A 72089-nucleotide genomic window follows, 5' to 3' on the forward strand; every position below is an offset into this window, starting at 1 on the left:
TTTCTGCTCACCAAAAAGTATCATTAAGAAAATGAATAGGCCAGGGATCCCTGGGTGGCTCAGCGGTTTAGCGCCGCCTTCGGCTCAGGGCTGATCCTGGAGACCCCGGGATCGAGTCCCGCGTCCGGCTCCCTGCATGGAGCCTGCTTCTCCTTCTGCCTGTGTCTCTGCCTCTCTCTCTCTCTGTCCATCATGAATAAATAAATAAAATCTTAAAAAAAAAAAAAGGAAAGAAAATGAATAGGCCAGATACAAAATGGGAGAAAATATTCACAAAAAACTGTTTCAGAAAATACAAAGAACTATGCTTTCCATAAGGGCTATGTTAGGTCTTTAGTTCTCTGTCATACTACCATGTGCAGGGACCATGATCATTTCATCACCTTGTGGGACATTCACTTTTGTCTACATTTATGATACTGTATTGACAGAACCTGATGATCAGGAAATGGCACATACCTTAATGCCTTGTGGGGTAAACTGTTTCCATAGACTCAATGTGACTTTGACACTGTCCCATCAAGAGGTGGAATCTTTTACTTTTTTCCCTCATATTTGGGCTGGCCGTCTGATATATTTTAGATAGCAAAATGCAGCAGAAGTGATGCTACTTGTGTGGCTTTAGATATGCAGTTTCTTCCTTTGCTACCTAGGACACTCACTCTTGGGATGATTTAAAAAAAAAAAAAAAAAAGCTCAAGCTGGCCACATGCAGAGCTACATGGATAGGATGCAAGAAGTCTTAGCCTTCTAGTTGAGCCCACCATGTCACCAAACATATAATCTTGAATATTCCAGCCTCAGCAATAATCTAGTTGCAGCTTGATGAGAGACACCAGCTATTTCCACATGCATGGAGATAAAACACCACCCAGCTGAATCCTGCCTGAATTTCTCACCACAGAATCACGAACAAGTAAAACACTTGTTGTAAACCACTAAGTTTGTTAAAACCACAAAAGAAAACCAAAACATGTTGGAAAGAACACATGCAACTCAGAGTGGAGAATAAACCCAATGAAAATAATTACACAACCAAACTATTTTTTAAATTGCTTTTTTTTATTTTGCTAAACTTTATTTATATTCATCAAGTATCTTTAAACTACTATTTCATTGTTTGCTATTTTTACATCACAGTATATTTGTTCCCATGAGGAAGGAAAACAGAATTCTATCAATATTGTATCTTGAATCCTACACACAAATGTACCACTTGTGAGTTTAATATTTATGAAGTACTTGATATTTTAAATGCTTTATATCAGAGGTCTGCACACTATGTCCTGTGGGCCAAATCTATCCTGGTGTCTATTTTTGTAAATTAAGTTTCACTGGAACACAGCCAAACCATGTGTTTATGTGTCCTCTATGGCATCTTCTATGCATCAATGGCAGAGTTAAATATGATAGATTCTGTATAATCCACAAAATCTATAATATTTACTATGTGTCCTTTTACGGAAAAAGTGTTGGCCTCTGCTTTGACTGGCATTTTTAGTTGGGCTGGACGAATTTTTTTCCCATTTAAATAATATGAAATAAGGGATTTTTAAAAAGATTTTATTATTAGAGGGAGAGAAAGAGAGGATGAGAGGGAGGAGGGTTCAGAGGGAGAAGCGGACTTCCCACTAAGCAGGGAATGAGGGCTGGAGCCTGGGACTCTGGGATCAGGACCTGAGCCGAAGGCAGATGCTTAATGGACTGAGCCACCCAGGCGCCTACCTCAATAAGGGATCTTTCTATCCAAAAATTCACTATCTGACAAGATTTCAAATTTAGATTAGAACAGATTAGAAGGTAAGAGATGGCAGGTTTACCTGAATAGTTCTGTTAAAAGGGTCAATTTGAGAATCTAATATAATCCTCTTTCCTTTTGCATGTCTTATAAAGGTGGCTACATCTGACACTGATGCAATTTAATTAAAATAGTTTTCATGAGAAGCCTAACTTCTGTGTGCAATTATTTTTCTCGTTATGACATGCTAGTAAGGTTAGCTAGCACCCCAGATAAGTGCTGGAAAGATCCTCAAAATTAATTTCCTTCCCCCAACTCCACATGCGCACCCCCCGCTTTTTTATTTAAGTGGAAGGGAAGACAAGCCCAGAGTAGGGAAGTCACCGGACTTGCCAGCGGTCATGATCCATCAGGAAGAGCTGAATCCAGTCCCAGTGTTTTTTCTTTTTAAGCATTTGTATATATGTAACAGTTACATGATCGATAAGAATGAACTTTTCACTATCATGAACGTTTTACTGGACAATCAGCCCTAAAAAAAAAAAAAAAAAAAGCTTTGCTGTACTCATCAATGGAAAATATTTCGTAAAATCAATAATGAGGTATGCCGCGTCGGGGCTAAAACTGCTCAGGTGATAGTGGCTCTATTTGTGAACTTCACATGATGGTGTACAGTTCTGAACATGAACATTAAGAGTTGAAGTGGATAATGTTTTACTTTTATTATTATTATTATTTTTTTTAGATTTTATTTATTTATTAGAGAGACAGAAAGAGAGAGGCAGAGGGAGATGCAGGCCCCATGCAGGGAGCCCGACGTGGGACTCGATCCCGGGTCTCCAGGGTCACTGAGACCCTGAGCCACTCGGGCTGCCCTGTTTTACTTTTCTAAGTAAAATCTCGCCTTGCGTGTTCAGGAGTTCATAAATCATCCTAGCCGGGTGCAGAACAGATGCAAGGAATTTAAAATCTGAAAGGCGCCTTGGAGAGCACCGTCCAGCTCCCAACCTCACAGAAGCAAAGAGGCCTAGAGCAGATCGCAGTTAAACAGCAATACCGTGTATTCAAAAACAAGTTTCCCTGTAGTCGCTGTTGCTTTGGCTTTTTCAAGTGTCCCCTTTAAATGCAAAAACAGGGCGCTTCCAGGGCGGCCCCGGTGGCTCAGTGGTTAAGCGTCTGCTTTCAGCCCAGGGCGTGACCCTGGAGACTCGGGATCCAGTCCCTGCCTGGAGCCTGCCTCTCTTTCTCTGTGTCTCTCATTAATAAATAAATTAAAAAAAAAAAAAGAAGAAGGGCACTTCCAGGCCATGTGTCAGAAAATTCGCAATCTGTTGGTCCTACTTCCCTTTCTAGGTTGAGCTCAATTAAGATTTCGGTAACTACACACAAGCGCAGCCTTTTGAAGGGCGGGCGGGAAAAGTTTACCCGGAGACGCAGGGCGCCCCGCCCCTCGCCCCGCCCCGCCCCGCGCCTGCACCAATAGCAACAGACGCGGCCGCCGCCTTTCCCGAGCCCGGCCAATCGGCGGCGTCGCCTCAGCCCGACGGAAGGGGCGGGGCGTCCGTTGCCAGAGAAGCCGCTCGATGGTTACCAGCTCCGGGTGCACCCGGGCGGGCACGCCTCCGTCCCCAGCGGTTCTAGCGACTCGCCAGCCTGCCACCTTTCTAGCTTCCGCCTGCCGCACTGCCCCCTGCGTCCCGCTCTGTCCCCGCCGACCCAGGGCTGGGGAAGCTCAGGTACGCCGCTCGTGGTTTCCACCGACGTCCGCCGAGCGTCATCTTCGCAGCCCTTCCACAGCCGAGCCGCGACGGGCTGACGTCACGGCGGCGTGCTGACGCAGCGGGAGCGGGGCGGAGCTTGGGCGTGGACGGCTGGCGGGCGGGGACCGCGGGCGCGGTGGGCCCCGGGGCGACGGCCCCGGCGTGCACCGCGAGAGCTGGGCCTCGGCCGCTAGTTCGCGTGCGTGACGTCCCGGAAGGCTCTGCGCGGCGCGGGAAGAAGGCGGCGCGGCTGTGGATCCTCGCTGGCGGGGCCGGCCGGCTCGGGCGTGGCGGCCTTTCTGTTCTCTCGCCCCTTTGGCCGCCTCGTGAGCGACCGCCCCGTCTGTCAGCCCGTGGCAGGGCCTGCGGCTGCGTTAGCGGCGAATCCCCTAAGTGCTTCCCCGGGTTTTTCTGGGTGTGCAGACTCTGTGGGAAACCCCGTCAGGTGTGTGCGGCCTCGGACCGGGCCTCCGCGTCCCTTACCTGCGGGATGACGACCACGATGCTCCCTTGGAGGGGTTGCCGTAAAGGGCCTTGAGTGAGGCGACGTCAGCCTGGAGTCTAGGTGGCAGGGGCGCTTGTGGGTCGAGAACGCCGCCGCCGCGCGGGCCCTGCGGTTTACGTCTGCTGCTTTTTCTTTTTTCTTTTTTTGATTTTTTTTTTTTAGTTGGAGTTCAATTTGCCAACATACAGCATAACACCCGGTGCGCATCCCGCCGAGTGCCCCCCTCAGTGCCCGTCACCCGGTCACCCCAGGCCCCCGCCCACCTCCCCTTGTTCCAACAGTTTGCCTGTCACTTCACCCATAGGAAGGTTAGGAGTGTTTTTGAATTAATGAGGTTCTTGGAGTAGTTTTAAAAATCAGTTGCTTGGTTAAAGGGACAAACCGGTTTTTTTTTTTTTTTTTTTAAGATTTTATTTATTTATTCATGAGAGAGAGGGAGAGGCAGGCTCCATGCAGGGACCCCGACGTGGGACTCGATCCCGGGTCTCCAGGGTCACGCCCTGGGCCCAAGGCACGTGCTAAACCGCTGAGCCACCGGGGCATCCCAACCTGTTTTTGTTTTTATTATTTTTTTAAGTTTTTATTTATTTATTCATGAGAACACACACACACACACACACACACACACACACACACACGCAGAGAGACAGGCAGGGGGAGAGGCAGGCTCCCTGCAGGGAGCCAGTCATGGGACTCCATCCCGGGTCTCCAGGGTCAGCCCTGGGCCCAAAGCACATGCTAAACCGCTGAGCCACCGGGGCGTCCCAACCTGTTTTTATTTTTATTTTTATTTTTTTTAAGATTTTGTTTATTCATGAGAAGAGAGGGAGAGGCAGGCTCCATGCAGGGAGCCCAACACGGGACTCGATCCCGGGTCTCCAGGGTCAGCCCTGGGCCCAAGGCACATGCTAAACCGCTGAGCCCCAACCTGTTTTTATAATCAGTTTGCTTTCCTTCTGCTTATAATAAGCGTGTCATGGTCATATCCATAATTCATTAACAGCTAGGTATCCGTTTTCTGTTTCTCTTTCTTCTACTTTCACGGTTGCTTGTGTGCGAATAATACGGTTTTTGTATCCAAAACCAAAGGTATGAGAAAGTAGCTTTATCTTGTACAAATGAGTGAGACCCAAGGAGCTGAGTGTAGCAATGGGGTTGGCAAGACATCTATCTACTCACTGGGCTCAATTCCTTTCGAAGTCAGTTGTGTTCCCTTAGGCTCTGGTTTAGCGACACTCCCCTTGTGACTACTTTGAAGGTGATTTGTAGTGATCCTGTGAAGAGCAGGTCTTGAAAGAATTGTTTTTAAGAAGTTGGTTCATACAGATAAACTCAGGCCCGCAAGTGATTGATTTAAGGAATGGTGGGACTGCCTCGGGATGATTTTTTTAAGAGTAAAAAAGATTTTAAAAAGAAGACCTGGTGGGAAATCAGCTCCAACAATGAGCCAAAGAGACCCTAACTTACACACACACACACACCCACCCACCCACCCACCCACCTACCTGTAAGTGCTACTTAATGCCCTTTAAGCCTCCCCACAGCTTTGGCTGGCAAAGGTTATTCTCTGTGTAGAAGAGGCAACTCCGGCCTGCTGTGGCTAAGAGTTGCCCGTGTCAGGTGGCTCCAAGGACTGAGAACAGGTGAGTCTGGCCCAGTATTCTTTCATTTTAATATGCTCTGGGTCCTTAAGGAATCTTGTTCAGGCTAGCTGTCCTCTTGAGAAAGAAAAAAATAAGACCTTGAGAAGATTTTCTTCAAACTAATAAGTTATATGCAGTACCTAAAGGGATATACGCTGTCGTTTTCTGGAACAGGTATGTGGAGCAACCCATTCAGATGGTCATAGGTACATGAGGTGCTCTGTTCAGTCACTTTCTGTACAGATCTCTTGCTACTTGAATTCCTTCATTGTTTTTTCATGTTTTTTTTATCACCAGGGGAGACAATGTTCGATTTCTTCAAGACTTTCTAGGCAGAGAATATTGGAATTTCATCTCTCTGGAACCCTAATAACCGATTTCAGTGCTCCTACGGTTCTCCCCTCCATAGGCTTGGTCCATTCTCCAAAATACCAATGGATTTATCTATTAAAGATGCACTTCTGGGACGCCTGGGTGGCTCAGAGGTTAAGCATCTGCCTTCAGCCCAGGGCATGATCCTGGAGAACCCAGATCGAGTCCCGCATCCGGCTCCCTGAATGGAGCCTGCTTCTCCCTCTGCCTGTGTCTCTGCCTGTCTCTCTCATGAATAAATAAATAAAATGTTTTTTTAAAAAATAAAAAATAAAAAAATAAAGATGCACTTCTGATCTGTTATGATCCTGCTTAAGATGATTTAATTGTCTGTCTTAACCGTTGGGGGGAAAAAAATCAAGCTTTTGAACTTAGCGTACAGTGACCACTTCAGTGTGTCCAGTCTCCTTCTTTGCCTCTTGCCCTGGCAAATCATGTCCCTTTGTGATTCCTTCCTCTTGCTTATACTTGACCCTCTACCTAGATTGCCTTTTTCTCCTCATTTTTACCACACTCACATTGTTTCTGCAGGATTCTGCAATTCTTTAGTAGACTTTGACTAGTGTGTAGAATAATCAGAGAGACGAGCAGCATTCTTATATCTACTTCATATTTTTTGCTGAATATTTCAGTGATTTTTTTCAGGAGAAGCTGTGTGCTTTTGTGTGAAGCCAGCCAATGGGAGCTTGTTTTCCAAGAGTTAATGTTTGACAAAACAAATTGAAATCTGTGAGGTTCTTATGCTTTTCTCTTCAGATAGATTAGCTTTAAATATATATTTGTCTGCAGCTGGTTTGTTTACTTAGAACAATCTAGATGCTGAGGAAGGACATGAACTGGGATCTTTCTTTTCTCTGACTACTGCCAGCATTACAGTCCCTGAACAGCCATCCCTCAAATGCTTGTTGTTGGCCAAAATGGAACATACTTTAGTGAGTGTAGCTGGGTCAGCATAAACGATGACCATGCCTGGAAAAAGCTTTAAGTACATGCCTTTTTGATAGGGGACTGGTAAAGTCATCTCTGTATAGGAAATTTAATTCTTTGAACATTAAAATATATTTAAATTTCTAACCTTAGGGGTTTGGTTATTAAATATGTATGCAGAATATGTGTCTTTGTTTCATCACCAAGTTGTACAGAAATACATTTGTCATTTGGCAGTAAATTCCATGTAATTGAAAATGTTTTCTTGTGAAACATCTGCTTTTTCATACAAGGATACATTTGGCCCACTAAAATGATAGCATTTTTTTTTATAAAGGTAGAACTTTTTATGCTAAAGAAAATTATTGTTGAGCATACATATGTTTTTGGTTATAGTAATATCACAACACAAAAATAATGGAGTGCCTTGGAATCTCTGAACAATTTTTATCCTGGAAAACATTTCTAGATTGTAAGAATATAATTGTTGATAATTTCTATGGAAATATCTGAGACTTGACTTACACAGTTCTCTATGTTTTAGAATAAGTAATGAAGGTAACATTTTTGAGTCTCTATTTTTACAGTGTGTTCATTTTGTTTACCCTTTAAGAAAAGACATAGTTACTTTTTACAGATGATGATGCAGAAAAATGTATTTCATCTTGTGATAAAACTTTTAGAGAATTCGTATAAATAGCTGCCAATAGCCCACAGAGCCAAGTAAGAACTCATTTAAAATACTGATCCCAAACTGAATCTTATAAAATATGCCTACAAATTGAAGATCCCTAATCCTCTTATATTTTTGAAAAATTTTTAAAGATTTTATTTATTTATTTATTTGTGAGAGACATACACAGAGAGAGGCAGAGTTATAGGCAGAGGGAGAAGCAGGCTCCCTGCTTGCTGATGTGGGATGTGGGACTCGATCCCAGGACCCCAGGATCACAACCTGAGCCAAGGCAGATGCTCCACCACTGAGCCACCCTGGTGCCCATATTTTTGAACTTTTATTTCAAATATAGGAAACATTTTTCTTTTAATGATTCCCCTAAAAGATGAATCAGTGAAGTAAGTGAAAAGCAACTGTCTTTATTCATCATGTTAACTGCTCTAAGCCTTGAGTCCTCTCCTTCAATTATTGCTTAGCTTTTATGAGGCTTATAGGTGCTAAGGATTCAAATGTAAATATTCTTTCTTGAGATTCCAATGTGCAGAGCAACAAATTTTAAACAAGTGAATGAATAAAAGGTTCCTCTGTGAGTAGTAGAGTAGCTATTGGAACCAAACAGATCAGTAGGTGATAGTACTGTTGATTGCAGTGACTTATCCAGATCATATTCTTCTTCACTCTTAGGTTTGGTTTTTCATTGATTTTGTGTATCCATCTATCTTTTTAATTCTTTAAGACTTCAGATAGCTCAAAATACTCAAAATATTGTTACACCCTACTAACAGATGTTTCAGATTTGCAGCATTCTAGTAGATCATCTTAGACTATCGGTAGATTAGTTAGCACTTTCATTTGTACATAAGTTGCTGGTATTTCAAAAATATGAGCATGCTTTTCTTTGGTCTCTATCCTAAATATTTGTTTCTGTGGTGTATAGAACCTTCAGACAAAAATAAATGCATTTTTATAGATACTTTCAAAGTGTTTAAAAATATGAGTAATTTTCAATCTATAATTTCTTCATATCTACTTACAGTATTGAAAATTCTTGAACAAATGTATAATACTGATTTAGAAAAATAAATTACAAAGACGTGAAATATCTCTGAAAAAATGCAGAAGATCTTAAATATAGTATTTGATTTTGTATAAATATGAAATGAAGTTCAGGGAGACACCATATATTAGAGTTGTGAAAACATAGCTTTAATGATTGCTAAAGCACTAATTCATTACTTAAAATGGAACAGTTCTTTTTTTTTTTTTTTAAAGACTTTATTATTCATTAGAGACAGAGAGAGGCAGAGACATAGGCAGAGGGAGGAGCAGGCTCCCTGTGGGGAACCTGTTGCAGAACTTGATTCCCAGGATACTGGGATCACAACCTGAGCCAAAGGCAGATGCTCAACCACTGAGCCACCCAGGCGTCCCAAAATGGAACAGTTCTGAAGAAATTCATGAGTATTCACAGTTGAAAAATGACATCTCTAAGTTGGAATGAAAATAGTAAAACTTACAAGTATTATCATCTGTCTATTCATTATCACCAAAGAATATCCTAGATTGAGCTGGGAAATAGGAATGAATTAATTTTGTAAGGTCTACTTTGAAAAGAATAATTTAATCTTATTGTAGCAATTGTTGCCAAATACTCTCAAAGGTACATTAAATTTCTATTCTAGGCATACAGAACATACATTTCCTATTGGGTAGATATAATGAAACTAAGGATCAGAGTTAACCATATTTTTATATTTCTTTTCTAGTTTGACTGGATTAAGATATTATAATACTTAATAAATATATTAATAAAAATTTCTATATTGTGGTTATATGGAAAATAATGGGCCTTTTGGAAACTGTGTATGGAATTGGCAATTGTGGAATGGTTGTGTAATGCAGTTTTGACACTTTCTGAATTAGTATCACAATGAGTAGCGGTTGTAATTTCTACTTTGCCTCTAAAATATTATTCTTTAACATGCTTAGGATTTTTATTTTATAGGGTAATGACAGTAAAAATAACCTACTGAAATGATAAGTTTAATAACTAAAATATTTCCTAGCTTTCAGCTTAGGAGGAGGAGTTGTTGTGGAAGCCAACTCTAAGTCCATTTATCAAATTTATGGAGAAGCCTGCGGTTGATGGAAGTCATTCAGAAGAACTATGTTCTCATTTTACAACTACACCAGAGAATGAACATTTACCACAGGCTGCCAGTGAAAGTCATCTCAGCTGGTATTCTTAATAATGGCAGGAGATATCTAATTTTCTGATTTTTACATTTTATGTTTTGTCCATACTGTAAATTATTTGACTGAAATACAGCATTCTCTCAAGAGTATCTTCTTCAAGTCTAGCAGTTCATATATTTATTTAACCTGATTACAAATGTACTGATTTAGCATAATTGGGCTAGTTTTTTGGAATCTTAAAGCACAAAAAATGAATGCCTTATCTATTGAGAATTATTAGAATAATAAGCCTTATAACTAAAGTAAATGAAAATAGAAATAGTATGGAATATTGGAAATGGAGTTGATGAGTACTTATTTACTGTTTATTTGGAACATTGCTATATAACAAATACCTCTCCCATTTTGCTTTCATTTTTGGAATAAGGTATTCACAGAGTGCCTGAGTGGCTCAGTGTCCAACTCTTGATTTCAGTCAGGTCATGATCTTAGGATCCTTTGCTTGAACCCCACATTGGGTTCCATGCTTGGTGGGGAGTTGGCTTGAGATTCTCTCTTTCCCTCTCCTTCTCTCCTCCCCCCCCCCAAAAATAAATAAGTAAATAAATAAAATCTCTAAAAAAAAGAAAGAATAGGGAATACAGTCGCTATTTATATGACTCATTGCTCACCAAAATGACAGTCTTTCTTTAAATTACTTTTTTAAAGATTTATTTATTTGAGAAAGAGAGAGAGAGCAGGAGTAGGGGGAGCAGGTCCCTCAGCAGGGAACCGCCTCAAGGCCTGATCCCAGAACCCCGGGATAATGACCTGAGCCAAAGGCAGATGCTCAACCAATAGAGTCATCTGGGCACCCCATAAAAAGACAGTCTTAAAATACCATTATTGTCACCTTGGTAGTATAATCCAGCTTCTAGTTTAGCATGTTAAAGTGACAGTTATATTTAGTCATATATAACCATTCTTGACTTTCTTCTGCCCATCATTTTTAATAATGGCTAACTGTCATATAGCCAGCATCTTACACCTATAACATTAAGCAGCAGTAATTAACATAGCCTGCTTTGTGACATAGCCTCCCATCAGCTGTTGATGAGTGATTATATCACATTTTGTAAAGAAAGAAAAATGCTGGGCAGCCCCAGTGGTGCAGCAGTTTAGCGCTGCCTGCAGCCTGGGGTGTGATTCTGGAGACCTGGGATCGAGTCCCACATCGGGCTCCCTGCATGGAGCCTGCTTCTCCCTCTGCCTGTGTCTCTGCCCCTCTCTCTGTGTCTCTGTGAATAAATAAAATCTGAAAGAAAGAAAGAGAGAGAGAAAAAGAAAGAAGAAAGAAAGAAAGAAAGAAAGAAAGAAAGAAAGAAAGAAAGAAAGAAAAGAAAGAGAAAGAAAGAGAAAGAAGCTGCCTGTTAAAGACAAAATGCTTTCCTATCACTTGGAATTTTATTTATAAATACTGAAAAGGTTCCTTCAAACTTAGTTACACGTAGGTTTTGACTTCAAATAACTGTTCATATAAAAAATGTAAGTGAAATAGAGTATTCTCAAAAATTTTTTAGGCTCAAAAGGAGTTTTGAGATTTGGAGAGCTTTAGTTTTTTGTGTCCCATTTGTTTAGCTTATTGTTCTTCTGGAGGAATTTTTTTGCGAAGAACAGGAAGCTTCAAGAAAGCATTTGGGAATAAGTTCTAGAAAAATCTTTCGGATTTGGAATAGGGAGAAGAAAGGGAAGTAAAAAAGACAAATACATTCTATTAAATAATTACAAAGTAGCACAGTGGAGTATTTCTGTTGGTTTTTGTGTTTACATATCTAAACATTTTAAAAACTATTTTTCTGTGTTTATTAAGTATAGAAAAATAGGGGAGTATAGGAAAAATTTCACAGATTTTCAGTGACAATTTATTGTTACATTTTGGAAGCAGTTTTTGAAACTGTAATATTTAGTTAAACTTCTATATTTGCATAAAAAGTATGACTAGTTTATGTGACAGATTTAACTTCAATTTTATTTGTGCATATCTAATTAGTCTAAAGCAAGACAGCCTGAGTGAAGAGACTGACCTGGAAGCAACATTTAAGGAAGCTGAGTTGGCAACTTGTTCTGTAGAATTATTTTTGCCATTATTTAAGGATACCATTGAAGAGATTAGTTTTGAAAATGTGAGTACTTATGAAAATCTAATAAAATGGACAGTTAGCATAATACTAATGTATTAACTGCAGTGTTATGTATTAACTGCAGTGTTATGTCTTAATATAGTTATGCTCACATATTGATATTTGATATTAAAAATTACAGGTTTATTAGTTGTCCTTATTTCTACGTCATTAACTGCAGTTCTTCAAAGATAATCTCAGGCATGCGCTTGTTAAGAGGCTAAGCTAGGAAGTATATAACGTGGTGCTTGACTTCCCTGAAGTTGAACTAGAGAGTCAACATTTTCCAGAGTGAATTTAAAGTAAAATATTCCGTGATATGGGATATATCTATCTTCTATAGTGTTATATGGCATAGAAACCTGTATTCTAAAATTTCAGTGTACTAAAGTTTGAGACAAAGAAATAGATTGTATTCTATTAGCTTTATTTAAATAAATGCCTGAAATACTTAGGGCTTAAGTCCTTATTTTGATTTCATTACTTTAATGTGTGATGTAAGATCCTATTTACTACAAAGAAACTTGGCAAAATTTGCTTTTACTATATGCAAAAATGATTTTGTTACTAGAATAAAGTATTCTTTGATAATAGCAACATTGTATTTTAGAAGTGTCTTAATGGTCTGTGTTTTAAATTTTTTTTAATGCTGTATCTTAAAATGTGTATGTGGTTCTTGTATTTGGTAGGCTAATCTTTTTGCATCCTCTTTGAAGAAGATTTCTAAACAGAAGGAAATATTAACAAAAGAATTAGACACTTTCAAACGTGTAAAACAAGCTTTAGAACATCTTCTTAGAAAGACAGAATCCCAACAAGTAAGGAACCCTAAGCACTAGTCTAATAGATACATTTCTCACTTGAAGGATTTACTATTTCTAAAACTGTAGAAATTGAATTATTGGCATATTTGAAATGGAAATAATTCTTGAATTTTTGTTTGAAATGGCAATCATTAAGCCAAACCTTATTCTTAACATTTCACAAATAGTTCTACGTAAAAACAGCATGTTTATAAGTACTTTGAGTATTTTCTATCCCAAAATTTTTCATTGTTTGTTATATTTCATTTTAGCTGATCTCAATAAAATTTTCTTAGAATTGAAGTTCCTTTGTATGATTGCATTCATACATTCATTTATTTTGGGGGGGGGGTAACAGTTTGTTGAGAGATAATTCACGTACCATACAATTCACCCACTTAAAGTGTACAATTCAGTAGTTTTTTGTATATTCCCAGAACTGTGCAGTAATCACCATAGTCAATGTTAGAGCATTTTCATCACCACAAAAAAGAAACCCCACATCCTTTAGAAGTTTGCCTACCTCCCAACCCCACCCATCCCTCCTTACCCTATTATCTACTTTCTGTTTTTACATATTGCTGATTCTACACAGTTCATGTACATAGAATCATATAAAATGTGGTTCTTCATAACCGGCCTTTCATTTAACACAATGCCTTCCAAGGTTCATCCATGTTATAGCACATGTCAGTACTTCATTTCTCTTTATTACTGAATAATAATATTTCATTGTAGACCTATTCCATTTTTATTTGTCCATTCCTTAGCTGATGGATATTTGGGTTGCTTCTGCTTTTTGGCTGTTATGCATAAAATTGCTGTGAACATTTATTTACAAGTTGTTTATACCCAAGAGGAATGGAAATTTGTGTATGCCAAGCAATTCCACTCTGTACCTTTGCAGATCCCAAAAGTGGGCTTTATGCAGTCCATGAGCCCTCTGAAATTGTTTGTGCAGTTATACATTATATGTGCATGGTATAAATGCTTTTGGGTGAAAGGAATTCATAGCTTTTTCACATTCTCAAGCAGGAGTCTGACTCTCAAAATGAATAAACATTTTTCTTTGTTCTCATTTAAAATGTCTACATAAAATTCTTTTACTAACATGCTGTAATTCTTTAAAAAAAATTCTTACTTGCTAGAGTTAAGGTTTTTTATATTTTTTACCTATTTATAAACAGCACAATGAGCTTCCTTAGTATACACGATTTTTGTGGGTTTTGTGTCACTGGATTGTACTCTCTGAGGTATTATTTAGAAATTAGTATATAATCAATTTCATAACCTGTGGGCAAAAAGTGATTTGGAACACTTAGGCAAAAATCCATCTGATGACTTTTTTAAAAATCTGAAGTGTGCATGATGGTAGTCCATATTAGTTTCTAAGTGATGCTTATTCTTTCTACTTTTTTATGTAGAGGAATATGTTTGTCAATACTGATTTATAACATCTTTTTTTCATAGGCAGGGGACAGTTTATCCAGCATGTTAGAGAAGCTAACTCATAATGAAAATGAAAATACTGTAAGTCTTTTTATATTTGGTGTCTACTCTGACATTTTTATTTATAACTAGCCAACATTAACCATATTGTGATATTTTTAACTCTTACATTATATTTGCTGAAGAATCTTAAGAAGAGGGTACTTGAAAAGGAGACCTATATTCAAGAACTTTCTTGTTTGTTTCAGAATGAAAAGGTAAGCAAATTTTGAACTTAATTCATCATCTTTTCTTAATATTGATTCCCTCTTTTCCTTTTTTCCCATCCTGGCCCCCATATCCTCAGAAATAGACACAGAAAGGTTTTTATATTTGGATATTTTACAAGTTTTCTTAAAGTTTCTTTTTAAAAGATTCTTATGGTATTTAAGTCAGGGTAATTGGCATAAATCACTATACATAGGAACTATGAATAAATTTGTATTTCAATTGGGCAGCTCAGGTGGCTCAATGGTTTAGCGCAGCCTTCAGCCCAGGGCGTGATCCTGGAGATCCAGGATCGAGCCCCACATCAGGCTCCTTGCATGGAGCCTGCTTCTCCCTCTGCCTGTGTCTCTGCCGCTCTCTCTCTCTCTCTCTGTGTCTCTCATGAATAAATAAATAAAATCTTAAGATTGTATTTTCAATTTTAGTATAAATTAAGGAATTTTAGGGTTTGTAGGAACATTTTAGATATAATTTACTTAGAATAGGTAAGAATTTTAAAAAGATAATCAGGAGCCATTAAATAAAAGGGGAGATGGGGAAAATAGCCCCATGGTTTTATATAAAATTTATAATGGGGGAGGTCATGGTTAATGTAAAGTGGTATTTTGCTTATGTCAACTTTTTAGATCATGTCTAAATATGGATAAAGTTAGAGATTGTGAAGAAACATATCAACACTTCTTTTTGTTTGTTTTCTCTGTTACAGGCAAATGCTTTGAAAGCAAACCGTTTTTCACAGTCAGTGAAAGTAGTACATGAACGACTACAGTTCCAAATTCATAAAAAGGAAGCAGAGAATGATAAATTAAAAGAATACATAAAGGTTATAAATATTCAGTCATTTTTATAGTTTAAGTGATAAAATTAATGAACAAGTATAAAGCCCTTCCTTAGTTCTGGAATTCAGTGGTTTTGGAAGAATTCAATTTAAGTGTTGCCATGGGAAATACATATTTGAGGCAAATCTTAAGATTTCTGGCCTATCTAGAGATTTGGTCCTAAAATCCCAAGATAAAAATGGTTTCTCTCTTTAATACTAGAGTAGGAAGGATTTATAGAGCTTTTAAAAATCTTTTTCATTATATAGTTAATTGATGTTTATGTGAAAAATATGTTAAGTATAAAAGAGAAAATTAAAATAACTTAAAAACACTGAAACCATTATTAATATTTGGGATATAATGTCTGTTGCAAAATCTACACATAAATACATACTTTTAGGAGGCATTTGGTATATGTTTATTATTTTTGTGTTTGTCACTAATGGTAGCAACTTTACAATTACTTAGCTTTGGTGTTTAGAAAACTGAGTAACATTCTTGTGATGCAGTTTTTTAAGCAATGTAAGTAAAGGGAATATTTTGGTTTAAACTCAGTGGTTTCAATATTCTTCTGGAAGCTTTACTAGCACTTTGAAATAAGAATTTGAGGTTGCTATGACATGACACAAGCTAACTAGATCTATTGTCATTATTTTTGCCAAAAGAAAAAAAGCAACATTCTCACTTGGAGAAAAGAAGTGTACAAAGATAACTCCTATTAAGTGTGAGGACATCTGTATTAAATTTCTGTTTGCTTTGCACTCCTGAATCATAGCAGATGTTTGCAACCTACAGCATGTTTCAAGACTGCACTGGGGATGTTTGGTTTTTTTTTTTTTTTTTCCTTCAAGGATGAAAAGCTTTTGCCCAGTAAGGAGACATTTAGCAGGCTGACAGGGAATGTAAGTTTTGTCCTTTGTCTTCTACAAGATCTTAAGCATTTCCCCCAAGAACTCCCTGTGCCCTTTGCATAGGTGTCCTAGGGCATTACAGATGAACTAGAGTTGATATTGCATTACTGTACCATAGTAAAAACAATAGAATACATGTAATTTAACACCTCAGATAATCATCTATCACAATTTATCTTACACAAGTTTTAATTATGTCCTCAAATAGCAGTTGGGGAAGTTTTTGAAAGTATTTTCTTCAATTTAAAAATGAAGTGATTTTTTAAAGTTAACAATTTTCATATGATCATTTAAAGAATATAAGACTAAAATATTAAGATTTTGCCATGATATTCTGCTAATACTTTGAGTTTAAATTCTTTTACAAGAATCCTATTATTCAGAAATAATTACAAGAAGTTGCATTAGATTACTGATTTATCTACCTTCCCTTTAACACAAATTTTGGAACTTAAGGCATTAAATAATTGGAGGGGGTCAGAGTTTAGTTCTTTGATTTAGGTTTCACGAGATTCTTTTGGGAGTACAAAGATAATGAACTCAATTTGGCAATATAAATCTCATTTAATATTTTAATATTGGCTCAATTGAGTCAATTCATTATATTAGGTCTCTAAAAAAATTAAATTACATTGTAGTTCTCTGAAAAGTAGCCCAAAGATATTTTAACCCATTTTTCTTTCCAGATCCTTATAATATAACAATTAGAGATAGAATATTTTCACTATTTAGAAGACACTGAATAATTATCTTCATAATATGCAGCATGTAGAGTTTCTTTGGAAATAGGGAAAGGCAGATAGTTGACTTTAAATGGGTGTCCATTCATTTGGCAAAAGACTGTGAAGAGTTATTTTGAGACGATAAAAATAATTGGAGAGTTTAGTATACTCCCTAACAGTGCTCAAATGTGGGATAGGCTAAATCTAGTGAGAAAGTCCTGACTGGAACCTTGTTCCAAAAAATTTATTTTACCTTTGGTGTTTAAAATGGTTAATTACTTAAAGTGTAGCAATTATTCACAGTGTGCTGATGACACCCTGTGGTTTCATAGAGGAATGACAGCCGTATTTCCTGTGGAGTCTTAAGTAGACTTGTACTGTTCTTGGGCTTACTTGTTTTCCCTCAACTACTTATTAAAACATTTCATGTGAATTTTTAGTTTAAGTAGATTTCTAAAGACTAAGAGTATTTTGCTGTTTCTCTTAATTTACTGAGTTCACTTTTCAAACAGGGCTAGTCTTAAATCTTATTTAATATGTACTTCTCAATCTAAATTTTAATGGAAGTTAAGAAACAGTTTTTGTTGATCATGGAGTTAAATAGAAAAACCTAGTCTTTTACTGTGACTCCTTTGATTTTTTTCATTAATATGATTGTCCAAGAAATATTAAACTAAAACCTAAATTCTGTAATAATTTAGCTTTTTTTTTCAGTACTACACAACTTTCAAAAAATGGAAAAGTATTAAAATCTCAGGTCTCTAAATTCTTAGGTATTTCAGAGTCAAATACTTTAAATACAAAATCTGAAAATGATTTGAAATAAAAGCATGAAAATTATCACACTGAATTACATATATCATCCACCCAGCCTAATATTCTATTTCTAGTTATGACACAAAGAGATATGTAAGGAAACGGTCTACATCTTTTGTCATCTATAGATGTCAGTCATATGTTGTTTAAGCCTTTATCATTTCAACTAAAGAGTCCTAACATATGCAGGGAGCTACTGATTCCTTTGAGCTTTGTGTATTTTGTTTGGATTGTTTCCAGTTCAATTATGGTTTTTTTGAACTTCAGTAACTAGTACGATGTATATATAATATTCTAGATCTGGAATTTTAATAAGTTCTAGTTAATTAAGAAGTTTTTAAAAATTGCTTGTACCATAATCACCAATATTAATATCTTTAAGAGTAGGATTAGTTTTATGTAGGCTTATATATTTTAAATTTGCATTCTATAGCTGATTATAAATAAACATTGGGAAACCACGTTTCTTTACTGTTTTGCTTTTTATTAATCCTATGATTAATTTTTTGATAAAATCTATGGAAGATTATTTATGTATTTTTACAATGTTTACACAAACTTTCGAGTTCTAAAATAATTTAAGTACTACTAATATATTTTTAGAGCTTGGAAACCAAGATAGCTGAATGGAACTTACAAGTGAGGAAGAATAAGCATGAAGCTGTAGCAATGAAAGAATCAAGTAGGCAAAAAACTATAGCTCTAAAAAAGGCATCTAAAATTTACAGACAAAGGCTTAAACACTTTACTGGAGACATGGAAAACCTTACTTCCCAAATTAGAGATCAGGTAAGTATATACATTCTTTCTTAATGTAGTTAATATCATAATGCTTAATATCATAATGCTTAATATTAATGCTTAATATCTTAATGCTATTGATACTAGAAAAACTTTATTCACCCTCTTTTGCTTAGACTTTATTTTGAAAGATTACATAAAGTGTCACTTGCATGTTGAATTATATCAGTATTTTCTTGGTAACTTTATTAAAGGATCTGTTAAGTGTGTCCCAAAACATCTAGGGTAAACTAAGGGTAACACTTCATACATATTCTCCCTTGGAAATGGACAATGTGCAATCGCATATTAAAAGTCCTGAGGAGGCCTTCAGTAAAAGTAAAACAGTATGACCAAGAGTTTTGAACTCAGAGTTTCTCACCACTTATTTAACCACAGAACTCTTGTTTTACCCACAAAACAACTCTTGGAACTGGTTCTAAGGAACACCAGTTTGGGAAATGCTGATTTATGTTACTAGACCATATGATTGTATTCAGTAATTCACTTCATTTGAACTTTGTAATGCACTTAAAGCCATTCACTGACGTAAACACACCATGTGAAAGTTATCGTTGGGTGTAGTACAAAGTTGAAAACTTGACTTAGTGCTTTGTTGTTTTTGATGAATTATATTTATTCAGTTAGCAATTAACAAAATATTTACTCTCTTTAATGTCTCACGAGTAGTCCACCTCTTAAGATCTGATATTAAGGCTTATAGAATTATTAGAGGCTTTTAGAAATGAAAGTGGACTTGCATAAACTCTTGTGTAAACAAAACAACTTCATATTTTATAAGTTTGAGTGTTAACACTTAAAGATGAACTACATTCAGAAGAATTTAACTAGAGAAAAAGAATTGAGGACTAAGTTCAAAATCTAGGCAGTCATAAGATCTAGTTGAATGCCTGAAAATATTGAGTGGTAAAAGCTAATCGAGTCATTAACATTCTTGAGACATTATTGTTTAAATAGCATCATGTCACCCATACCCCAGATCATGGTACAGGAAGGCCCATCTGCTTTTTCATCTAGTGACTTTGGTTGAGGTACTTAACCTCTCTAAGATTCCATTTCCTCATCTATAAAATAGGAGATAATATTCCCATCTCATATGATTGTAGGGGTGAATAAATGAGAAAATATATGTTAAAGCACAGTGCCTAGCCATCCTACATTTTTACCATGTTAACCTCCTTTCTATTCCTCTAATGTGGAGAGTTTTATTGTTTGCTATTATCTCCAGCTGTAGTGTTCTTCTTGGATTCACAATAGCTGGTGTTTTTTGTTTTATTTTGTCATTCAGGTACATTTTTAATGGACATCTCTTCAGAGGAGCTTTCCAATTTCTGAATATTTTTACATTATAGTATATTGCCCAACTTATGCTTTATATATATATGGCCCAACTTATATACTTCATAGTGTAAATTAAAATTCACTTTATATAAAATATGAAAACAGAATACTAGACTTTATTCAATGTATCAAAAATATTACTGTAAAAAAATGTAAACCAATAAAGTCTTGCACATTGTAGATGCTCAACAAATGCTTGTTCTGTGACTGGAATGATGGAAGGACAGAAAGAAGCCCCCAATAAGTACTAACTGCTATCATTATTACTTCTGGGTCTTTTGATTAATAATTATTGATATTGTTGTCTTCCCAGTGAGTTTGTTGTTCTTTAGAATGTAGACAGGGACACAATAACTATAGCTCACCAGGTGGGTTATAAAGAGTAGATTCATTTGACAGTTATTTGTTGAGAGTCTTCTGTGTGTCAGGCACTATTCAGGGTCCTAGCAATGAACAATACAGACAAAAATCTCTACCTCTGGGAGCTCACATTCAAAGTGGAACGGCCACCACAATAATCTTCATCTCTTTGCTGACGATAACGGTGTTTGAAGGTCAGCAGGGGTGACCTCTACAAAACAGCTTGACATCATTATAGCTACAATAAAGAAGGCTGCATTACTTAATGCTATGGAATTATGGAATTTCAGAAAGTTTCTGTATATATCATAGAGGGCTTCTTGTCTGATGCTTATGTAGTGTTAGCATTTTCCAAATATAGAATGCAAAATGAAAAGTTCAGGAAATAGGAAGGAAGTTATCTTCATTAATTATGAAACATTGATAAAAAATAGTTATATTAACACCCTTAAAATGTTGTGTTGCTACTGCTGCTACACACATATAAAACAATACTAATATAAAGATTTTATCAGCATTTACTTTAAAAGTTTCCTATATTCAGAGTTGTACACTAAAATTTTCTATATCAAAAGCCCCATTCTTTATAGGATACGTGTTTCCTTGTTTGTATTGTATTTGTGTTTAGAGCACAAAACCAAAGTGTTATTCAATTACAAGATGAGTACTTGATGTATTTTTTAGGAAGCCAAGCTGTCTGAAACAATTTCAGCTTCCAATGCCTGGAAAAGTCATTATGAGAAAATTGTAATAGAAAAAACTGAATTGGAAGTTCAGATTGAAACAATGAAAAAGTAAGAAAAAAAATTTAGAATCTTTTTATGGTTTAGTAAGAAGTGTTTTCTGTTCGTTCCTCTTTAAGCAGTTTGCGTTTTGGTTCTTCTGGGTTACATGTGGAGAAGTTTGTCCGTATGATTTGATGTTTTTGCTATTTATAATTCTAAAAACTTTTCTTATTCTATTCTAAAAATACAATAAAATGATTACCCATTAAAAAGTGCCTTGGTGTTCACATTTTGAACTTTGTAGGTTAGTATTTTGAATTGGGTTTGTGTCACCTGTTATTTGTAGTAATTGTTAATGCTATTTTATCTTAAAATGGAAGTGATATTTCTCTACTAAGTAAGAATGTGAAAGTAAGAGTATATAATGGAGCTTGCAATAAAAAAACACAAATGCTTTCAAAATCCGAAAAACTATTGTTCCTTAAAGTGCCTTAATTGCATGACAAAGAAAATCAATGAGTAAAAATGCCTATCTTTTATGCTTTGAAAATTATTATTGATAAACTATGAACCCTGCACATTTGTTTTTAAATGTTTTGTTTTCTGTATATCCTCTTCAATTTTATCATTGTAAGCTAGCATGGATAATGCTAGCTTCTAAAGGTGAGTTACTGTCTCACTTGATCCTTTTATTTAACCTTGGCTTTGAGATTGTGTATATGTGTGTGCATATGTGTGAATGAGAGACAGATGTACCAAGGACGACAGTTCAGACATTTTGGAATAGCAAAGAGAATGTTGTGTAATTTTTCGTTGGCATCATTAATGGGTAATTATTGCTAATCAAGGTTACTGAAGTAGTAACCTGGTAGATAATTGCTTCCTCTTCACCTTGATCTGTGACTTGTCCTAACTTTTGAAAAAGCGTACCCTACCAACCTAATTTCAGAAATGCACTTAAAAAGCATTATTTGAATGACTTTTATAAAACATATCCTCTATCTCATAAAGGCAAATTACTAATCTTTTGGAAGACCTAAAGAAAGTGGAAGACCTTGGAAAAAATTCTTGTGAAGAAATTCTTAGAAAACTTCACTCAATTGAATATGAAAATCAAACTCTGAATCTTGAGAATACAAAATTAAAGGTAACGTGTGTTCTGGGGTGAAGGCTGGCTCAGTTGGTGCAGCATGCGACTCTTGATCTTGGGGTTGTGAGTTTGAACTCCACATCGGGTATAGAGATTACTTAAAAATAAAATCTTTAAAGAAAAAGGTAATGTGTGTTCGCATGTGTATGTATAGTCTAATGACAATTCAGTAGAGGTCTCTGAAAATGATAGCATGCTTAGGATAATGCTCTTATGCCATTTTGTCCTTTATGTTTGTGAGGATATTAGAGTGTCAATATAATATGCAACTTCTAAAGCTACATATATATCATATCTATATATCTATGTATATACATATAGACACACATATTTGTATATAGATTTTTAAGTGTTTATAGATGTATACACAGAAACATTTTAAAGTTGTTTTCAGTAATATTACATAAGATTTATGAGGTTGAACAGCTGTCTTGACTTTTAAAAAATTTGTTCTCCAATTTTAGCCATTGAATCATCCAAAATTACATTAACTTTAATGCGTAAGATTTTTTTCTAGGTGTCATGGTTACGATAGGATATAACCTCAGGCCTGGTCTGTTTGAAACCAGAAAGTATGTTCCTGGCTGCTTCATAACCAGAAAGAATTTTCCAACTTAATCAAATCCAAGGGGTGATTGGTTTGTATGTGTACCGGAGGAAAAAATGGGGAAGAAGCTTTTGTACTTTCTGAGAAAAAAAAAAAATTAGTTCTCAATTAGAGATACATGTAACTGGATGAGACTTGATTAAAGATGATGGCATCATTCTCAGTTCTTTAATACTATTTTTGGAGGATAGTAAACAGAACACAGAAAAGAATCTATGTAAAGAAGGCCAGACTCAGCAGGAAGCCGATACAGCATCAGAGAACCAAGCCTCTTTTTTAGATCTCTCCTCTGCCATTCCTGGGTTATGACCCTCATGACCCAAAATAACTGCTGGAGCTCCAGCCATCATAACCAAGTTTCAAACAATAGAATTGCAAGGGGGAAAAGATGAGTTATACTACCCCCTCTCCTTTATTTCATCTCATCCTTCACCTCCTCTTAGGGAGACTGACTTCCTACAAGTTCCATACCACTCTACTCCTCTACTTATACAGGCACATGACCCCTGCTAGATACAAGGGAGACTAGGGAATGTAGTCTTCTAGTGATCCTGGGCTCTCGCCAAATATGAATACTCCTTATTTCCTGCAATTTGTTCATGTTTTCCTATATCTATTCCTATAGTTTTACTATATTTACAGTTTGGAATCATTTTTCCTAGTATCAAAGACCTACCTTAGTTCACCTCAAATGCTATTTCCCTCCGGTCTTTTCAATTAGGATGAATTTGTCCTTATAAACTCCATCTTTGTATGCCCAGAATGTCCAGGGAAGGTGTGACATATATTTAGCTCTTCATGAATATTTATTGAATGAATGCTTAAAATGTTTATCTTGGAAGAGGAAGCAATTTTATTTATTATGTTTATTTTCTCACTTTCCTTGATAACCTTCAGAAAGAAAGGATTAGAATAATATTTCATCAATTATAAATCTAATTTTTAATCACATGGCAAATGGAATTAATTTTAAATTACATAGGTATAAAAATCATTGGGTTAAAGTTTACATTTTATATTCTATTAATAATTTAGAGACATGTATTTTTAATGCATTATTCTCTGGATTTTGTTTAAGGAAAAAAACCTAGGTGTGTTTGGCATGTGCTTCTGCAATGTAAAAATTGCTGAGGTGTTGTACTTAGTTACTTTTAATGACTTTAGGGTAATTTTAACTTTTAATGTTTCAAATGAAAAAAGAATCTAGCTAATGTTGTTTCTAAGACCCAGTGACCTCTTTTCATAAAATTGCAAGAGTCTATTTGGATGGTTGTAAGTTCTATTTGTTCATTATAAAGAGTTGAAAAAAAACTAGAAAAGCATAAAGGGAAATACTTAAAAATCACTTGTAATCTCACAACTGAAACTTAAATTATTTTTAGCATATAGTTTTGGACTACTTCCAGGTTTTTGCTACTATCAGTAAAAATATGGGTAGTTTCTTTGAGTTTTTGCATATCTATTTTCTTAGGATAAATTTCTAGAACTGTAATTACATGGGCAAAAGGGAGGCTCATTTTTAGTGTTGGTGTTATGTATTTCCAAATTACCCATCTAAAATGGGCCCCTATATTTTTTCCAGTAGTAGACAATTTTAAAACAAATCTCTTCAAATTCAGTAGGTAATCTCAACTAGTGTCGGGGCTTTAAGTACCATCTATATCCTGGGGGCTCTCAAATTTATATTTCTACCTTGCCGCTGAATTCCAAACATATATTCTACTACCTACTCGAAATCTCCACTTGGATATTTAATAGGTGTCTCAAAGTTAGCATGTTTAAAATAGAACTCCTCTATTGCCCAGTATAGCTCATCCTACAATTGTCCTCATGTCAGTTAACGGCAGTCATCTGTGCTTATACCCGGTCTCCCACCTGCTTCTAGTCTGTCAGCGGATCTACCTCACATAGATGTAGGATTAGACCGCCTCTCTTCAGCACCACTGCTTTTGTCCTGGGTTAAGCCACCATCATCTCTCATAGTTACAGTAATTTCCTGAGCCCACTTTACTTCTGCCCTTGCTGCTGCAGTCAGGTTTCAGAGCTGCAGCAGAGTAGTTCTCATAAAAATGTAAGTCAGACCATATCACTGCTCCACCCAGAACCCTCCAATGATATCTGGTTAATAAACACCTAAGAAAGCATTGTTGCATCTGGCTTTCCAGTACTCCGCTGACTTCATCTCCTTCCATTCTCCCCTTCATTCTCTCCCTTCCTGCACATTGACCTTCTTGCTGGTTTTGCCCTAACTGGCCAGAGTGTCTCCCACAGTTGCTTTTCTCTGTGAGAATTCTCTTTCCCTAAAGAGCCACACTACTTCTTAGTGTTTCCTCAGAAGTCCCTTTCTCAGGAGGTCTCCCCGGCCCATCCCCAATATCCAGCTTTTGTGTAGGATATGTCTTACTTCACATTCATTCTTGTTTGTCTGTCTATATGCAGAGTACATAAGCCCCATTAAGGAAAAGATTTTTTGGTTCTTTTTTTCATTAATAGAAGAATATCCAGTGTCTAGAGCATTTTTCAATAACTAGTTAACATTTTTTCGTGTATTTATTGATCATTTACATTTCTGCCTTTATAAATTACCTACTCATTGTCCTTTATATGTCTTCTTTTCCAATTAATTCATAAGAACTCTGTATTAAGGGTATTAATCCTTTGTCATAATTTGTTACTATTTTTAACATTTTGTGTGCCTCTTAAATTTTGAAGAGGCAATGAAGTTTGGAGAGATATATTTACACATATGTGTGGATGAATTTTTTTTTTCTTTTATGGCTTCTGCTATGTCTATCACATTTCTGCATATCTTACAAGTAGAAGCACTGACTGCCTGCAATCCAGACTATCATTTCAAGGATGTTTGTATAGCGAGCATCCTTGGAAGACAGCAGTGTTTTCTTATCAAAGGGTAGACGTGCTTACTGCCTGATACGAGATCTGGGCTCCCTAAACTTAGGGTTGCTCCTCTCTAGTGATCTCACTATGTGTGCAGGTGTCATCTGGCCCTCACTGTGTTGCCCTGGAAGAACTGGGGCTTAGGAAACAAATGCAAATCTGACAACTGGCTACTGCTATTGCTGTAATCAAGTTTTGTGTCTCTGACTCAGGAGTCTCATGTCTTCTGCTAGCATACAGATTCCCAAATCTGTGTGTTCCGATTTTATGCTTAGTAGGGTTGCAATCCTAAAATCAAAATTTTAGCAGTATTCTCTGTAAAAAATTTTGACTTTATTTTAAAAATATAAATAAATATAAAAAATTATGTTGGAGGTAAGTAGTTAATCTATTTTCTTTCTAATAGTTAACAGTCATTACCATTATTTAGTGATCCATATTTTCCTCATTGGTTTAAAAATTCAAACTTTATCATATACTAAATATAATTTTAGTGTATTTTTCTGATTTTGTTCCATTAACCTTTATATTCTTATGTTGGTATCCTAAAATTTTTAGTTCTTTGTACCTCTTAAAATCTGATAAGTACTGAGATTTTCTACCTTAATATTCCTTTCAGAATTAGTCTTTCCCATTTATTTTTCTGTATGAGTTTTATCTTTTTTATTTTTATTTTTTTAAAGATTTTATTTATTTATTCATTAGAGACACACACAGAGAAAGAGAGGCAGAGACACAGGCAGAGGGAGAAGCAGGCTCCATGCAGGGAGCCCGACATGGGACTCGATCCCAGTCTCCAGGATCATGCCCTGGGCTGCGGGCGGCGCTAAACCGCTACCAGGGCTGCCCTCTGTATGAGTTTTAAAATTAATTTTTTCCTCTTCCCCCTACTCCCAACTGTTAGATTTTTGGTTGAAATTGCATTTAAAGTGTTAATCATTTGGAAAAAAACTGGTATGCCAATAGTATCAAATCTTCCCATCTAAGAACATGGTCTATTTCCCAAGGCTTTCTTTGTCAGGAAATTTTAAAAGTTTAAAAAATATGTCTTACATAAGTCTTACTATAGTTATTCATAAGTATTGTTAATTTTTGAAAAATCTTGAATTTAAGTGGTAATTATATGCAATAAATGTGATTATCTTATTAACCTTTTGATAAATGAGTTATGTTTTTATAATGCTAGCACTGGAGTATAAATGAATACTAATGATTTATAAAATCTATTTATATTTTCCTTGCTAGACTACACTTGATGCTTTGAAGGATGAGGTTGTTTCTGTTGAAAATGAACTTTTAGAATTGCAAGAAGTAGAAAAACAACAGAAAGCCCTTATTGAAGTATATAAAACTCAGGTGACTATTGCACTGATTTTAATGTTAAATTATATATATATATACATACACACACACACACGTTATAGAACTGTGATAGAATATATGTCCCAGGTATTTTTTAAGGTCCCATATATCATTATAAGTAGATGATTCTGCTGATTCCTGATTCAGACATTGACTGTGTATGTATTGGCTATTCCTAAAAGTAGATCTAAAATTAGTTACATAGGTATAATGTGAACCTTCTGTATAATCTTGTTAAATTTAGTTATATTTATTTGTCATCTTATATTTTTAATGGTATTTATAAAGCATAATGACTCCCTTCTAGGGTCATTAAAACTCAGTACTCTCTCTTCCCTGATAAATAAAATTCTGATTTACTCACACAAAAGACCTGGAAGAGAATATGAAAATACATGTGGTGTGGAATAGAGCTGTGTTCAATGGCAATTTATATAAAACCTTATGTTTTGGAAACATAGTATTCGAGAAAAACTTTATGAGAAAGATGGGACTTATCCAGGTTCTTCCTTTAGCAGTGGTAACAATCTGGTCAATAAAGAGCTGGATTTTACTAGCAGAGAGAGCATTTGAATTAAGCGTAATGAATTATTAAAGGTAAAAGGTAAATTTTAAAGGTTAAAGCTTAAGGAGGGCATTCTGTAGATAAGTAGGAAAGAAGTTCATCTGGATGGTTTAGATGGGAAGATGGAGTTTAGACATCCAGTGAGAATACTGCAGTCATGAAGAACTTACCAGAGGTAGGGTAGAGGCTGTGGTGAACTGTGGCCCTGATACTGAGAATGTCAGCTAGGTCCTCCAACTATTTGGGTTTAATCCTTAGCAAGAATAACATGCATGTTCTAGGCTCTGGGCTTTGTATAAAGGGCTCAGGCTTTTTTTTTTTTTTTTTTAGCATTGTTTTGGAGTGTAAAATAATTGGTATGGGAGCTAGTTTGGACCAGAGGTTGATTTTTATTTTTTAAACAAAAATGTATTTTGTTTAATAAATGTGACTTTTCCCAAATCTGCATGTCAATATTTCAATTACTTCTTGGTCTCCAGATTTTTTTTTTATTTCTTTAAAGTGATATTGACCTGCAAATAAAGATCTCGCTAATATTCAGCCTCAAGGAGAGTCTAGAAGTACTAATGGGAAAAGACAGGTAAATCATAAAAGGATTGTGTATTGGAGTAGAGCACTGAGTGAGGAATGACATTAGGTAAAGATGCTGAGGGTATTGATAAGGAAATAATGATTTGTTTATAATTAAAAATTCAAATGTTTAGCTTTTTATTTTACATTAAGGTCTTAATAAAATGTGTTACTCTAATATATTTTATTTTCAGATACAAAAGTTGCAAGAAGCAGCTGAAATGCTGAAAAGCAGATGTGGAAATTTGCTACATGAAAATAACCTAATTACAAAAAACAAAAATAAAACATTAGAGAAGGTGAGTTTGATGTTTTAAGCAATCAAGTAATACTTATATTTTTGTACTTTATGAGTATTATACATATTCCTTCATTGTAGTCATTTTCTTTAGTCTTGACCTAGGAATTATCTGTCTTAAGTCTCTGTAGGAGTTTGTTTTCTAAGGAGATAATGTTTCTTCCAGGCTTGAAATGTTTGTTTGTATGAATGTTTTTTTACTTTTTCCTTAATATTTGGAAAATAGCATAAATGTTTAATTTTTCTGATATAAGAGCAGACTCACATATCTCAAAAAAAAATGGTTATCACTTATCATTGGCTTCATCAGCCATAAATATGGAAACTTGAGTAACTCTCATTTTTAATCCCACCTTTTTGTTTTTGGTACTAAATCTTTTGTGTCTAAAAGCAAAGTAAATATTCTCTGCTAAGTGCTTTTTGGAAGAAAAATAATATTTTAAAAAAACAGCATCATTTCCTTTTTTGTCACCCCATTGCAACAGAATGAGGGAAAGGCCAGTGTTGGCAAGTTTTGATGTTTTTGTGAATATTTTTAACTTTTTAAATGAAACCGCATCTCTCTTTGGGTCTTCTCATGTTGTTTTGGTAAGGAAGCAGTGAAAGTCGTAGGACACTGACTCCTGGCTGGAGAGGTCATGGGATGTTACCAGGCACTTCCAAGTGAGTTTAAAAAGGTGACTGTCTGCATTGCCCCCACTTCTTGGGATTGAGAAGTCTGAGTGAAGCACAGTGTGAAGAAGAGGTCAGCCAGAGCAGGCATTCTGCTGGTTAAACAGAGATAAAGATAGCCCACCAAACATGCAACTTACTACTTTCTTAGAATTACTTTTTACCTATTTTTAGCAGCACATCTAGCATTTCATGTGTCCTGGTCTCTTTTTCTCACGAGACACACCACCGCAAAGGTCTCCTCTTTTGCTGGGCAGCACTGTAAATAAAAGTCTATTAAAAAACCTGTTCAGAAGGCTGATGGGGCACAAGCCTGTGATTTTCAGATACAGTGAGGTCACAGTGTCTTCTAACTGGTATTAAACCAGAAAGGTCATTTTTTAAGAGGAACTTTTTCCTTTTCCTTTTCTACTATTAAATCTTCTGGTGTTCTCATGAGCTCTTGGGTGTTTGGGGACCCAGAGGTATGCTTTGTTCTTATTTTATCTTTTGTGATCAAGAATGCCAGATGTGCACAGTAGCTCTTGATGTTCCCTGTCTTAAGGCAAGAGTCTGGCTCTTGTGTTTTCCTCCCTATAAACATCCTAAATGGCCTAAGTCTGGTTATTTTTTCTTAATTGTGAAACATTTCTTAGGGTTGCTTCTTGTCACATCTCCACAAAAGTGCCACTGTGAGGCACTTCAGTAGCCAAAGAGATGAATATAGGTACAATTAGAGAGATTGTTCATAGTAATATTAATGATGAAATGACAGTCTACTGAGGACTGATCATATTAGCTATCTTAACATAATACCCAGTAAACCCCACCAATCTGGACTAAAATGAGTGCAGCAAGGCTGTTCTAATTGAAATATCTGAGTTACAAGATTGAATGACAAAGTGACAATTACTTTAGACTGTTGGCTGGACAGTGGAAAATGGCCATACCAGCTTTACTAGTAATAATTATGCTTCAGGGCTGCCTGGGTGGCTCAGTCGGTTCAGCGTTTGCCTTTGGCTCAGGACATGCTCACAGGGTCCTAGGATCGAGCCCCGCATCGGGCTCCCTGCCCAGTGGGGAATTTGCTGCTCCCTCTGTGCTCATTCTTTCTGTCTCTTTCTCTCTTGCTCTCTCTCAAATAAACAAATCAATACATCTTAAAAAAAAAAGACTAGGGGATCCCTGGGTGGCGCAGCGGTTTGGCACCTGCCTTTGGCCCAGGGCGCGATCCTGGAAACCCGGGATCGAATCCCTCATCAGCCTCCCGGTGCATGGAGCCTGCTTCTCCCTCTGCCTGTGTCTCTGCCTCTCTCTCTTTCTCTCTGTATGACTATCATAAATAAATAAAGTTAAAAAATAAAATAAAATAAAATAAAATAAAATAAAATAAAATAAAATAAAATAAAATAAAATAAAATAAAAAGACTATGCTTGAATATAAATGACAGGATTCAAAAAGTTTGCTTTCCTAAGTAGGTTAAGCATTCTCCCTGTAGGCTGATATAGCTATATGCACTTACTCAACTTTTTAAAAAACTATTTAAAATTTTTTAATTCTAATGTAATTAACTTACAGTATTATAATAGTTACTCAACAAACTTTTTGAAAACTAAAGTACAACCCACTTTTGAGGTATGTGTTCTTGTTAGCAGAGTCTAACTTAATGTTTATCTGTATCTATTTGGTTGAATCCTTTTGTTTAAAACCCTTATACCTAAGATACATATTATATTATGAGGCTGTCTAGTATTTAAGATAGTAAAAACATTAATGCTGAATGTGTGACCTTGCACTTATTTCCCTAATGCTACAACTCAGATGAGAGGCCAGATGGAGTCTCATCTGAAGGAGTTAGAGCACGTCCATGATTCGTTGACGGGAGCAGAACGGAGACTTCACGAGTGTCAGGAGAGTCTGCAGCACTACAAGGGGAAATGTGCAGACCAGGCGTGCACCATTAGGGAGCTTCAGGGCCAGGTGTCCAGCCATTATTCTGCTTTCTACTAGATATGTTAAAGGAACACTTTGGAATGATTTCACCAGTTGAGGGCACTCATGTCAGGGGTTGCGTTGTTGGTTTGTTTTTTTGTTTGTTTTGTTTTGTTTTTACTCCCATCTAAATCAGCTTATCAGTTTATTGTAGATACTTATTTTATCATGAAAAATTGCTAACTAACATTTCTCATTTTAGTTTTTTCATACAAATATGTATTTAGATATTTCAGAACATGGTAATAGCATGAGAGAAGGACAATGCTATGTTCATATATATATTTTTTGACATCAGGATATGCTAAATTATTGTAATTTACCTTATAAAAAGTATGACTTATTTCAACTAGAATTATGCATAGAATTCATTTGGGATTATTCTCAATTACTTTCTTTCTAAATTATACTTTTTTACTCCCTCCGAATAGAGATTATGGATCCCTAGTTAGTCACCACATAGCCACATCCCAATTCAATGCCTAACACAAAGTAAGTGCTTAATAAATGTTTCTTGTTTTTTTCAAAGAAGCATGTACGTGTTTTTGGCTATTTGTAAAACAATTTTAGGAACAATTCCCTGTCTTCCAAATGTAATCTGGATTTTACTTTTGAAATGCATCCTGTTTTTTTAAAAGCATACAAGTAAAATTTTGGTAAATTTAAATCTCTGAGAAGAGATTTTTCTAGGAAAATGTCAAATCTGCATAGATAACCTAAATAATTAATTAAATTATGAGAAAAATTTTATTTTCAAAGCTTCTTAAAATAAGAATAGCTTTTGAAGCAATGGGAAGATATTCTTTCTTGGTATCAGGAATTGTCTTTGGTTGATTTATTTTGTTTCTCACAAATAGAGTTTTTACTTGTAGCTACAACTTCATAGGTAGTCAATTATCAATCACTATCTTTAGTTAAAACAGGAAACTGTAAGAGTACCTAAAAATCCATCAAAAGGAGATTAATATTGTTAGTCTTCAAATTCACGTGATAAGTGTCCTTTTTCATTAAAGCATTGTTCAGAATGTTTTAGTTGCCATCTTCCAGAAAAAATTTTAGTAAGTGATTTTTTATGAGGCAGTGTTTTTAGAATTAAGTAGGAATTTAGGACTTTGTTTTTTAACAGTGTAATATTTCTTTGTGTCTCTCTGTGTGAGTAATAATATTTATGTATTCTTGTTTTTTTATGATTATTCTAACAATAAAGTACATAGATTTCTTTGGAAGTTGATTATAAAGGAAATAACCAAGAAAACTTTATTTTTCCCCTTTTAGGTTGATGCAAATCATAATCTTCTGAGAAAGCTTTCTCTGGAAGAGGAAAATTATCTTATTCAGTTGAAGTGTGAAAACCTTAAACAGTAAGTATTAAATTGACTTAAAATTGGTGTTACATTTTTCTCTACGCACTATAATTTTAAAATATATGTTTTCTGTAAAAAGAAAATTAGAACAGATGGATGCGGAAAATAAAGAGCTTGAAAAGAAGCTGGCAAACCAAGAAGAATGTATTAAGCATAGCAATCTTAAGTTTAAAGAGAAATCTGCAGAATATACAGCATTGGCCAGACAGCTGGAAGCTGCTTTAGAAGAAGGAAGACAAAAGGTACAGATGGCCTTTATTTAGAAACTTTTTAATTAGTTTACCAAAGAGTCGCCTTTTTAAACAGACAATATCTCATCTTACCAAACCTACAGTTATTGTTTTTATCCTGATGACAGGGTGAAGAGAGCAATTACATTTTTGTTTTTTTACCTACTTTTCCCTTTTGGACCTAAACATCTGTATTACTGGTACAGTTACTTAACTAGGTAAATGATGATGTGGCAGGGTAAAAGGCAGAAATGGAAAACATGAAGGCGATCCCCCTCCTTCTTTTTGTTTTTTGTTTTTTCAAATAAAACCAAAGCAATTATGCAAATTAGTAAACATTTTGGTTTTGATCAGGACCTAGTGAGCTGTGGAGCTCAACTCCCTTTTCTTTTGGCCAATGTTTTTACATGAATACATGCAAGAATTAAATTCCAGTTAATCCATTTTGCTAGCCTTTAATAAAAATCTCAGTGTGTGTCAGGCACACTGCTAGTATTTGAGATGCAAAGATAATTAAGACCTAGTTAGTTCACAAGCTGCTCAGCAGTTTCCCTGGTGTTATCAGAAACCTGTGTGCAGAGGGCAGGGAGAGACTGTAGCAAGAGGCAAACCACTCCAGGTTGAAAGACAGGTTTAATAAGCAAGGGAACATGAGGGTTGTCTTGGATGACCACAAGATGAGTAAATTTCTACACCCACTTGACAGAATCTTAAAAGTTTGTGTACAGGCCCTTAACTAGGTTCAGTCATATACCCAGTCCAAATAGCTTCAACACCCCATTCCTTTCTAAAGGCTCCTTACTTGGAGCGGCTTCTGAGAACCGAGGAGGAAAGCAGAACACATACCTATCTCAAGGACAGGGGAGAAGGTGGGGAGCTTCTAGTTGCCCAGGTCCAGCTCGTGGGTTACCCAGAGGTCATGTCTTTTTATAACTTCTTCCAAATACCTGGCTTCAGTTCTCAGGACACTCATAGTCCAGTGGGAAGATAATATGTGAACAGACAAACGTCATCCAGCATGTAGGTGCCATAACAGAGGGAGTGTACAAGGTATACCGGAGGACATCGTTAGTTTAATGTGGGGGTGATAGGAAAGGATTCAGGAAAGTCTTAAAGAAGAGGTAAATTTATCAGATGACTTGAAAATGTAATCTTAAAAGGACTTAAGATGGGCTTTGGAGTCCAGCAGGAACTAGATTTGAATTCTGGCTCTGACACATTACACCCTGACCCAGAGTGAATCACTTTTTTCTTTCTTTCTTTTTTTTTATTTTTTCAAAGATTTTATTTATTGAGACACAGAGAGAGAGAGGCAGAGACACAGGCAGAAGGAGAAGCAGGCTCCATGCAGAGAGCCTAATGTGGGACTCCATCCAGGGTCTCCAGGATCACGCCCAGGCTGCAGGCTGCGCTAGACCGCTGCGCCACCGGGGCTGCCCTGAATCACTTCTTTCAACTTTAGTTCCTTTATTGGTGAAATGAGGATAATGAATTTCTTCATCAGATTGAATGATGCTAAAAAGAGATTGTCTCTACCATGATGACTCTCAGATATATATCTCTACCCCAGACTTTTCTCTCCCCTGAAATCTAGACTCAGATATTCTACTTATTTGACATCTCCACTGTTAATAGGCATCTCAGACTTAACATGTCTAATACCAAGTTCTGAATCTTTCCTTCTAAACTGTCTTCTACACATGTCTTTCTCAAGCCTGTTAATGGCAATTCCACATAGATAAAATCTGATATCCCAACAGTCCCAGTGGTGCAGCAGTTTAGCGCCGCCTTCAGTCCAGGGCATGATCCTAGAGACCCAGGATCGAGTCCCATGTCAGTCTCCCCACGTGGAGCCTACTTCTCCTTCTGCCTGTGTCTCTGCCCCCGCCCCCCACCCTCGGTCTCTCATGAATTAATAAAATCTTTTTAAAAAAATCTGATATCCCTGAAGTGTAGCTCTTATATCACAGGTGTCATATATATATATATATATATATATATATATATATATATATATATACATACATACATACATATGTATATTTTGATATTTTTGATATATATAAATATAATATACTTTGATTTTTTTTAACTCTGAAAAACCAATTTAAATTGACTTTGAAATATACATCATTGAATAAAAGCTAAATAGTAGAATGTATTGCTAATGATAGAAATGTAATCTGGATTTCTCAGCCCCATCAACCTTTGAGAGGAAAATAAATGGTTTTATCCTGGGTTCAGCCTAAGTGGACTTCAAAAATGCTAGGGGTTCTCAGATTCCTTCTCAGAAGTGTTCAGAATCCCCAGAAATGTGATTGCCTTCTTCTGTCTCTCCTGCTGCACTGAAATGTGGGGCTGTCTCTGTCTCTAGTTCTTGCCAGGTGAGGAGTACCATCACTGCCTTATCACCATTGTCCATTCTGAGGACATCGTCAAGGGCTCTTTCTCCTACAGCTTCCGATCCCTGCCAGCATCCCTTATACACAACTGCCCTTGGAATTTGTGCAAAAGAAATCTTTGTAGATTACTTTATAGTAACTCAGAACTGAGTTTATAGGAGTGTGGTTAGAGGACAGTCTTTCCCACTAGCTCCTTGCTCCTGAACTAGTCCTTGCCTCAACACTTACCCTTGTGGCTCCAACACAACATTCTTACAAATAGGTTCCCATGTATTTTAATTGTTGGATGAACATAGCTAAACTAGACTTTCTGCTAGAATACGCAATCATAGAAATAAGAAAACTCAAATTCAGATCACTTTGGAAGTGAATGAATGAAAAAGCTATCTCCTTTGTGTATGTGAGTGAAGTGTATATGTCCCCTACCCTGCCTAATCTCATCCATCCAGTCTATAGTCAGCACTGAATGAGAACTTTCTGTGTACCATCATGGTCTGGACATCATGGTGAATATAAATACAGTAAAACATGCCCACTAGTCTCAGTAGGTTATGAAAATATATTATTGGGCAAAACACCTACCTAAGTCACAGAGCAGTGCAAATATGTATACGTCTTCCATCTCAAACTAATTTTGCAGATACTTATACTGCAAAGAGAAGTAAACATGTTTTTGCTCTACGTGTTTCCTGAGGATAGAACATCATTAAACATCTTGTAATTAAAGTATCTGTTCAGAGAAAAAGGTACAGTTATAACTATGTCAAGGTTTTAGATCATACTTTTAAAAAAGCATATTTAGTTATTTTACTCTTTTAATGAAAATTACAGGTTTCTGAAGAAATAGAGAAAATGTCATCTAGAGAGAGGGCTTTACAGATGAAAATATTAGATCTGGAAACTGAGCTTAGAAAGAAAAGTGAAGAACAAAATCAACTTGTTTGCAAAATAAACAGTGTAAGTATTAGTATGACTTAATGTATTTTCATAAAAAATAAATTAGCATTTAACATTCTTACCATGTAGTTGACTTAAAGTATGAAGTGAGGGGAATCAGGACTCTTGCTTTTCTGGTAATATTAAGGATAACAAATAATCTAAACCATGAAAATTTAAAATGTCATGATTATGCCAAAGAATTTTTTTTTTTTTATGCCAAAGAATTATTACTGTGCATCCTTGGTAGCTCCTAGCACATTTCCCCAAAGCCTCATCTGGCCCTTTCCTGCATATTACTTTCACACGACAGCTGCTTAATGAAAGTTACAGATATAATCTACTCAGGAATTTCTGGTATGAATTTTTCATTTTTTTAAGATACACAATTTAAACTCTTATGAATTAGATTTTGATATCTGTCTTGAGTAATGAATATTATACTTTAGAAAGTGATGAGTTTGTATTAAGTAAATATTCAGTGTTGTTATATCTGCATATAAGATAGGTGCTGTGGGCCACTCAGCCATGAAATGAAAATCCCAAATTGGCTGTGTTTAATTAATCTTCTGATGTCTCTTCCTAAATATTCATGAAAATCGTCAATTGGCATAAGATACTACAGAAGCTAGCACTAGTCATGACTAAATTACTTCAAAACTGTATACTTGATGACATAGAAAATGATGATAGTTTATCTTTTCTGGGAGCCGGAGACACCATAGAAACTGTTTTTTTCATTCCCAAGTGTATAAAAAGTTGAAAACGTGAAAGGTTCAGAAGTTAGATTATTTTTGGCATGCAGTATTAGTTTAATTTTATCGCCATCAAAATTTCCATGGCAACTTCATCAGAACAAACATTTCTTACTTTTAATTTAACATGGATCTTCTCTTTATTCTAACTCTCTTTTATTTATATATTTTTATTTTTTTCACCATCAGAGTTTCTGATACTGTAAAATATGTGTAATTAAAGCTTCTGAAAAAATAAGTACTAACATGAGTTGGGTTTCTCTATAATAGTCCCAATGCTTGGTTAAAGCTACCAAAATAAATAAGTTTAAGGTGTGATGTTCTAGGGCACCTGGGTGGCTCAGTTGGTTAAGTGTCTGCCTTCAGCTCAGGTCATGATCCCAGGGTCTTAGGATCCAGCCCTGTGGTGGACTCCCTGCTCAGCGGGGAGTCTGCGCCTCCCTCTCCTTCTGCCTGCCACTCCCCCTGCTTGGGCTCTCTTGCTCTCTCTCTCTCTCTCTCAAATAAATAAATAAAATCTTAGGGGCACCTGAATGGCTCCATGGTTGAGCATCAGCCTTTTGGTTAGGTTGTGATCCCTAGGTCCTGGGATCGAGTCCCCTCTCAGGCTCCCTGCATTGGAGGCTGCTTCTCCCTATGTCTCTGCTCTCCCTCTGTGTCTCTCATGAATAAATAAATAAAATCTTAGATAGATAGATAGATAGATAGATAGATAGATAGATAGATAGATAGATAGATAGATAGATAAAATCTTTAAAAAAATAATGGGGCACCTGTTTGGCTCAGTGGTTGAGGGGTCTGCCTTTGGCTCAGGTTGTGATCCCGGGATTCTGGGATAGAGTCTTGCATCAGGCTCCCTGCAGGGAGCCTGCCTCTCCCTCTGCCTGTGTGTGTGTCTGCCTCTCTCTCTGTGTCTCTCATGAATAAATAATTAAGTAATCGTTAAAAATAAAATTAAGATGTAATGTTCTATTAAACCTGATAATTTTTACAGTAGTAAAAATGGAGAATTGTAAGAACAGATTTCGATATTGCTGAAAAATGAGTCTATGTGTTCTGTCCCTTCCAGGGGACAGTTCCGTGGGCAGGTCCGTATTTATTTTGTATACATATCTTAGCTCCAATTGAATTGTAAGCGCCCTGAGAGCAGGTCTCATAGCTGATTATATCCCAGTGTCTTCCTCAGCACCCTGACCACACAAGCAGGCTTCTTCACAGTTTCTGTTCAAGTGCTTCAGCTGGGGCAGAGTGAATGCACAGACCCAAGCATGGCCTCACTCCCTTAATCCAGGCCGACCTGCCTAAAGCGTGAAATGTCTTTGGAGTCTAACATATTATCCTGAAATCTATGAACATTTTATATTTTACCCTACAATATAAGTGTGTTCTTAGGAATATTTTTCTCTCCAAACTGTTGAGTAAAATGGATGTTCCACAAAGATTCACTATATTCATTCTGTAACTTCCTGTAGCCAGCCTAGCACATTGCTTCATACCACTCCACTGCCCCCAAGGGGCATCACTCAGTTTCAGGAGTAATCAGATATATACCTGATAGGAAGGAAGTAAAAGATTTCTCATTTTAAAGTGCCTGCATTTCAATTGGAAGCTAAATGATAACGGCAGGCTGTCTATCTATCTGAAGTATTTTCAGTGAATAGACCTACTTGAGAATTTATTTGCAACTGAGTATTTTTAAAGAATATTATTGGGCTTTTAATTTTTTCCCTCAAATAAAGAATATAATTTTTATTTTTATTTTTATTTTTTAAAAGATTTTATTTATTTATGATGAGAGACACACAGAGAGAGGCAGAGACACAGAGGGAGAAGCAGGCTCCAAGCAGGGAGCCCGACGTGGGACTCGATCCTGGGACTCCAGGATCACGCCCTGGGCCGGAAGGCAGACGCTTAACCACTGAGCCACCCAGGCGTCTCAAGAATATAATTTTTAGAGTTCTTTTTATTTTTAAAGGATTCTAAAAATAAAGTGTTCATATTATCAAAACTAGAATTCTGACACATCTTAAGGCAGCAAAAATCTTATGGTATGAAATATGATTTCTTAGGCAGAGGAAATGGCAAAAACTAGTATTAAAATAGGTCATGTTAAATGTAATGAAAAATAATTATGGCAGTTTTAAATAAAATCTGTTATGTTAATCATGTTAAATATGTAATTATTTGGGGTTGACTGTGTATTACAACAAACTATATCACAGTAGAGATCAACCAGGTATGTACTTTAGTTATGCTGGATTTTAAAGACAAATGAACTCTAAGGTAAGTTGTTAATGCATATATCAGATGTTAAATTTCTTTCTCTTAAAAAACTAGAAGTCATGTACTTAATTATTGTATACATAAATTTTACATTATGACTACCCTTTGATATGAATGTCATTATTGATTATGTTTATTTCTTTTCTTATTTAGAAAGCACAACAGCAGGAAGTATGTTTGAAGGAAATACAACATAGTCTTGAAAAGTCGGAGAATCAAAATGAGAGTATTAAGAATTATTTACAGTTTCTTAAAACTTCTTATGTAACAATGTTTGAATAAATTGTCAGATTTATTTTCTATAAGCAAAAGGATTTTACTCTAAGTCTAAAACATGATTAGGTACAAAAATAATAATAAATATACTTTAATTTATGGGTGGTAGTAGAGTATTTATGTAGAGTTCTTAAATACAATTCATTATCCAATTGCAACTTTAAAATAAGATACAGATGTTAGTATTCCTGTTTGCTAGGTAATTTCCACTTAGCTCTGGTTTAATACTTATTTAAATTATATTGATTTTTAGAATGGTTTTCACACACACAAAAGAAGCCAGCATCATTTTTTGTTACTGTCTGTAACCACCATTCAAGTGAATTTTAATAACTCTAGGCCAGTTATGAGCCAAATACATGATTTTGAATAACATATATAATTGTTTTACTTTGTAAAAAAATAATAAAAATAATAATAAATAATAATAATAATAATTGTTTTACTTTGTGATTTTATATATATATATAAAATCAAATATTCTGGATACTAATTTTTAATAATGGTATAATTACATACTTTCTAAAGATACCAAATGTCAAATTAATATGGTTTCAAGTATGATGCCATTCTAATTTCTATGAGGCTTTTAATAATAGAATTTTAAATCATAGCTATTAAATGCCAACTGATGGTGACAGATGGAAACACGTTGGTGTACACTGTTTCTTTATAAAGAATGGGCATTTGGTCTCTCCTATAAATTCATAGTCTCTTTCTATTTCATTTTTTATTGGTAATTGTCTTAAATTATTATCAGGATGGACATTCTAAATCCCCTGAGTTAACTAAAAGATTAAAGGCGAACGACTTCTCCCACCCCTTTCCGTAGCCAACTCCCTTGGGATGATCAAAATAAGCACTTTTAATATCAAGTTTTAGGATAAGGTGCTTACTATTGCAGTGACATAGAAGAGATACCAAGAACTTACTCCTCCTAGTCTCCTACCCAGTGTGCCAAGGCAGGATACTCTAAAAGGGGATTGATGTGTCAACAAGGAAATCAGGTAAGAGTAGCTCCTCTCAGACAGTGGCTTGAGAGCTGTTTATTCAAACAGGCTCAGGTCTCAAAAGATCATTCAGAGAAGCAAATTGTGAGCTAGTAGTCCAACCTCTGAACAGAGCTGTCTCCCCGAGATGTTTTATCCTCTTCTCTGATCAGAAATTGGAACTTGCTTTTTACTAAGACACATAGCTGACCCTTGTGGTCCTTTCTTCACCTCCTAAGGCAAACAGAACTTTAAGAAATACTGAAATGGGGGACACCTGGGTGGTTCAGCAGTTAAGCATCTTAACACTCTCTGCCTTAGGCTCAGGTCGTGATCCCGGGGTTCTGGGATCAAGTCCCACATCGGGCTCTCTGAGAGGAGTCTGCTTCTCCCTCTGCCTATATCTCTGCCTTCTCTGTGTCTCTCATGAATAAATAAATAAAATATTTTTAAAAAAATACTGAGATGGAATGAAACTAAGGTTCTTGAATATTGCTCACCAGACTGTGAGCTCTTGAAGGGCAGAACTGTATCTTATTCATATTTCTATTCCAGCCACTACACAATAGCTGATCCGTAGTAGATGCTCAGTGGATAGATGGATGGATGTTGAAAGAGAAAGGTATTCATATTTCCTGTTTTACATATAAAAAATGTAAGCATAGAAGGAAAACTACCATAGCTATGGTATAAAACTCTAAAATCTTAAAGTTGGCATTTAAGCTCAACTCTTCGGATTCTAAAATTAAAGTTCTATGTACAGTGCTGTTTTCCTGTAAGCAGTGGTGGCAGCAGCAGCATTGCTTTTATTTACTAAGGATTTGCTATGTGCCAGACAAAGCTCCCAATGTGGCACATGTACTAACTCATTTAATCTTTGCACTTAATGAGATAGCTGCGATTAATTCCATTTATTTTTCAGGAAACCAAAACACAGAAAAGGTTTCTTACCCATTGTTACAGAGCTAGTAAGTGGCAGGCATCCAGAGTCTCTGCTCTTGTCAATGAATGACCATACCACCTTCATATATATTTCATAAATAAAGGTAAAGGCTTCTTGTAACAATCATGCATCTACCTCCCCTATGAATATTTTCTTTTTGTTATACTTCTAATTTTTTCCTAGGTAGTTTAGTGCCTGCAGTGTTTCACATGGTCTGTGGAAGGAAATGACTACTGTAGAGTCCCTGAGGTTGAACTCAGATACTAGTGACAAAGGACAAGAGGAAATGTGCCAGACTCTAGGAGAACTGCAGCATGAAGTACAGACATTGGACTCTTTTGGTGTGTGAACCAAACTCAGCATTCAGGAGGCCCTCAGCATTCAGGAGGCCCTGTGTCAGTGCCCTGGTGTCCCTAAGCAGTGTCTCTACTGCCAACTCTCCACCATCCCAGAAAGCCTTTGTCCCATGGTGCCAACAACCTGGCAGGGTTTTCTCTTTATCCCTGATATTCAGGGCCTCGAGACTTTCTTGAGTCCTAAAAGGTTTTTTCCATTATTTATGCAATTATTACCTCTCCACATGTTCTTTTCCTCCTATTTGTTTTGTCTCCTGGATATGCTCTCCACACAACTTGCCTTTTCCCTCAGGGTCTATCACAGGGTATCTTGTGAGATATTTTCACCTGATTTTTCTGACCACTAGTGTGGTTCTCAAAGGCAGCCATTCTCTTTCTGTTGGATATTGAATTTCTAATTAAGAAATCATGTTTTTTAGTTCCTGAAAGCATTGGGTTTTGGTTTTTTTGTTTGTAGTGCTGTAATTCCATTATATTTTCATTAAAATTCTCATCTGTTTCTTCCATTGGTTCTACTACAGTAGGAATCTCCAGTTTCCCTTCTGTTAGCCATCTTTCTTTCCAAACCCCATGTGAGTTTTAGTTTTCTTTGCTCCTCATGGTTGTGGTTCCCTCAGTACCTGCCAGCAGCCTGCCCTGCACATTTCTTGGGCAGTAGCAAGCCAGGTGGTGAAAGGCGGATGGCTTTAGTTCTCATGACCTGAGACCTGCTACCCACAGCTGAAGGGATGTGAAAAACCTTCCTGCTCCCAACGTTTTCAGTCACGAGCGTCGGTTCCTCTCTATTACCAAGACTGGAAGTACTTTCACTCCACTTGAACGCCATTTCAAGGTGTCCTGGGGTCAGCAAGTTTGTTGCAGCAAACCACAAGTGAAGGTCCCCTGTGAAGGGGAACCTAGAATAATGCTTTTAATGCAGCCTAATGCAACTTAATGAATTCAATCTGTATCTCCTGGCTTGAGATTTGTTCATGATTTTTATTTTTACAAAATTTTTATTGTAACCTTCTGAGTCACAGAATTATGTATTCAGTATGATTCACCTTTTGTAATCAAACCAAGCGTCTCTTTGTGAATAAGTTCATATATGTTGGCATAAGCATGGAGAAAGGTGTTGAGAAGCCTACATACCTTGGTGTAGGGATAGAGGAAATAGTAATTATTCCACTTATTCCAATGAGATCATATTACTTTCAATTATTTGCTAACCGGATAAAAAAAATTTAGAGGTTGGATGGTAGACATGTTAGGGAGTGGAAGGAATGAAGGAGGTTATGGTCTGACAAATATTGGAAACATTAGAATTGGATTTTCACAGGTGCAGTAGTGTGGGACAAGGAAAAAGTGAGAAGTCTGGTTGAGGTGTAGTGGAGGTCACTGGAACACAGGATGCCGTGTAACTGAGAAGGCACGGATGTTAAAGCCATCTAGAATGGCAGGAATTGGGGTAGAGGTGAAGGGCAAGCATCCTGGGTAAACATGGGCAGGTGAGCAGGTCGCTGTGCTACAGAATCAAAGTACTCTACTACTTGTTTCTGATTGCATTTAGAATAAAATCTAAAGTCTTCAACGTGACCCTTACGGCCTTGCATGTTCTGGCCCTCATGTCCATGGCCTCAAGGCTCTGCCCACTTCCTCACTCCTACCACTTTCTCCTTACTCACCTTATCCACCGTGCCCAGTTGCACTTGCTCTCCCTGAAACCTGAATTCATGCCTTCCTTCCTTTTGAAAAACTCTTTCCGAATTGGCAATTTTTTACTTGTGTGATTGCATCACATCTGTTTCCCTAGATTTTAACAGTGGGATTTACTGTCCAATAGCCTACATCTAACACAGTGCCTGGTACGTAGCCACTAAGCATGTATTTGTTGGATGGATAGGTAGATGGAGGGATGGCAATGCTGCCATTAGTTCTGAGCTTCAAAGTAGGGCAAGGGGAGTTGCCAGGAAAGGTAGGGAAGTTACACAGTCTGGAAGAATGAGTAGCTCTCTCTCTTGCCATCTGCAGGGGAAGCCGTTTTGTGGGTGAGGTGGCAGGTTTCCTTTCAGGCAGAGGTAGAGTCTGAAGAGACTCAGGGTACAGGAGACCTTATTTATGATCAGATGTGTGTTGCAGAGGCTACAGTGGAAAATGGGAGGGAGTCAGCATTGGGAGGAAGTCAGGAAAAGTGGAATGGGTTGCTTCAGGTAGTTTTAAGAGGAATTTCTTTTTTTCTTAAGATTAATAAAAATCCCATCTGGTGTCTTCTTTTCTTCTGATACTACTCGGTTGGGAACGTTGCTTACGTCCCAAGTATAATGTTAGTGTTTTTGATTTAATGTTACAATCAGTTGCAATACTTTCCAATAACACTTCCATGAGAGAAAAAAATATTAAAAATAACTTCTTTCCTTAAAATTTAAGATTTCCTTAAGATTGTAAAGTTTAGGTACATTAAAAAAAAAAGTATCTTGCTTGTTCTTTCTTTGGCATGGCTTGAGGGTGGGGTTAGAGGGAAGGAGAACTGTTAGGAACCCCCTATGTTGTTTGTTGTTACTTGATGAAGTTACTATTGACAACAGACTAAGCTTCAAACCAGAAAAGTTAAACCTGTGATTAGCTGTCACACATTATTTTTAATAAACATTTTAATTGTAAATTGTGACCACTTTTGCAAGCTTACATAAGTTTATTTTTTGCAACTTCTTTGTAAAGTAGATCTCTTTTCTATCATTTAAAAAAACACAATTTTTGAAAGAGAACTGAATAGAGTATTTGAATCTAATATGGTAAGGCATATGTAAATGATCTTTTAAAAATGGCAATTTCATTTTTGTAATTAATGGTAACTAAAACTTCTTGAATGTCACCTGAATACTATCTAAAACTTTTTTATATTTAAAAGATTTTGTTTTACTTCTCCAGATGAGCATAGTTAATTCTTTAAAACTTCATAAGTTTTCATTTCCATGCCAGAAGTCTAACTTGGGTTTTTCTATTTTGAACTTGTCTTTTTTTTTTTTTTTTTTTTTATGATAGTCACAGATAGAGAGAGAGAGGCAGAGACACAGGCGGAGGAAGAAGCAGGCTCCATGCACCGGGAGCCCGATGTGGGATTCGATCCCGGGTCTCCAGGATCGCGCCCTGGGCCAAAGGCAGGCGCCAAACCGCTGCGCCACCCAGGGATCCCTATTTTGAACTTGTCTTATTTGAGAGTTGTATTTTAGCCTTTCTGATAGTGTTCATAAAATTGAAATGAGAAATAAGAATTTTAATTAAATGAGTTGACTCCTATTAAAACACTAAACCTGGGGATCCCTGGGTGGCTCAGCAGTTTGGTGCCTGCCTTCATTCAGCCCAGAGTGATCCTGGAGTCCCAGGATCAAATCCCACATCCTGCTCACTGCATAGAGCCTGCTTCTCCCTCTGCCCGTGTCTCTGCTTCTCTCTCTCTCTCTCTCTCTCTCTCTCTCTCTCTCTGTGTCTCATGAATAAATAAAATCTTTAAAAAAATAAAATAATAAAACACTAAGCCTACCACTTGAAAATCTTTGTGTAGGCACAAAGATTTATATCTATACTTTCTTTTTTCTGCCTAACATATTAACAAGTCTTACACATTAATAAAATTTGAATGTCCATCAGATAAAATGGCCAAAGGATAAAAACAGGTCAGAAGAATTACCAATGGCTAACAAATAAAAATAAGATGTTCAGATTTAGAGGCACCTGGGTGGCTCAGTTGGTTAGGTGTCTGCCTTTGCTTTAGGTCATAATCCCAGAGCCTTGGGATCAAGCCCCACATCCAGCCCCACATTGAGTTCCTTGCCCAGCAGGGAGCCTGCTTCTCCCACTCCCTTTGCCTGCTGCTCCACCCTCTTGTGCTCTCTCTCTGTCAAGTAAGTTTATAAAATCTTAAAAAAAAAAAAAAAAAAAAAAAAAAAACTCAGATTTAGTACTAAAGAAGTGCAAGTGAAAATGAATTTCTTTTTCCCTATAGTAATTTTAAAAAGGTAATTCCTAGTTTTCAAAAGAGGTAAAATAAGAATTCTCACACACTACAAATGGGACTTACTGTTCCATTTATCTCTTGATATACAAAAATAATTTAATTATTACTCCACAGTTGGATAGTTGTGTTGTTTTCATGTTTTCTCTTTTACAAACTTCTGCAATGGCTATCATCATGCATTTAATTATTACTTTAGGATAAATGTTTAGATGTAAATTATAGTGTCAAATGCCATAAAAGTTTTCAGGGTTCTTGAAACAGAATTGCTCATGCCATTTGCTACAATAATTTTCAACTTAGGCATTTATCCCAAGATAATAATTAGATGCTGGTGGGAACTACTTCTGTTATGCCACTCCATTGTTTAGCTAATGCCTGGCACCTAGTAACAAATCTTGTCATTCGACATTCAAATGAATAGCAGTATGGCCAAGTCATCTCTCAATTTTAATTGTGACTGTAAAGTAGGAATGTGAACATGCTCTGAAATTTACCAGCAGTTATTAAATTATAAATGTTAGCATTTGTTCATAATTTTAGAAGTGCTATAGCTGGTGTCAATTTAATAAAACCAGAAGCTTTCTACATATCTATTATTTGATATTCATTTGTATTAATTTTTTTTTCAAAATTAAAAAATTAATCTCTACATCCAACAGGGGGCTTGAATTCACCAAGATTAAGAGTTGCATGCTCTTGGCACTTGGGTGGCTCAGTCGGTTGAGTGTTTGCCTTCAGCTCAGGTCATGATTCCAGGGTCCTGGTATCCAGCCCCACATAGGGCTCCCTGCTCTGCAGGGGGCCTGCTTCTCCCTCTCCCTCTGCCTGCCACTCCCCCTGCTTGTGTTAAAAGTCAAGATAGGTAGTAGTATAAAATGAATTCTGGATATGAATCTTTGTGGGAATATATAAAATATTTTCTACTTCTCTATTAGTTGTCTTTTTACTTTCTTCATTGTAACTTTTGATGATCAGAGTTCTTAATTTTAATATTGTGTTGGTCACGTTTCTCTAGAGAAACCATTTCCATGGTATGGGCTATGTGACTGTTGAACCTGAGAAGTCCCATGTTCTGCTGTCTGCAATCTGGAGTCTCAGTAAAGCTGTTGGTGTTCGTTGGCCTGAAAGCCAATGATATAAATTCTAGTCTGAAGGCCTGAAAGCCAGGAGTACCGAGGGCAGGAGATTGATGTTTCAGCACAAGTAATCATGCAAACCTCCAGTAAATCCTCCATCTTTTTGGTTCTATTCAGGCCCTCAAAGGATTAGATGATGCCCACCCACATTGGAGGGGGAAATCTGCTTTATTCAGTCTACCAATTCAAATGCTCATCTCTTCCAGAAACACCCTCACAGACCCACAGAGTAATAATCTTTAATCAGATAGCTGAGGATCCCATGATCCCTTCAAATTGACATAAAATTGACTGTCACAAATATAGTCTAGTTTATCAGTTGTTTCCTTTATGGTTAGCATCTTTTGTATCCTATTTCAGAAATCTTTGCCTATTCCAAGCTAATGAAGATGGTGTCTTCCGTTTTCTTCTAAAAGCTTTATTGTTTTGCATTTCATGTTTCAATCTGCAATCCATCTTGATTAGATTTTGCTTATGGTTTGAGCCAGGAGATAAGAATTTTTTTTCACATGGATGTCCATATATCTGACTGACTTGGCAACATTTGTTGAAAATCAAATCCATTTCCCTCGGTACTTCAGTGTCACCTGTGTCATGGCAGATAAAATTAGATGTCATAAATCAGATGTGTGGTTTCTGTTTGAGCTCTCTTCTGTTTTATTGTTCAGTTTTTCTATCTTTGCAACAATACCACTCTTCCCTCCAGCTCTGTTCTTTAAGATTACTTTGACCATCCTTGGTCCTTCTTATTTCAATGCAAATTTTAGAGTCAGCTTGTTGATGTCTACCTAAAAAATTAAATGTGGGGGTTTTTTATTGGGATCCTATTGAACTTCTAGATCTATGTAGATCAATTTGAAAAAGATGACTGGCATCTTTACTATTAGATGAAATATTATATATCCTTCCACTATCCTTCCACTATTTAAAATTTTTAGAAAGATCTCTGTAATGTTTTGTAGTTTACAGTTAAATGCCTTGCACATACTTTGTTAGGCCTCAGTGTGATTTTTTTTGAAGATCCTATCGATAGTATTTTTTAAGTTTCATTTTTATACATTTGTTGTGCAGTAATAGAGTTCCTTTTTATAATTTTGCCTTATACTCAGATATATTGATGAAATTTAATTCCGATAGTTTATATGTTCTTTGGGCTTTTCTTTGCATACAGTCATATCATTTGCAAATAAAGACTAATTTCTTCTAATTTTTATGCCTTTCTCTTATCTCTCTTTTTTTTAGTACACTGGATAAGACTTCCTATACAATTTTGAATAAGATAATGACAGCAGATACTGTTTTCTTCTTTGAAATCTTAGGGAATAGCTTTCAATAATTCATTATGTATAATGTTTGATGTGGGTTATTATAGATGTATTATCAGATTAAGAAATGCCTTTCTACTCCTAGTTTGCTAAGAGTTTTTATTATGAATGGATGTTGGATTTTATGAATTGCTATTTAATATATCTTTCAAAATAAGTATATGATTTCCTCTGCTTTTTGGTTAATAGTGTTAATTAGATTAATTGATTTCAAATATTAAATCACCCTTGCACTTCTGAAATAAACTCTATTTGCTCATTCTATATTATCCTTTTTTTTGTTTATTTTTTTTTAATTTTTATTTATTTATGATAGTCACAGAGAGAGAGAGAGAGGCAGAGATACAGGCAGAGGGAGAAGCAGGCTCCATGCACCGGGAGCCTGACGTGGGATTCGATCCTGGGTCTCCAGGATCGCGCCCTGGGCCAAAGGCAGGCGCCAAACCGCTGCGCCACCCAGGGATCCCCTTTTTTTTGTTTATTACTGTATTAAACTAATCTGCTAACATTTTGTTGAGGATTTTTACCTCTATGTTTGCATGAGAGATTGGCCTGTAATTTTTTTTCTTAAAGGCATTCTTGTCAGTTTTAGTTATGGGGGCGTTGTCCTAAGGCAGGAGAGCAATTTTCTCTACCTCCCCAAATGGTATTAAATTTCTGAATAGTGAAGGTATATAAAAATCTCTCATCATTATTGTATATTTTTCTATTTCTCATTCTGTCAGTTTAGTTGTGTTTATTTCTCATTTCTTAATTCTTTCCATTTTCCCTGTATCTATTTTGACCTATGTTATTGTATGCATTCAGATTTAGAATTGTTTTCCTGTAGGTTGACCCCTTTTATCATTATTAAATGTCTTTGTTTCTACTAATGCTTTTTGCCTTAAAGTATGTCGTCTCATATTAATATAGTTATGCCAGCTTTCATAGTACAATTGACCCTTGAACAACACAAGTTTGGACTTCATGGATCCACATATATTTTTTTTTCAATAAATACAGTGTAGTACTGTAGATGTATTTTCTCTTCCTTATGGTTTTCTTAACATTTTCTTTTCTCTAGCTTATTTTATTGTAAGAATATAGTATATAATACATAACACATGTAGCATGCAAAATATGAGTTAATTGATTATTTACATTATTGATAAGGCTTCCAGTCAACAGTGGGCTATAGTAGTTAAGTTTTGGGGGAGTCACAAGTTATAAGTGATTTTGGACTGCACAGGGGGTCAATGCCTTTAACCTATATGTTGTTCAGTGGTGTGCTTTAGTATTTCAGTGATAGCTTCCATCCTATTATTCCCAACATTTCTATAGCCTTATATTTTATTCTGTAAGCCACAAAAATATAGTTTGCTTGTTGCCTTTTCAGTTTGACAATCATCTGAATATTTTAGCCTATTTATTATTTAATTTTTAACATACTTGGGCTTATTGATTTTTTTCCTATTTGATCCTTTTTTTTTCATTCATGAGAGACACACAGAGAGGCAGAGATATAGGCAGAAGGAGAAGCAGGCTCCATGCAGGGAGCCCGATGTGGGACTCAATCCTGGGACTCCAAGATCACGCCCTGAGCCAAAGGCAGATGTTCAAGCACTGAGCCACCCAGGTGTCCCTTAATTCATTTTTTTAACCTTATTATGACATTTTTGTCTTTTTAAAAAGTTTTTATTAGATTCCAGTTAACATACAGTGCAATATTAGTTTCAGGTGTACAATATAGTGATTCAGCACTTCCATATGACACCTGGTGCTTATCATAAGTGCTCTCCTTAATTCCCATCACCTATTTTACCCATCCCCCCCTCCCTTCTGGTAACCATCAGTTTGTTCCCTATAATTAACAGTCTGTTTCTTGGTTTGCCTCATTTCTTTTTTCCCCCCTTTGCTCATTTGTTTTGTTTTTTAAATACCATATGTGAGTGAAATCATATGGTATTTATCTTTCTCTAGTTGACTTCACTTAGCATTACACTCTCTAGCACCATCTATGTCCTCACAAATGCCAAGATTCCATCCATGCCATTGCAAATACCAAGACTTCATTCTTTTTTATGGCTGAATAATATTCTGATATACACCTGCCCCCCCCCCACATTTATTATCCATTCATCAATCAATGGATACTTGGGCTACCTCTATATCTTGACTATTGTAGATAATGCTGCTATACACATCAGGGTGCATGTATCTCTTTGCATTAGTGTTTCTGTATTTGCATAAATACCCATCAATATGATAGCTGGATCTTAGGGTAGTTCTGTTTTTAACCTCTATACTGGTTCCCAGAGTGGCTACATCAGTTTGTGTTCTAACCAACAGTGCAAGAGGGTTCCCTTTCTCCATATTGTCACCAACACCTGCTGTTTCTTGTGTTGTTGATTTAAGCCATTCTGACAGGTGTGAGATGATATTTCCCTGATGATCAGAGATGTTCAGTATCCTTTCATGTGTCTGTTGACCATCTGTACATCTTTGGAAAAATGTCTATTCATGTTTTCTGCCATTTCTTAATTGGATTACTTGGGTTTTGGGTGTTGAGTTTTATAAGTTTTTTATGTATTTTGGATACTAACCCTTTATCAGATCATGTCATTTGCAAATAAGTTCTTTATATGTTTTGGATACTAACCCTTTATCAGACAATGTCATTTGCAAAAATCTTCTCCCATTCTGTAGGTTACCTTTTAGTTTTGTTGATTGTTTCCTTCACTTTACAGAAGCTTTTTATTTTGATGAAATCCTGATAGTTTATTTTTGCTCTTGTTTCCTTCACCTCAGTAGACATATCTAGAAAGATGTGGCTATGGCCAATGTTGAAGAGGTTACTGCCTGTGTTCTCTTCTAGGATTTTTATGACTCAGGTCTCACATTTCAGTCTTTTGTTATTTTAATTTATTTTTGTGTATGGTGTATGACAGGGTGCAGTTTCATTCTTTTACATGTTGCTGTCCAGTTTTCCCAACATCATTTGTTGAAGAGATTATCTTTTTCCCATTGGATATTCTTTCCTGATTTGTCAAGGATTAATTGACCATGCAATTGTGGGTTCCTTTCCAAGTTTGCTATTCTGCTCCATTGAACTATTTGTTTATTTTTGTGTCAGTACCATATTGGTTTGATTACTATAACTTTGTAATATAACTTGAAGTCCAGAATTTCAGTGCCTCCAACTTTGCTTTGCTTTTTCAAGATTGCTTTGGCTATTCAAGTTCTTTTGTGGTTCCATACAAATTTTAGGATTGTTCCAGCTCTGTGAAAAATGCTCTTGATATTTTTATAGGGATCGCATTCAATGTGTACATTGTTTTGGCTGGTACCAGCATTTTAACAATATTTGTTCTTCCAATCCACTATCATGGAGTGTGTTTCCATTTCTTTGAGTCATCTCCAGTTTCTCTCTTAAGTGTCTTATAGTTTTTGGAGTACAGGCCTTTCACCTCTTTGGTTGATTTATTCCTAGGTATCTTTTTGCTTTTGGTGCAAATGTAAATGGGATTGATTCCTTAATTTCTCTTTCTGCTGCTTCATTATTGGTGTATGGAAATGGAAAGATTTCTGCACATTCATTTTCTGTCCTGCAACTACTGAATTCATGTATCTGAGCAATTTTTGGTGAAGTCTTTCAGGTGTTTTGTATATAGTATCATGTCATCTGCAAATATGGAAAGTTTTACTTCTTCCTTGCTGATTTGGATGTCTTGTATTTCTTTTTTGTCTGTCTGATTGTTGAGGCTGGGACTTCCAGTACTATGTTAAATAATATTGGTGAGAGTCAACATCCCTGTCTTGTTCCTGACCGTAGAGGGAAAGCTCTCAGTTTTTCAAACTTGAAGAAGATACATGCTGTGGATTTTTCATATATGGCCTTTATGATGTTATGTATGTTCCCTCTATGCCTACTTTGTTGAGAGTTTTTATCAAGGTAGATGCTGTAGGGATACCTGGGTGGCTCAGTGGTTAAGAATCTGCCTTCAGCTCAAGACATGATCCTAGAGTCCTGGAATCTAGTCCCACATCAGGCAACCCACAGAAAGCTTGCTTCTCCCTCTGTCTGTATCTCTTCCTCTCTCTGTGTATCTTTCATGAATAAATAAATAATCTTAAAGAAAAAAAAGATGCTATATGTTGTCAAATGCTTTTTTTTTTTGCATCTATTGAGAGGATCATATGGCTCTTATCCTTTGTGTTTTTTTTTAATTAATGTGCTGCATCACAGTGATTGATTTATGAATATTGACCACCCTGCAACCCAGGAGTAAATCTGACTTGATTGTGGTGAATGATTTTTTTAATGTATTTTTAATTTCAGTTTGCTAGTATTTTATTGAGAATTTTTACATCCATGTTATTCAGGAAATAGCCTGTAGTTCACTTTTGTAGTGGGGTCTATCTGGTGTGGGTATCAGGGTAATTCTGCCCTCATAGAATGAGTTTGAAAGTTTTCCTTCCTCTTCTATTTTTGGAATAGTTTGAGAAAAAAATAGGTATTAACTCTTCCTTAAATGTTTGGTAGAATTTGCCTGTGAAGCCATCTGTCCCAGGAATTTTGTTTGTTGGGAGTTTTTTTTTTTTTTTAACTTTTTAAATTACTGATTCAATTTCTTTGCTAGTTATCAGTCTGTTCAAGTTTTTTATTCCTGTTTCAGTTTTGGTAGTTTCTAGGAATTTATCTATTTCATCCAGATTGTCCAATTTGTTGGCATATAATTTTTCATAATATTCTCTCACAACTGTTTGTATTTCTGTGGTTTTGGTGGTCGTTTGTCCTCTTTTTGGATTTTGTTTATTTGAATGAAAAAACATTTTTTATTTTTATTTTTTGATGAATCCGATTGGAGGCTTATCAATTAAATTTTTAAAAGATTTTATTTATTTATTTGAGAGAAAGAAAGCACAAGCAGGGGGAACAGCAGGCAGAGGGAGAGGGAGAAGCAGGCAGAGAGGGCAGATGCTTGACTGACTGAACCACGCAGGCACCCGAGTATTAATTTTTTTTTTTTTTTGACTGAGGAATGAGAATTTAATGTCGGGGGAGGAGGATGCTTAGGGTGTAGCTTCTGGCAGGGGGATGCCCTGGCCCTGGTCTTGGGCCAGCAGGCGCAGAAGGAGGGAGTGCAAGGCCCGACAGACAGGTGGGTAGCCCAGGCGGCTCAGATGCAGGTAATTGTACATGTCATGGTGGCTTATGGTGCCGTCTGAGTGCACAAAGCCAGGGTCGGCATCCAGGAAGTGCGCCCATGGGTGGCCAGCCAGTGCCGCTCGGACCAGCTCGTTCACCCGCAGGTTTTTCTCACGAAGTGGGTTAGGGTGCTGGCCCCTTGGAAGCAGGCCCAGCACCACGACCTGGGCCTGGGGCTGCCGTTGGTTCACCAGTTGCACAATGGCCTTGATGCCACCAGTCACTTGCTCTGCTGTGTGCCCGTGGTTGTTGGTACCCACCCAGACCACCACAATCATTCTCCAGCCGCCAAAGCATATGTTGCGTGCTGTCACTGCCAATGCCAAAGTTAAGCGTGTGCAGAGAAAAAAGGTCCCGCAGATCTCGCACTGATGCATTAGCTGGACCAAGGAGTCCCTGATGAAGACCACTTCGGGTTCCTTATCTTTGCTGTCGGCCAGGAAACGATGGTGCAGGGACATCCAGCATCCGTTGCCCTGCACGTCCTGCACCGGCGTCGGCTTGCTGGCTAGGTTCTCCCCTCTGCTCATCTTGGTGCCCCAGCTCCTGAAAGGCCCAGCATGTGTTGGGGGTGGTGGTGAATCTAGAGTCTTTTCTTGGGAGGAGAAACCATTTGCATAGGGTGAGAAATGTGCGGAAGGGATCACCAGCTGTGTGTGTGTGTGTGTGTGTGTGTGTGTGTGTGTGTGTATCAGAGTGAAAGAGAGAGAGAGCTGAGTATTAATTTTTTTTAAAGAACTGGCTTCTGGTTTCATTGATCTGTTCTATTGTTGTTTGTTTGTTTGTTTGTTTAGTTTCTATATCATTTATTTCTGCTCTAATCCTTATTATTTACTTCCTTCTAGCTTTTGGCCTCATTTGTTGTTCTTTTTCTAGCTCCTTTAGGTATAAGGTTAGGTTGTTTATTTGGGGTTTTCCTTCTTATAAGCCTGTGTTGCAATATACTCCCCTCTTGAGACTGCTTGTTTTATTTTCCTTTTTCTCTCCTTTGATTACTCTTGTAAATCAATCAAATATCTTTGTTTTCCCCCAAGTTTCCTTCTCTTTAGAGTAAAGATGACTTATTTTTTGCTAAGGAGAATCTACCTTTTTTCTGTAAAGCAAATTAGGTGCCTTAATGCAATTAGCTGATGTGAGACTAGGTTATTGTTTTGACAAGACAGAGTCTACCTCTGGCCACCCTTTTTCTAATGGCTATCTTTTTTGGAATTTAAGTGTGAGAGTCTTTCCTTCTTAAGCATTGATGGACTGCAAGTAGTTCTCTGTTCTTCACTGGTTTTCAGATTAAGATTTTAGCCAATTATCCCACACAGGCTTCAGAATTCAGAAAATGTCTTAATGAGGAAACATGCTGTATATTTGACACCCATGAATCTCCATTGTTTCCCTCCATTTTCCACCTACCATCAAAACTTCTGCTGCTTTCTCTGACCCCCCAGAAGCAGTCTTCTCCTAGGGGCCAAGCCTGAATTCCCAGCTTCAAGCCATGGACAGCACTGGCAGCTGTCTCCTCAGGAAACATAGCTGCCAAATGCTGAACATCAGAGATGATTAAAACCTATTTTCTTCTCACACAACAGAACTTCCTAACTTTTTTTTTTTTACTTCCTAACTTTTTTTGTGTGTTTTTTTTTCGTTTGTTTCTTAACCTTTTTAAAACCATGACACATATGGAAAATAATATATATTTTATGTAAAACTATAGTAAATAGAGGAGGATGCTTATAGCCAGAAATTTCTGGCCCAGAGCTCTTAGCCAACATAGGTCTCGACCAGATCAGTCCACTTTATGAGTTGAGAAGATTAGTACTTTCACATTGTAACCCATTTGTGGCACTGTTTGAGACCCTTTGCCTCAATAAATTCATTCCTCTTTTCTAGCCCTTCTCTTATGAAAGACTCTGAATACTTTCTCATACCCCTTAGGGGAGAACTGGTACTAACTCTAGATGCCTTTTGGATCTGAGAATGTAGGTGTATCAGACTCCCTTCCTCAGCTTGGGTCTCTATTCCATGGCTCATCTAGACTACTTATAGCTTGTTATTTGGAAGTGGAAATTAGCATCTTATTAACCTGTTTACTATCTCAGTTTCTCTTCTGTTCTTTCTCTGTATTACAAATTTTCTTCATCCAGAAGAACACATAATTTCCATTGCATGGATTGCAGTATAGTTTGGCTTTGAAATAACTGAGATAAAGTTATTTGTAATGGGAAAATGACGGAAACAAAATAATATTTATGGTTGAGTTTATGCTTATTTGTTTTATTAATTTTTAAATTCTAAGTCTGTGGATACTTGGTATTTTAGTTGATAAATGCAAGTCTTCTGCAATTCTCAGAAAATCTCCTAGTTATAAAAAATGTAAACTCCTATCTACTTCACAAATAAATGTTTTATTTAATTTATAAATAGTTGAACCAGTTATAATTTATTGTGATACTTAGTTGAGGAATGATATGGAAGGTTGTTAGGATGTATTCCCACATTAGCTTTTAATTGATTTATAATGATAAATCATATCCTTTAAAGGTACGGTGAAGGGCAGCCCCAGTGGCACAGCGGTTTAGCGCCACCTGCAGCCCGGGGTGTGATCCTGGGGACCCTGGATCGAGTCCCACGTCAGGCTCCCTGCATAGAGCCTGCTTCTCCCTCTGCCTGTTCCTCTGCCCCCCTCTCTCTCTGTGTCTCTATGAATAAATAAATAAAATATTTAAAAAATAAAATAAAATAAAAATAAAGGTATGTTGAATATGTAGAGAGAACCATGCCTAGGATTATGGCATTAACTACTGCCAGGATCACATTATAATTTGACAATGTAATCACTATAAATACTCAGATTGGGGTAACTGGAATGGCCAGGACAATATTCCCTAAGCTGGTTTATGGTCATCTGGTTGCTGCTGGTGGTGGGAGCCTTGTAAATTTAACATAGCAGAACTGCATTTAATGACACTAGGCCATAGGAGGTGATAAAGCTGTGGTTCCCATAATGAAACTTTATGAGGCTGCAGCAATTTCCTAATCCTAGAAAGTTCACAAATGATTTAGCAAACCCCGAATCATTAATGGCAAAAGGATCCAGTTATGATTATCTGCCTAACTGCTAATAATGAGTGATTCTATAACCGCATACTTCAGTTCATGATTTTGGGATTCCCAAGTAAAGAGACATTTTTACTAAAATAAATAATCAAGTTAACTGTCATATGTTTTTGATTAGTAGATTGATAACAGCGTAAGGAACCAAGGTATATGGTAAGATGGGCTAAAGCACATTTAATGTTCAATGATTATTAAGGCAATGGGAGGGAGTATAAATAGAGTTTTAAACTCTAGTTCTCAATTAATTTAAGCATTTGTATCAGTATAAGTTTTATAGTTTTCCAACTGCTTACATATATTTCATTGTAAAATTATTTCTGAGAATTTGGATTTTTTGTGTAGCTCAAGAATTGTTAGTTTCTTACTAGTGATTAATAGTATATGAAAAGTATCATTTTTATCTTCTATTTAGTCACATTACTAATTCTGTTAGTATTTCAGTTGATGCTCTTGCCTTTTTAAACAGGCAGCATAAGATTGTAATTAATATTAATAGTAAACATTGTATGTTTTTTAAATATTCGTGTTTAAAATTTGTCTTTTTACAAATGACTTATTCATATCAGGATCCAAAAAAAATTCACATATTGCATTTGGTAGACATGTCTCTTGAATCTCTAATAGTTGCCCTACCTTTATTTTTCATGACATTTATGGAATAAATCAGGTAATTTGCCCTACAGAATTTCTCATAATCTTTCCTTGGTTGATTATATCCTCATGGCATTATGTAACACGTTTCTACATCTTCTGTATTTCCTGTAAACCAGTATTTAGGTCCAAAATCATGATTGAATTCAAGTTTTAAATCTTTTTGTCAAGAATATGTCCTAGGTGGTACTGTATACTTTCAGCTGCATCACATTAGGAGTAATATGATCTCTGTCCAACTATCATTAACATTAAAATGGATCAGTGGATTCTGGTGATATCAAACTGAATCATTCATTAAAAAGAATCATGTCAGCTTTTACCAAACGCTTTTAAGCAGTCATTGATAATCATTGCCAAGATCCATTATTTCACTAGGGAATCTTAAAATGCTGGTTTTCTATTTTTGTTATTCTTCTGCAATTATTCATTATCACTTTTCTAAGTTTTGTGAATTTCCTTATTTTGTCTGTCTTGTCACATATTAATGCTGATGCATGTTAAAATCTCCCACTGCATGTGTGTTTCTGCCCATTTTTCCTCCTACAAGTATTATTTTTATTCCACATAATTTGATGCTATTATTTAGATATTATCTGCTCTTTTCAAAAGATGTCTGAGAACATTCACTTTTTAATCTTTTGTGGGTAGTCACAAAGTTGATGACTTATGTACATAGGCTTCATTATTTTATGCCTTTTTGCCTTGAATTATAATTGGATGATATTGCTACCTCTACGTACCTTTTCTTCATATTTGCCGGATAATTTGTGTCTATTTCACTATTTTTGTTTCAGTGCCTTTTCATAGAGTTAGGAGTTTGTTAGTTCTCCCATCCCCTACCCTTCCCAGTCCTTGATAATTTTGTCTAGGATAATTTAGTCTGATAATAAAAACTTTTGTTGGTTTTATAGTGCAGTATAGGTATTACTTTAAAATAAAAATTAGGGATCCTTGGGTGGCTCAGTGGTGTAGCGCCTGCCTTTGGCCCAGGGCGCGATCCTGGAGACTGGGGATCGAGTCCCACGTCGGGTTCCTGGCATGGAGCCTGCTTCTTCCTCTGCCTGTGTCTCTGCCTCTCTCTCTCTCTCTCTCTCTCTCCCCCTCTATCATGAATAAATAAATAAATCTTTAAAAATAAATAAATAAATAAATAAATAAATAAATAAATAAATAAAATAAAAATTAATGTTGTAGCCATGTGTAAAATAATCATCTAAATTTGTATTTTTCATCTTTATCGTATTTCATGGGGTCTACACCTAGCCTGGGAACCCTGAAACTGGTAATTAAAGCATGTTAGGAGAGGGATCCCTGGGTGGCGCAGCGGTTTGGCGCCTGCCTTTGGCCCAGGGCGCGATCCTGGAGACCCGGGATCGAATCCCACATCGGGCTCCCGGTGCATGGAGCCTGCTTCTCCCTCTGCCTGTGTCTCTGCCTCTCTCTATCTCTCTGTGACTATCACAAATAAATAAAAAAATTAAAAAAAAAATAAAGCATGTTAGGAGACCTCAAAATTACTAGGAAAAAGATGAGGATGATGGCCTTTCCTTTTGTTAATGGATCAATTGATAATAAGGAATTTGAGTTCCTTGATTTTTCGGATAGAGTTTTTTTCATATTTTTATTTCATTTTATTTTTAGAGAGAGTTCAAGCATATGCACATGAGGTGGAGGTGGGGAGGAGAGGCAAAGGAAGAGAGAGAGAATCAGATAGATTTTAAAGAGCACTATAACACAAAACAGTATGTTATCATTTCAGTTTCCCTGTTCAGTCTTAAGATGGTAATTCCAGATCCAGGCTGGATCTATTTTGAAACTTGTTCATATCATATGTGAAGATACTTTTCAAGTTTCAGTCAAGACAATTCTTTTTTATGACTTTTCAGTTTCTTCAGTGATTTTTGATCTAATAAAGTTTTCAACTTAATTTTATCATTAAGAACTTAATTATGAAGATAATGTTTAATTAAAAGCTAATTCAAATGCTATTAAGGAATACGATGTAAAAAGTATTACATCACTGCTTCTCATCCCAGATTCCACTCCCCAAAGTCGCCACTGGTAATAGTTGCTTGTTCAAAATGTGCATGAAATGCCAAGCCCAGCTACACTTCAGCTCAATGCTTCCTTGCCACCCACTGTTGTCTATTCAAAACCTTTAAAAGAAAGCCTAATTCTTTAACTTTCAATACTTTAATCAGTATCTGTTTTTTTTTATAAATAACAAGAATTAATTTTACATACATACATTTTAAATTTTAGTAGAGCACAAAGCTAGAGATACTGAGCAACATTGAAAATGTTTGTTAATGATGAAATGACCAAGTAAACATTTTTCTGTAATTTATTTTCCATTGTCTGTTTTGAGTAAAAGCATAAACTACCCTTTTAAAAAAGATGTTTTTCTATATTCTAATAGGTATAGCAAGTTTCTACTATTCATGTAAAAATCAATATATAATTTTAGTGACTTCAGTTCTATTTAAAAATGAAGTACAGCTTATCAGGGACATTTTATGTTTTTCATCTTAATGCAGTCCTTTTAAGGCCATACATTCCAGTATCCAAGTTTTAAAGTAGTTTGTATACACCCAACATGCAAGACCATGACTTTAATCATTTCCTCACCAAAACTTCAATTATGCCAAGCACTTTTTAATTATCCTGCAGCCCACAAGTCTATTCTTAGTAAAAAGTCTGACTTGTACAGAGGCAGTATATTCCTCTGTGGCAAAATTCAGCTCACCACTTTGCAACCCCACCCATGAGAAAGCCCTGTGAATTAAAAGCTACTAAATTAAGTGTGTATTTTTAACAGCTTCAATTTTCAAGTCAATTTTGGCATAAAAGTTGAAGACATTTTTTTGAAGTACAAAAATGCTTTGTTGGCATTTCATGGTATTTTCAGAATGCAGTTTGTTTTTCAGGTTGTCTCCTTTACAAAGTTAGTTTCTTATAACATCATTTTTTTTTCCTAAAGGGAATGTGTTTAGTCATTTGCCCTATCATTTTTTATTTTTATGTTATTTAAAGAAGAGAATCCTGAACCAAGAAGAAGAGTGATAGAAAAAGAACTTTTATGTGAGGAGAGATCTATGGATAGTAGGAAAAGGTTTGGGGCACAGTGGGTGGCAAGAGAAGCATTGAGCTGAAGTGTAGCTGGGCTTGACATTTCATGCACCAACAAAAACCTTTAATGCAAATCCTGAAATTAAGATGAAGTAAACCACATAAAATTATTGTGTTGTTTTACTCTTTTACCTACTAGTAATGGAAAATCTGTCTTTCCCAATGAATGCAAATAGCATATAAAATCATTTTAAGAAATGCTTGTATAAGGTTATTGATGAGAAGAGATGCTAAATACCTAAAACTATATAATATGGTAACTTGAGAAAGAGTTCGTAAGAACCTTTTACACGCAAAATCCCTGTACTTCTTTTATGCTATAATGTAGCTCTAGTAATTTATTGCCTTGTGATTTACCTTAGGAAAATGCTGTCTCCAAAATCTGAATTTAGGAAGTGGGGGCTCAGTCAACACAGTTTTCCTTGTTTTTCTTTGCCTTCATCTACTATAGAGACTGGAATATCTAAAAACTCAATTCCCCAGTTTGCTTTTCAGCTAAAAGTTGTATGATGAGATTCTGACCAAGGTATAAGGGGAAGGTCTCTGGAGCCACATGATGTCTCTCTGCCAGGGGGTCTGGAAGTGCTGTGGTCATCACTGAGAATGGTAGAGCTGAAGGTGAGAAGGAGCTTGGGTCCTTGAATGTATCCTTGACTGCCATACTAGCTGTGGACTGCCTAGTTTGGAGCTTCTTGTGGGATGAAAACTTTTTATTTAAATCACCTTTTGCTGGAATTTCTGTTACTCTTAGCAGCATGCATTATTAACTGGTTTAGGGAAAAAATTAATTTGGTCATAAGTATGACAGTGGTCTTCATAGTCCAGATTGTGGTAGCCGGTCTCCAAGGTGGCCCACAACAATCCCCATCTCCTTCTCACCCTCGTGTAGTTCCCTCTTACATTGTCCTGTGATTGGTTTGTGTAACCAATAGGACGTGGCTTCTCAAGCCCTGTGACACTATAAAAATTAAATTAAAAATTTAACAGTAACTCTAAAACTACTTATATTTTCTTTTTGTGAAATGTCACATTTTTCTTTTTATATCACATGTTTTCTGGTCAATTATATATCCTTTATTAGAATTAGAATATTTAGGGCAGCCTGGGTGGCTCAGCCTTTTAGCGCCACCTTCAGCCCAGGGTGTGATCCTGGAGGCCAGGAATAGAGTCCCACATAAGGCTCCCTGCTTGGAGCCTGCTTCTCCCTCTGCTGTGTCTCTGCCTCTCTCTCTCTCTCTCTCTCTCTCTCTCTCTCTCTGTTTGTCTCTCATGAATAAATAAATAAAATCTTTTTAAAAATGAATTAGAATATTTAAATCATTTTTAATTTCTGAAAACCACTTATATATTATATACCAGGTTTTTTTCTGTGCTCTTTAACTTCAGTAACTTTTTCCCTTCAAGTGACTTTTTGAGATATTTCTGAAACCACTTGGCATTTGGAGAAATTGAAGCGGAGTGGTTAAAAATCCTGCCCAGGGCTACACACTTAAGAGGTCGAAGAGCTGGGATGTGAGCCTAATTAGGCTGCTTCCAGCACTGGTAATCCTCTCACCACAGAAAAATCACCTGCAATTCTATTACAGAGAATTAGAGAAAACCAACCTCCTTTCTATAGATATGCACATACATTTGTACTGTGTAAGCTATTCACTTTTTTTTTTAGCATAGTAAGTCAGTTCCTGCTTTCATCCACAGTTCCTTAAGAATCATCGTTGCTCTGATTTTTCAGCATATACGAGAATGCTGCCCGTTACCTGTACTGTGCTAATGTAGCCAGCTCTATCAGTCAGTGTCCACTCAGGCAACCAACCCAGAGCAAAAGTACTACAGAAAAGTAGTTATGAATATGTTGAAAGGATTGAAGAGCCACAAAAAGAGAAGGTGTGTTTATCTAAAGATTAGTAACTGCCGGAGGTGCTACCATGCCCAAGATAACAGAAGCAGAAAGTCAGATGCTTTTGCCCAGAGTCAACAGTCTGTGTGCTCCTGAGGCTGCCGGAACTCAACTGCAGCTGATTTACAGGAAGCGGGCAGTTCTGCAGCATTGGAAATGAAGCTAAGAAGATTTTATTACATCCTACAATTCTGCAACCTTTTGTGAAGCATTTTATTACACTGTGCAAGCCATCAGGGTTATGTTTCAATCGCAATGCCTGAGAGGCTAACTTTAAAACAACCGCATTGACAATCCTGCACTTCCTTGGCTATGTACTCAGAATAGAACCTTTTCTAAGGTTCTTGGCTCAGATGGAAAGAAAATGATAGAATAAATTTTTTAAAATCCCACTAGTGTTACACGAGTCCAGGAACCCTACCGCCCAAACCGTGTTGCTCAGACTTGCCTGCTGCTGCCACCACGTTTGTAGGAGCTATCTCCAAGGACAGTCCTTGTCATTCCCAGTGCTACTGTCTCCTACGGGAAGATTCTCTGTGAGACAACTGGAAGGGGAGTATGAAAAGGCAAGTATGCAGACTTCCTGCTCCCTGCAATGGAGAAAAAAGAAGAGTAGAAAAGGAGTTGAGGACTAGAGGCCAAAGAGCAGACTTGTCTTAAACACATTGACCTCCCTCTTGACATGTTTTCCTTTTAACACATTTTCCATGTTGTTAAACATTCCACAATTAATGGCTGCATCATATTCTCTATGAATTATTACTGCTGTGGTTAGGTTTATTTGCTGTCTTTCTGTTAATTTTTCTCATTTTCTTTGAAATTCTAGTTCCCTTAAGGCTTATTTTATGTAAAAGTTTCCATCTTCCTCTTATCCAAGCCTCCTCATCTCTCAGTCTTTTGCTTGCCTGTACCATCTCTAGCCAAGGCATGGTCTTAGTTCTTAGTTGGTGGCTCCAGCTTCTGTCCGTTGGTGACTGGAAATATCAGAGAGATTCAGACATTGAGCTGGCAAAGGTAACACTTCCTTGCTTCCAGCTTTCGTAAGGACACCTGGCTCTGTCATCCCACACAAGTCCAACTCTGGGCTGCCTGTATATTGCTGCAGATATCTATTATACTGCTTTTGAATATGACTATGACTTTTCTTTATTATAAAAACACCTATCATTGCTATGTTTACAGCAGTGGGAGGAATGTAAAGCATGAATGCTTAGTGTCATAATAATGACAAATCTGTCTTAGACATACATTCAGTTGATTTGCTTAGGTTTTTTGGGTAAATAATCATATTACCCAAGAATAACAAGAACTGGAAGCACCATTTAATCAGTATTTAATACATGATGGATATACCCTGCCATGTGCTTTATTTACATGTTAGGACTTGGAAATGGTCAAAGATTACAGTAGAATGCTTTCAGTAGAGTGCTAAGCATTACCAGAAGAACTTCAGATTATCCCATTGCAGGAATGTGCACCTTAAATTGACTTTCTTTTGACTAGATTATTTTACATCTCTCCAAGGATAGATGTCAAATTGTAAAAGACAAATAGCAATGCAAATAATTCCAGTTTGTATCAATGCAAATGAATTTTGACTGGAGATTATAAAGCTTTTTAAGTCAGATTCTCATTTGAACAGGTTTTACCATCATATCTGTTCTTTCAAGTATTAAAAAGTTGAGTAAAATCTTCAGTAATGTCCATTTTATATTTGTGTAAGAGTCATGATTTTACATTTCTGAAAATTACACTTTAGCATACATAGTATCTTTTAATCTTCATTATATTACACCTACATTACAACCTGAAAATTAGGTAATATTCATATTTAATAGGTGAGAAAACTGAGAGATCAAATGGCTTCCCTGCTCAATGTCAAATTAACTATAAATGGCCAAGCTGGGATTTAAATACCCAGTTTTGCTATCTTCAAGATTTCTGCTCTTATAGTTCATTGCTTGCCTTGGAAAAACTCCATTTGCTCACAAAAATTTTTTTTCCAAAAATATATTAACATCAAAACAATAATATTTATTGTTTACCATGTACCACACACCAAACTAAATGTTTATATGGATTAACTCATTTAATAGATGAGAAAAATGAACTTGAAGAGGTTCAATAACTTGCTCATGGTTTTCCATGCTATTTCTAGTTTTTTCCTTCTTTCTAATGCAGTAGTTATCAGCACTTGCTGCACATCCTAATTATCTACGGAGCTCTTAAAAATCAATTTATCAGAATTTCTTAAAAATTTCCTAGCTGGTTCTAATATGTAGAATCATCATATAAGTGAGACCATTTAACACCTGACTTCCCTAGCTAGCTAATGTAAGTAGACAAACTTGCTCCCTGTTGTTGTTTCTTGATATAGCTTGGAAAGGGAATAATGGGGCTGAGATCTATGTTATCCTGAAGTTTGAGTGTCTAGAAGTGTCCAGAGTTCTAAAATCATTTGAAAAATTGAAGTCCTCTGAAAGTCAAATCATAACAGGAGATTAGCACATTGAAAAACCATCTCACTGGTAAGTGTCTTTTACATTGATTCACTAAATCAGTAAGATTTGCCTTCTAGTGCCAACCAATAATACTTATAAAAATCAGTATTTGCTAAGGAAATGTGCTCTTTCTGTGATTTAGAAAATTATCTGGATGGCCTATTAATATTTTTTACAAAATTCCTCATCCCCTTGCCTACAGATGCAGACCGGATGGTTTAAAAACCATTTGCAATCTTTCACTCTTGCCTTTTTCTATGTAATGGCTTGAAAGCTAAAATACTTTTTTTTTTTTAATTTGTTTACTTGAGAGAGAGAGAGCAAGTGGGAGGAGAGGCAAAGGGAGACAATCCTCAAGCAGACTTCCTGTTGAGCCAGGACCCCATGAGTGGGGCTTGATCTCATGACCCATTGGATTATGACCTGAGCCAAAACCAAGAGTCCGATGCTTAATCAACTGAGCCACCCAGGCACCCCTAAAATACTCACCTTTCTAACAATCTTTCCACAAGAGGTGACCATATGACCCAATTCTAGCCAGTAACATGTAAGTTATTATATGAAACTTTGAAACAGCTTTTTCAAAGGGATAAACTAAGGTGATATGGCCCTGACAGGAGATGAAACGTGAGGTAGTGCAGCGGCCGTGCCATGACAATGTGGAGAAAAGTCACATGCCAAGCATGATGGAGAAGAAAGACAGGACTGACCGTGGTTCTCAATGATACAGAGCTCCAGCTCTTGACAGCCTTACATTAGACATTTTATTACTTAATAGTTAGCTCCTTAATTATTCAACCCACTTTCAGGTGTTACAGCTAAAGTTAGTGTCTTAAACTAATACATTAGCATTGGAAGTAATAATACATTTTTTGGTCATTATATTTGAAAAACCATAGGCAAACAAAAGTTTCTGGAAGCAGTAATGTTCTGTCAGTTTAATTAAATCCAATAGGAATCTATACAGGATCTCCTAAATCATATTTTTTTGTTTTCATTTTTTAAAAAATTAGTCATATGTAGTGTTGTCTCCATACCCTAATTAGTTTCCATTCTTATCTCAAATTAACTGATAAGTTCTAACAAAAAATATGTATTGTTAAATTAATTAAACAAGGGAGCAAGTAGACCGAGCTGGTTCTAATACCTTAGCAGCCTTAGTTTCAGCAAACTAAAACTTATGCCTATAAATCCCTCAAGGTTAATAAATCAGAACATAAAGACAACCAATCACAAACAACCAGCTAGGCTTTTCCAAATAAAGCAAATGCTTTAGCTAGAGCCAATCAAATAATTTCCTTGCTTTGCTTCCATCTCTTCTCTATAAAAGTCTTGCCCATAGCTCCTGTCCGTGAAGAACTCCTATTAATCATTTCCCATTTGGTGCTACCCAATTAGAATCCATTTTTGCTCAAATTCTTAAAATTTTAAATATACCTCAATTTATCTTGTAACGATAACCAGAACTTATCTAAATACAACTCCTATTTCATTCTCCTTAATAGTAAAACATTATAAAACCTAACATTTAGTAGTTACTATCTTTCTTCTTTTAGATTCAATTGTAATCTAAAAATTTGGAAACAGAATCAATTTGATTTTTGGTAACAAAACTTTCAGGTAACTTAGGGCTTTATGCATCTCACCTTGAGAAACATTGATACAACTAATAATGGCATTATTGGAAAAATGTGACCTGTTTTGTTGGGCATTTTTACTGCTTTTTTGAAAAATTTTTCATATACTTCTTTGATAACTGTTCAACCCAATCTTTAAACAGTCTGTTCATATTTCAGACTATTAATATGGTAAAGTCTCTTATTTCTTGTGACTTAAGAATAATTTAAACAGTAGATATCTATGTTGAGTCTAGGATATTTAGTTTAAAATAGTGAATTTTTAGACATTTAGAAAAATACTATAATTGATATATGGTTTTTAGATAATATAGTGCAACATACTTCTAAAATTTTTCTGAACATAACCTTTTATTTTTTTTTAACTAATTCAGAGAGCATAGTCTTTCCTGCCCAACAGAGTTTATGTGTTGAGAAAAAAAGAATTGTGGATGAGTGGGAGAAAAGAAAAGATGCATACAAATCATTTTACTATTTTTTTTAGTTTTATTGAGTTATAATTGACAAAATCATAAGATATTTAAAGTGCAGGGCATGATTTGATATACATATGCATTGTGAAAGGATTCCTCCCATCAAGTTAAAACATCCATCACCTCACATATTTATCTCTTTTGTGTGCGTGAGAATAGTTAAGTTCTAACCTCTTAACAAATTTCATCTATAATGATGCCATGTTATCAACTATAATCACCATTTAATACATCAGATGCTCAGACATTACTGATCTTACATCTGAAAATTTGAGAAAAATTTTATAATAGTTATGTCAACAATTTCAGCCTTTTCATAAGAAGAAAGAATTTATTTCTCAAAACAAGCAAATTGTTATGTAAAACTCATTTTGAGTAATGGAAGTAACCCATCCTTTTCTGCATGGATTGTTCTTATTATCTTTATTATTAAGGGAGAGAAACACACCATTATAATTTTCTCAAAAGAGATGAATAAATCGTGGGTAGGTGTTTTGGAATGAACATGTCATTTCATCATAACAGCTTTATTGGACATGTTCATTAATGTCTTACACCAGTGGAATTTTCTATCTGTCAGAATCTGTGATCCCATTCAGTCTAGGTTGACAAAATCAATGCTGCCAGAGGGAATTGTTCAAAGGATTTCACTCCACCCAGTACAGAAATATTTTCCTTGATAATGGGGCTATGGAATTCCTTTGGTGTCATCTCATGGTATGAGGTTTACATACATAGTGAGCTATCTGTCACAAAGTTCCTTGATAAAGAGATCAATTCTCATGTATTTTTAATTTTTGAGCATATATTACTGCCATTCTAAGACTTTAGGTATTCCCTGGTCTCAGGAAAACAGGCACAAAGCATTTTGTTGTACTGATCATCTTTTGGTCAGCAGAGAAGGAGATTACCGCCAGGAGCGGTAATCCACAGCAGGAGCCTCAATTGGGAATGGGTAGAGGACAAGGACTAGGTCTGAGAGAAGTAAGAATCTCAGCCTTAATTCTAGTAAAGTTTGGCCTTGAGTATTCAATCACATGAGTGGGACACAGGATGTGAGGAACCTACTTCACAGACAGAACAAAAGAAGGAGATGCTAGCTTTCCAGCTTTTTTCCATCTCAGTTATGAATTTATGAGCATCCAATCCCTCCTTCCTTCCATCACTCCAGTCACAATGGAATCGCTGACCCTCCCCAGACTCTAATCCCTCCCTGATACCCTGAATCAGAGCCCCTCAGTGCATATTCAGACCTGGCTCAGAAAAATCATCTCTCCTATGTCGTAAACTCATTCTCTACAGCATTTACACATACTTAGTTTCTCAACCCCGCATCCTGCCTCTCTCTACCACCCTTTCTCCTCTTTCTAAAGCAGGGCTGCTTTAAGCAGTTCTGAGTATTTGTCTTCACTTCTGCACCTCCCATTCTCTCCTCAACCCACTAACCCTGCCCTCTGCCACCACAGCTCCATTTTGCAACTGCTCAAGTCAATCTGGCTCTCACCACAACCTCCTCCTGCAACATACCAGCCCAGTGATCAGCCCCTGCTCCCCATCAGTCTCCTCTCCTGCACTCACCCCCTCACTCCTGGTCATCCAGCCCCACCTGTCTCCTCTCTCATCTTCAAATCCCCTAACCACCTCCAGGCTTTTGTCCTTGTTCTTCCCATAGCCTGGGGTTCTCTCTCTGGCTGCTTGGTTAGCATCCCTCAGGTCTTGGCTGAGATATCCATTCTCAGGCTTTTTCTGGAATGTACAATGATTGACATGTGACCTTGAGAACATCATTTAACCTCTCTGTGGTTCAGTTTCTCATCTATAATTAAGGATATAATTGTACAGATCTCCTAGGGTTGCTGTAAGGATTAAATGAGATTATATACATGTAGTATTTAGAACAAGATTTGACATACAGCAGTAATTTAGGATTAATTATAAGTAACCATTTATTGTCATAGGCAACATCTTCATCTTATCTCCCTATTTTTTTCCTTTGTCATACTTATGAACTGTGATTGTTTGTTCACTTATTGCATGTAGCATGGCAGGATGCAAGGTCCAACTGGGCAAGAACTCATCTGCCTTGTTATTTTGTCTACTCTTTACATCTTGTGTAAGCCTGGAGCATGGTAAGGCTCAATACATTTGACACTTCAACCTCTCTCTTACCTCGTGTCACATTTGTCATTGTTGATCATGCTGTTCTTCCTGAAACCCTCTCTTTTGTTTTTTTCTTTTGCCTCCTGTTTTCCTCTTTACATTCCAGAGTGTATCTGAGAGAGTACAGGACAGAACAGGGGTATGGAAATGGATGGATGAGATTTGAGTGAAGTGCTTTTCCACACAATGAGCTCCAGTAAGCAAAGGGAAGGATGTATAGAGCTGCTGGTCATAACTTAAGAGGAGAACCTAGACTGAGCTGACATGGGATGGAGTCTAGAAGGGCTTGTGCTTGCTGTTAAGGTTCTAGATTAATTCAACATGTAGCTAGCACCCCTAGTTATCCAATGGAGCTAGATTTTTAGATTTTTAAAAATATAAACAAGGATCTAAAATATATGGCTGTATAAACAAATAATTGTAATTTACTATAGGAAGTGCTATGCAGAGGTGTGCATGAGATACAATGTTGGTAATGAGGAGGGGGTGATCAGTTGCCAGGAATGCTGGAGGATTCAAGAGGAGCAGAAATATGGCATGGACCTTAAATTTATCAAATCAACCAGGGGAAGACATTCTAAGCTGAAGAAATGGTACATGCAATTATAGAAGGATTCCTCATCAAAATTCAAAACAGATGGTGGCACTGACATGAAGACCCATCTCCCATCAAACACAGAAATTTTTAGCATCCCTGGGATTGCTACAAAGTTGATGCAACTCTTTGAGGATAAAGTTTTATATGGATTTTAAGCTAATTTTATTTTAGAGTATATCCCATCTGTAATTCATGGCTTGCTGTGATAGATGGCTACTAGGCAATCTTGAGGCTTCTGAATATTGAATTCCAACTTTTATGACAGTTTCAGTTTTAGAAGGGAGAGAGGATAGATGGACTGGTGAGAGGGGGGATGAGTGAGTGGACTGGATTGGTAGATGGATAGATGGGAGGATAGGAGATGAATGCCAAGGAATCCAATAGATAATTGGGGTGGTGTTGCTTTGAGTGATGAACCCAGTTATAAGGGTGCCTGGAAAAGCCATCCACATATTCCTAAATCTGTTCCTATTCACAAATTTTTATTTTAGTATCATAATAACAGCAATTCTTGAGTATCTACTGTGTATTAGATATTATTCTAGGTTCTTTTTATGTATTATCTCTAACTACCCTGGAAGGATAGTATGAAGAACCTGAGACTTGGAGAATTAATCTACTTACCCAACATAATACAGCAAGTAAATCTACTTAAATCAAAAGCTCACGTTTTCCTACTTTATCATGGGGACAATTCCTACTTTTTTCTAAGCAAGGACATAATTTATTCTCCATTCTCAAACCTAATCATTGCTCTGTTTCAACTATCCTCTCCAATTCATACTATAAAGAGAAGTGAAGAATGACAAAGCTATTTCATTTCTGTGAAGCCTCTGCTTTAGTGTAATTGGTTCTTCTTCTAGCACTGAATGACAGCTTCAATATAAAATGCTTGCTTTTGTTTCTGAACATTGCTCACCACTGTAATCAATTTACTCCTGGAATTGTCTTATATCATGCCTCTCCAGACAGAATTATACAACTATATCCCTTGTGGTTTCTGTTATTTGCAACTGAACCCTTCTGGTTGGGATATGGGAATTATTGCTAGCTTATTCTATTCTTTACAGAATTATCTTAAAGTCTATAAGAGGAGGCTCTACGCTGAGCTTCTAGAAACGACTCCCAATTTGCAAAATCAAACAGCTTCTGCATGGCTAAGAACCTCACAGTCTCTTCCTGGCATTTTTTAAAAAAGATTTTATTTATTTATTTGACAGCACCAGCAGGAGGAGCTGCAGAAGGAAATGAAGAGGCAGGCTCCTGCTGAGTGGGGAGCCCTAAGTGAGGTCCAATGGGAGGACCCTGGAATCATGACCTCAGCAAAGCCAGAAGCTTAACCAACTGAGCTACCCAGGTGCCCCTCTTCCTGCTATTTTTGCAAGAAACTGATGATGAAAAACCTTAATACCTTTGCTAAAATCTTAAGACATAAAATGAAAGCCTTCCACCCTCTCTCCACTCAGGACCAGCCTCACAAGCATGTAGCTTGTGCAGTCGTTCAAGATGCCATGCTGAGAAGGGCACCAGGCTTGGAGTCCAGCACTCTGAGGTTGCCACCTTGAAATTCTAAATGTTATCTTCAAATTTGTGTTTTACTTTAGGAGGGCGGATTTTGCATTGGGAGCTTGGAGCCTCAGCTCTTTCCTCCTGCCACCTCCCTGTGAAAAGTTCTGGGCCAGTCCCTTCTGCCCTGACCCTCCAGGCCTTCAGCTCCTGACACTCTGGAGTGCGGGAGGATTGGGATGGGTTTGAGTCAGGCACATGTGCCCTGTGGAATCTGCCGGCAGAGCAGGTCACGAAGTCTTCCCCTTAGGCCGGTGGCAGCATCAAGGTGATGCTGGTGATTAGGTGATTAGGTGATGGGGTGGTGGGGACGGGTCTCTTGCCAGCCTCTGTCCTGGTGCATAGAACGTTGGGCTGCGGAGGTGACAATACTCTCGGACTGGACCATCCTCCGTGGACTGGGGTGGCAGGACTTGGGAAAGAGATGACTGACTGGACTTTGGGAGGCTTCGGTCCTGCAGCAGGTGACAGAGGAAACCTAGCAGCCAGTGTGCAGAATTGTGGGCAGGGCCCTTGTGCGCAGATGAGTGTCCAAAGCCTACTCTGAGTGTCCCTGCGTCCTGGGAGTGCAACATTGAATAGCAAACAAAAAAGAAAAAAAAATCCATCGTGACAAATTGTGGGAAAGACCACAGAAGGAAGGAAAGTTTTTTTCCTGCTTTTTGTGCAGGGTACATGCATTTTCGTTTAGTAATGGGCTCACAAAATCTGTAGCTACCCAAGTCACCACTTAATTTAGTTTGAATCCTGGTCTTTGATAAATGCACCTGATTAGTGGAACCCACAGGGAGTCTAGGAAGTGTGGTACTCCGATTATATACTAGGATCCATAGAGCAGGCTGGAGCTGGCTCATCACTCCATCCCCAGTTCAGGATACAGGACCTGTCATATATATAATAAGACCCCAGCATTTGTAGAATTAAATTGTTAATCACCCACTTTGTACATGCTGTAGTTATTAAGCTTTATATCTAATGGTATATCTATGGTCTCTTGCCATAGTTCATATTAGCTAAAGATCTTCCCTATTGGTGACAAATTCATATTCAAATGCAGTGGGTTAGTTAAAAAAAAATGTAGACCTGTGAATCATACTTAGTGA

General features: G+C 36.6%; 1 protein-coding gene and 1 pseudogene across 9 annotated transcripts; one reads left to right on the plus strand and one right to left on the minus strand.

The window, feature by feature from the left end:
• Window positions 1-3137: 3137 nt before the first annotated feature.
• Window positions 3138-39737, plus strand: ODF2L (outer dense fiber of sperm tails 2 like). Of its 9 annotated transcripts, none has more exons than XM_041750930.1 (17): window positions 3346-3474; window positions 9688-9860; window positions 11847-11979; window positions 12666-12794; window positions 14250-14309; window positions 14414-14485; window positions 15202-15318; window positions 18369-18554; window positions 20952-21061; window positions 22004-22139; window positions 26893-27003; window positions 28339-28443; window positions 30916-31074; window positions 32362-32447; window positions 32530-32692; window positions 35914-36039; window positions 39210-39737. In XM_041750930.1, the coding sequence occupies exons 2-17, from the start codon at window positions 9748-9750 to the stop codon at window positions 39336-39338; spliced, it is 1935 nt and encodes a 644-aa protein (XP_041606864.1). In that variant the 5' UTR covers window positions 3346-3474; window positions 9688-9747; the 3' UTR covers window positions 39339-39737. The 9 variants fall into 9 exon arrangements, with proteins under 9 accessions (XP_041606869.1, XP_041606870.1, XP_041606864.1 ...); XM_041750931.1 differs by lacking the exon at window positions 3346-3474 and adding an exon at window positions 3821-3943; XM_041750929.1 differs by lacking the exon at window positions 3346-3474 and adding an exon at window positions 4854-5646.
• Window positions 39738-53090: 13353 nt separating this feature from the next.
• On the minus strand, window positions 53091-53793 carry LOC121488097 (annotated as a pseudogene).
• Window positions 53794-72089: the final 18296 nt, after the last annotated feature.

The sequence above is a fragment of the Vulpes lagopus genome, chromosome 3 (assembly GCF_018345385.1).
Source record: "Vulpes lagopus strain Blue_001 chromosome 3, ASM1834538v1, whole genome shotgun sequence".
Taxonomy (NCBI): domain Eukaryota; kingdom Metazoa; phylum Chordata; class Mammalia; order Carnivora; family Canidae; genus Vulpes; species Vulpes lagopus.

Excerpts from the sequence above, each read along its gene's own strand:
- ODF2L (XM_041750930.1), top strand. The coding sequence starts at position 9,748 with ATGGAGAAGCCTGCGGTTGATGGAAGTCATTCAGAAGAACTATGTTCT. Across the intron at positions 15,319-18,368 it reads AATTAAAAGAATACATAAAG|AGCTTGGAAACCAAGATAGC; the intron begins GTTATAAATATT and ends ATATATTTTTAG. Across the intron at positions 28,444-30,915 it reads AAAATAAAACATTAGAGAAG|ATGAGAGGCCAGATGGAGTC; the intron begins GTGAGTTTGATG and ends GCTACAACTCAG.